Genomic DNA, 71,117 nt, shown 5'->3' with positions numbered 1-71,117 from the left:
GCATCCATTTCAACAATGGTGCTGGGCATGAAGTCATGTTCAGAAATGGAGAAATCTTGTCTGGCTATGATATCATCAACTGGGTCACGTTCCCCAATCAAACTTTCCTTAAAGTCCCTGTTGGAATGATTTCCCCAAGCCAAGAATTCACCATCGATGAGGATGCAATCGTGTGGAATAGTAGATTGAAGCAGGTAAGAACTTACTGCACCTCTGAAGTACAAATGTGTGCTAAAAGTTATTATAACTTCCTGTTTTATCTATCCAATTTGTCCACACATAATTAACAACAACTAAAAAAATTGTATTTTTCCACTGTAAAAATGAAGATGCAAACACAGGCATATTTCCAAAGGCAGCTGAAGAGGGGGATAAATTTGCTCACAGCCTTACTCAGTTGAGGGAGGGGCTAGCTTAGATATACAGGTCACTTTCCCCAATCAAACATTCCTTAAAGCCTCTATTAGAAAGATCTCACCAAGCCAAGAATTCACTATCAACAAGAATGCCATCATGTGGACCAGCAGACTGAGGGACCAATCCTATCCAACTTTCCAGCACCGGTGCAACCGCAATGCAGCCCCTAGGCAAGGGAACAAATGCTCATAGCTACCCTCCCACCACAGAATGCAGCACAAACCCCATTGGCATGGCTACACCAGGGCTGGAAAGTTGGATAGGACTGGGCCCAAAGATACTTCCTAGGGTAGCAGGGGAGGGGGAGAAGGGGGTATGTGTGTTTACATTCTTAATCAGAAATAGGAGGGACCAGCCCAGCTATATTGTGCTAACTATCCCTGTGAAAATATGATAGCATAATTCTTGACCTGAAAAATGCTCAGGTTCCTAAGTTACTGGGTGTGATCTATGACACATGTATCATGTATGCATGGCAGTAATTGATTATGTTTGCAAGGACAAAATCATGACTGAAATCTATGTAGAATCAAAAAGTCAATGCAATGTATTGTACAACACAATCAATTACCCAAGTTGGCCCTAAACACCAGTAGTTCTTGGTGGGGAGAAAGAAGAAATCATTATAAGGAGAAAAGGGCATGTAAAGGTGCAAGTGAAGGGTGGGAGAAAGGATGGACCAGTGCGTAGGGAAGTCAGCATGTTTACCAGGGAAAGGAACTCAAACCAGTGACCCGGACTTGAGTCACTAAAATGCACATTTTTCTGTGACTGGTTGACTCGACTTGTGAATTACATGCATGGAAGATTCTGAGAAGCATTTGAGTCAGGGACCCCAACTCGGCACTTGTCCCCACGCTGTGTCTAGGTGTGCTTATTGTTTTTGTGGTGTGAAAAACCTTGTGGGGCCAGCATTCAGATTGGGCAAACAGCAGGGAAGTTCCAGTCAGGAGGCAGGGAAGGGTTATTAATGCATCTGAGCAGGAGGGGAGAGGTGGGAGAAAACTCTTTTGCCCATCTCCCATAGGAAGGAAGTAACCAATGATCATTGTCCAAAGGATGGGTGTTCTGATACTTTCTTTGGCTGAGGTAGAGTTCAAGGAGGAGCCTAAGGGGATTCTTGGCTTACAATTGGCTGCAGAAGTCCAGGGAGGGGGAGAAGATAGGGAAGGGGGGACGCAGTTCATAGTGATCACGCCTTCCATCATGGCTGGTGGGGAGGTGGAACCCTCATTGAATGACTGACTGAGTGGGACTAGTTCTGAGTAGAGTTGCCAAGGTATCAGGTTGTCCTGGTAAGCCTTGTAGTTGCTGCAAGTGACCCTCCTCCCTCTTGCTGCTTCTGTCCCCGCTCTCTCACAGTCCCTCTTGTCCCTCCCACCCTGTTTACAGAAGTCATTCTTAGAGTCACAAAGGGGTGACTCGGCGACTCAGAAAGTGCCCCTGTTATGACTTCAAGACGAGGCACAGTGGGTAGTGACTCTACATTCAACTCAAGTTAAGCCACACTGAGTTTTTCCATCCCTGATGTTTACCCAAGAGAAATAGGAGCTGAAGAACCTTTGAATTTGCTGTAGTGAAAAGGAGAGAGGAGGAACAGAAGGCAAAAAAAAAAAAAAAAGCAAAGCAGAAACGCATCAAGACTGAAAAATAGAAGAAGTCCTAGACTTTCAATCTCTCTCTCTCACACACACACACACAAACACAAACTACAATTTCATCACTGTCAGTGGTGTAGCTATGTCATCTGGCATCCAGGGCCCCATTTTTTTTACATCCTCCCTCCCAAAGGCATTAGAAAAGCACCTCTGGTTTTTGGCAAAAAAATGGAAGCACCTTTCTAAGGCCTCCACAGACCTTCTGAATGTCGGGAAAGCCAAACACTGCCTCCCTGGGGCTCTGAAGGCTGCCAGAGGCCTTACGAAGGTCCTAAATGGCCTTCCCAACACTCAGAAAGGCTGCTGGAAGCCTTAGGAAGGTACTTCTGGTTTTAGCTAAAACCAGAAGTTTTCAATGTCCTCCGGGAGGCCTTCTGAGGCCACAGAAAGGCATTCCCCTGACACTCGTGCAGGTGTGGCATCTGGGGCAATTGACCTCTAAGTCTCCCTTTAGCTATGCCACTGGCCACAGTAGAAAGGATAGAAATATGAAGCATATCATCAATGTTGGGCCAATTGTCAGTGTTTCGTAAGAGCAAAATAAGCCATCTATATCTGCTGAGATGAGAGTGTCGGGCCTGGGTTCCAAAACACAGTAATCCCAGCGGTGGGGGTGCAGGTGGGGAATCTGTTGGGGAGAATGTCATCAATGACTTGAAAAGCAAGCCCTGCAGGGATGGGCAGTAGTTTTCACTGATTTCAGATATGAAAGTAAGGCAAAGTAAGGGAGGTGAGACAGCTTTCCTGGAGGAAAGGGTTCCGCAGGTGCTGGAGTTGGAGCTGTGGTCAAGTGTAGGGAAGAAGAGACAAAAGTTGGAAAGAAAAGAGACTAGCCTGATACCTGTCCTGTGTGTTGACTGCAATAGCAGTCCTTGTCAAAGGGTAGCAGAAGGAACGGGTCTACAGGAAATCCACAAGCAACAGCAATAGTAGCGAGGATGGGGAAAAGACTGACAATGGCGTGAGGGGTTTGTGGCCCAGCTTTCTGTGACCAAAATTCCTGTAGGGAGGCTTTGAGGCTCTTGTGGAGTGAATTCATCAAGAACGTTCCTCTGTTCTCCGGCTGGTTGCTAATGGGTGATCCTTGCTCAAGTTGAGTGCCTCTGTTGTTCTGATCTATGATGGGGATGAGGCAGAAAGTTTGTTGATTGATCAGAAAGCCTGTTCATTAATTATCATATAATCCTTGATTAGTTTTTTTTTCCCCCCACATCTCAATCCTAACCTGTGCTTAACAGGGAGGCCACAGTGGCTTGTACTGTATTCAACACAGGTCAGGTTCAGGCTGGAGGTCACCTTGGGATAAGGGATATTTTCCCCTTATCCCATGTTGAGTCTTTGCATGCCCTATGAGGCTACTCAGATCTGCACCAGCTATTTCACTGGCTTGGGATCCAGCCGACTCCCAAGTTGTGCCTTATGTGCCTTACATGTACATGCCTTACATGTACAAATGTGCCACCTCAAACCATTCTTTGGATCATGTGCTCGGTGAGTTTGGAGGATAAAGCTAAGGTTAATGGGATTTCTTTTCTGATTTCAAAGTCAGGAGGTTCCCAGGATTTGATTATTTTACAGGTTCAGAGCTGGTGACCCAACAAGGTGTAGCCAGTCATGGAATCCTCCAAATGGAAGGCAAATTTTCTTCTAAGCTAGGCAGCAAGAGTGAGGGGGGGGGGGCAGGGTGATCTTTTCCTTCAGGCCTGTGGGACTAGTTCTGGGTCATGCTTGCCTGGCATTCATCCAGTATACATACACATGCTTAAAAAAATGTGTCAGATAATTCAAAGAACAGCATGTCAGGTAACACTTCCCTTCTCATTTTGTTACCTGGTAGGGTGAAAAACTATAGGATTACCTGTGTAGGGCAAGGGATGAGCAATCAAAGGCCATCATGCCATAAAAGAAGGGCACTTGATGAGCTCATGGCACAAAAGTTCCCATTCTTGAAACAGGAATTTGAGTTATAAAAAACTGAATCACAGAACCTTTACTGGGTTTACAGCACTCATTCAGTTACTGTCAATGGCATCAAGCTATCCTGTATCACTCTCACTGCCCCTGCTGTGGACCTTGGAGTATGGCTCATAATACTATCCACATGTTCTTTGATTAGGTACCACCCCATTCCACTTGTGTTGACAGCTGTAATTTTGGACACAGCAGGAGAGTTCTGGAGGGGAAACCTGTTTGTTGCTATGATTGTATGCCATGCTCAGAAAACACAATTTCTAATCAGACAGGTAAGTGCAGCCATAGAGTCACTGGGCTATGACATTTTGAATGACTCCTAACAGGGACTTTCCAGAACACCTGAGTCAGGGCCTGATCCTAAGGACCCAGTGCTGGCCACTGCCAGTGTTAAGTGTTGCAAACGTGCCGTAAGGCATGCATGTAAGACTCATTGCCAGGTCAGCGCTTGCGCTGCCTAAGCACCAGTCTGTGCTGAACCAGGGCCAGCTGGAGGTCCATCACATGCTGCCTGGAGCTCGGGGTTTGCTCCTGTAGTGAAGAGGAGAGTGGAGCAGGAAGGGTGGTATTCTAGGGCAGGAGAGCATGGGGGCAATGGCATAGCTAAGGGGGTGCAGGGGGTAGCAGCTACACCAGGGGCAACAAGCTGAGCTTGACACTAGTGAGCAAAATTGTGAAAATCTTGGTATGTATGATTAATACCATCATGTTATACATCATTGGAAAGGTAAATTAATGCAGAATGCAACAAAACAAACCCCACTGGAATATCTGTATTCTGTCAAACGTTATGGCCAATTCACCAGAAAATGAAAACACAATTGCCTTATGGAACAAAAAGTGGCTTTTCTTAACTCAAAACTGACCTATGAGGCTGATTGTTCGGAGAGCCAGTGACATATTATTATGTTATTGACATGCTGCAATGACATGTTATCATGATCCAGTATGAAACCAATAAGGTGTTAATACGAATCAGCTCTCATTTCCATGTATCATAATACAGTTACCCCTGCTAACTGGGTAAAAGGAGCTTTTTCAAGAGGTGCCCCTCTTATATTTAGCAAGGGAAGAATAACCATCCCTCCTCACCCCAACTCAGTGTCTTGAACATATCAGGGGTACACTTTTTATCAATTAATTAATTTGATTTTGTCTGGGGGGAGTACAAATCTTCTTTGACCCCAGGTAGCAGATAGATGCCTTAGCTATGTCACTGACTGGGGGGAGGCAGCAGAGCAAGTAGGTGGCAATCTGCTGAAGGGAGGAGGTGGGTTCCTTCCAATTTTCACTTTTAAAAATGTCAGGGCATGTCGTCACTTCCAGTTGTGACATCACTTCCGGGGCAACATTTTGAGCTTGGCACCAGGCTACACAATCATTAGCTACACCACTGGCGGGGGGAAGGCAGTGTGGGAAGGAGTGGGAGCTCTGCTCCGCCAGATCCAGAACCCTGAGTTTGGCCGTCCAGCCCGACATAGGACCTCTCAAATCTCCACTGGCTAAATAACTGGCACAGACTTGAGTATCCCCATTGTGGGGCCTGCTCTCTTTCCCAGTGGAAGGGGACGAATGTTCCCTTCCTGCAAGGAGTTGGCGGTGGCTTCCTGGCAAACATTGGATGCAGTGGCAGCCATTTTGGTGCTGTTGCTTCTCTGGGCACTGAGCAGCTCAGGATTGGGGTGCTTCTGGGCACCAGGCAGCTCAACTCACCCTTCCGCTGGTGCAGCAGCTGCTCCACTGGCCTCGAGTGTTGAAATCATGCCATCCAAGTGGCCTCACAGCAGAGGCTGGGACACTTCTTGTCATAAGGGGCAAAATACCTTTATTGAGGGTAGACCTCCAGGCTCCACCAAACCCTTGCTGGTTACAGTGGAGGCCAGCACAGGTTAGGACTGGGTTGCCAATTATTGGAAGTAACAGAGGGAGGTAAGTCTAGGCTGGATTGAGATCTCAAAAGTATTCTGCAAGGCACTGAAACAGTGAGTGAAATGAATGTGGCCAATGGGAAGAGCGGCTGAAATAAGTTGGCCACTTCCTTTGTTTTCTATGTTGTGAGAATGGAGCATGAAGGGAAATTACAATAAAATCTCATCAGAAACTAAAGGTTTTTGACAATTTAATACATCTGTTAAGCACTAGGCTAAGTGAATGAACACACCTCCACACATGATTGTCCTTTCCAGATGCAGATCATTGCATTCCATGCACAGAAGATCAATATCCTGAGAAGGACCATGGTCAATGTATTCTGAAGGTTACATCCTTTCTTTCCTACCAAGAGCCTTTGGGGATTGTGATGGCTTCCCTTGCTACTTCCTGTGCTGTAATCACAGTTCTGGTGATGCAAACCTTTCTCAAGAACTGGAATACACCCATCGTCAAAGCCAACAACCGGAACCTCACCTGTGTCCTTCTGGGCTCCATCCTCCTTTGCTACCTCTCTTCCCTTCTATTCATAGGGAAACCTGGAAGGGTGACCTGCCTTCTGCAGCAACCAATTTTTGGCATCATTTTCTCTGTGGCTGTGTCTTGTGTCTTGGCAAAAACAATCATGGTGGTCATTGTCTTTATGGCCTCAACACCAGGAAGCAGAATGAGGATGTTTCTAGGACACAAAGTGGCCAACTCCATTGTTCTGTGCTGTTCCTTCACTCAAGTGGCCATCTGTATTGCATGGTTGTCATCCTCTCCTCCTTTCCCAGATGCCGACCTGCACTCAGAGATTGGGAAAATCATACTAGAATGTAATGAAGGGTCTCCTTTCATGTTCTACTGTGTCCTGGGCTACATGGGCTTCCTGGCCCTCCTCAGCTTCACTGTGGCTTTCCTAGCAAGAAAACTACCAGATGCCTTCAACGAAGCCAAGTTCATCACCTTCAGCATGCTGGTCTTTTGCAGTGTTTGGATCTCCTTTCTTCCAGCTTATCTGAGCACGAAGGGGAAAGCTGTTGTGACAGTGGAAGTGTTTGCCATCTTGGCTTCCAGCACTGGGCTGTTGGCTTGCATCTTCTTCCCCAATGTTACATTATTGTACTAAGAGCTGATCTCAACACCAAGAAACTTGTAATAGAGAAAAGAGATTATGAGCATTGAGTTTTAAAGGCTAAATATTTGCAGTTCTCTGCTTGTGTCTTGGCTTAACAAGGCCCAAATCCGATCAAACATTCCAGCACGGAAATAGCTGTCCCAATGCGGGATGTTCTGCATCCTATATTTGGCTGGCAGACATGAAGGTCTCCTCAAGGCAAGAGAATGTTTTCTCCCTTACCTCCCTTACCTCGGTACTGGAAAGTTGGTTAGGATTGCGTCCCATGTCCTAATTAGAGACTAGATTAACAAAGATAATTGTGAATAGACTTGCAAAGTACTTAAAAATGCCTTTGATACAGAAACATATCTATATATTTTAGATAGTACATGAATATGGCTTTTTCTGTACAATTGTTTGTATGTAAAGGACAGCACAAGTTCGGGGCTGTCTGAGGCTCCAAATGATTTGCCTCGCATGTTTAGAACAACACATTTTTCCCATACTGCTTCATTGAGTAAGGGTTTGGCTCAGGTGGAACAATCTGCTCGAGTTGCAAAACTTAAGCCTGTATGACTTGAGGGAGATATTATCTGTTTCTTTTTTGGGAAGGCATTTCTCTACTTTGTAATTAGCAACATAACTATTATTATAACTATTATTATTTTTCACTCCATTGAAAAACAATTCAGATGAAAAACACTGGCAGTGAAATCCTCAGCCCATGTCTGTGCTGACTGCAATGTGTCATTGAAAAGAGGTGCGGGGCTCCATCTGTTATTTACTGTGCCTGTTGGGGGCGCCACTGTAGTCGTTAGGGTGGAAAAGAAGGCAGAAGTGCAGCTGTGGCATGGCTAAGCATCTATTTCTATTCAGGCAGGTCTTCTTGCTGCTACTTTTCCAGTTGATGTTCCTTCCTGTTTGCCTGCATGAAGAAAGAGCATGTCTTATTAGAAGTATCCAAGACAATGTACATAAGCCAGCAGAAGCCATCGTTGGTGGGATCCTCTCAATGGTCTTGCCTTTAACCCAACTGATCAATTTTAAAGACATTCCAGATCAGAATAATGGAATTTCCATGTAAGTTCTTTATTGTATTAAAAAAAATTCTCAGGAAAGCAGGGTGGCTTCAAGCTGCATGAGGAAGTTCCAGTGGTACAATTTATCATAGATTGACTTGAAAGTGATTGGGACAGATGGATCAGTTCCTAAGTATGATTGATTTATTTGAGGCACAGAGTGTTTTGCCTCTTAAGGACTTTGCCACACTAGAAATGAACCTGATGCAAGTTCTTCTAAGGAACAGTTTGACTTTAAGCTTTAATGGGAATTGAAGCTTCAGAATAAGCAGGATTGTGTTTTATTCAAAACTGGAGGGATATTGATAGGATTTGGTCCATTCCACAGGGTGAGGAGGGGAAGGAACAGGGTGGAGATGGAGGGCCCAGACCTATCCAACTTTCCAGCTCTGGTGTATCCACAGTGCAGCCCCATGGTAAGGGAACAAATGTTCCCATATCTTGAGAAGGCCCCAGTGACTGCCCCTCCACCACAGGATGCAGTGTGCACCCCACTGGCACAACTGCACCAGCACTGGAAAATTGGATAGGATTGGGCCTGGAGAAGAGAGGAGAGCAGATCAAGGCTGGGAAGGGGAGGGTGCTGCTGATATCCTATCCCCCTTCCCAGCCCTGATCTTCCTATCTGGGTCAACTTGGATTTGCACCAGCTATTTAGCTACTGCAGACCAGAGTAGACTCAGAGTAGACCAGAGGGCTTATCCTGGGGCAAGGAAATAAATGTTCCCTTGGCTGGGAGTCCATTGCTGCTCAAAACTCACCTGTAAGATGCAGTGCGTGTGTCCTATTGGCTGCATCAACACATGGGGAGTTAGGGAGGATCAATTCCTTCCTAACTCCCATCAATTTCAACCCCATGGATAGTAATGGAGGGAGAAAATATTGAGTAGGGCACCATTATTCAGATCCATCAAAGTATCACATGAGTGAGCAAGAAAGAGTTAAATATAAACAATACTAGTTTATCTAAATAGGCTCCAAGTGCCAAGCATTGCACAACTTGTGCTCCTGTGTGCAGAACCCAAAGCACTCACTTTCTACCTTCCTCTTCCTGCTGGAGATTAGACTTTCAGCAGCCTTTGTAGCTGAAGTGCTAGTGACAATTCATGAGACATAATTCATAGAATTTTCTAAGTCTCGATATCATTCATATTGCAGTACAATGGTTACTTTTTACCAGCATGCCCTGTCCTTGATATTTGCCATTCATGAGATCAATACCAATCCCAGCCTCTTGCCCAATATCACCTTGGGCTTCCACCTCTATGACAACCTGTTTAATTCAGCGACTGCCTATGAGAGGATCCTGGACCTCCTGTTCACACAGCGAAAGAATTGCATCAATTACGAATGTGATCGGCAGGAAGTATTGTCTGTTGTTGGGGGATTCACTAAAGAAACATCCGTCCAAATGGCCAACATTTTTAACATCTACAAGATCCCACAGGTATGTATGTATTGAGTGTGATGGGATACTCTCCTTGCAGAGTTGCTGTTGAGTTATAGTGTGATAAAATGCCCTCTCATTATAGAGCAAAACAAGTGGCTCTGTTGTTAAGATGTGGCTATTTTAAGCATTACAGTGGTATTCCTCATGAAGCTATCACTTTACCTCACCATTGTGACACTTGGCGGGAGAGATTCCAAGACAAGTCAATCTCACAGATAAGTCAAGGGCAGGTTCTGAGAAAAAAAAACAACCATGAAATTTTCTATGACCCTCAGATATGATGGGGTTAAAGTTAGGGGGGTATCTGACTATAGTTTTGTCTGATTTTACCCAAGGCCATATCCTGAAAAATAAACTACTACTAATTGTTATCTCTCTAATTTATTAAAAATATTGTAAAAGATCATAAGATACATTTTTTTTTCTTTAACTTTTAAAATTCTGGTCTTCACAAACTTTTTTATCAGAGTAAGTGCACTGTAAACAACACACCAATAGAACAGTGGTTCCCAACCTGGGATATATGTACCCCCAGGGGCACTCACAGGACCTTTAGGGGTACTTGAAAAATAATTTAACAATGGCAGAAAAAGGCAGGTAGTGCTCCAGAATGCCTTGCAGGGCCAGCAGGAAGGGAGGTCAGTTGGCTGTGAAAGCCCCACCAACAGCTAGTTTTTGGTCATCAATTCATGTATGAATCAATGATTGAAAACCAACACAGTGAAAAAGCTGCAATGTAATATGGAAAGTGATCAATCACCCAGAATTTCTCAGGACACTTCTGGTGCTAAACAGTGCAAAGGCAGAGCCTTCAGTTCTTCTAACATACTAAATGCAGTTCTTCTAAAATACTGTGATGAATACATGAAGTCTGGGTTTTCATATAGAGGAGATGAGGGCTTATATTATTAATATTGATTACAGACATTTAGCTAATGTGAGGGGAACAATTCATGGAAAAAGACTGCCAAGGGGTATGCAAGTGAAAAAGGTTGGAAACCCCAGCAAGAGAACCATTAATCCAATCCTTTTTTAAGGTGCCTTGTGTGTTAAGCCAGAGGCTCTGCATATAACATACAACTTATAACACATAACTGGGAGTATGCAATTCAATTCACAGCAGTGGGACAAGCAACAAGGAATGACTGTGAGCATATGTAGCTGCTGGTAGTTGCAACCCTATTTACTCAGAAGTAGACCCATTGCTTTCCATGGGTGTTGTTCTTAAGTAATGGTGCACTGAATTGTAGCCTGGGACTTTGTTTCAGATGGAAACAAGGATTATATCCTGATGTTTAATAAAACAGACCTCTGCCAAGTATTTGCAACATGGAATGAGCAATCCTATGCATGTCTACTCTGAAGTAAGTCCCATAGTGGTCAATGGAGCTTACTCTGTAGCCTGCCTGCAACAATAACCCCCCAAAAAGAATCAGTGAGATTTCCAGCCCTCCCCAGTGCCCAGTTTAAAGTTCTTCTACTTCAAGCATATCAATACAAAGACCCACTTGGCTTTACAAGTGCAAAATAGAAAATATTCCCCTTACCAGTTCAAGTCTCTTTTTTGTCCTTTTTAGTGGGGGGGGGGGGGAGGCTGCCTTTTGTAACATATGTTGAGCTTAAGTTCCATGGGATCTGGACTATTCTGGTGTCCTCACATTCCCCTTTGCCTGGCCTGACAACCAGCCAAGGCTCATCTGCCTACTCGCGAGTAATCGCAACCGTGAGGCTGCTTCGCTTTCCATAGGGCTGGGAGGGAGGGACCTCCTTCTCCCTTTTGTGTTTTTGGGGGCTGCATTCATTGGATCAGGACCATTCTGACATCCTTGGAGTCCTCTCAGCCTGCCCTGAGTCCTCTCAGTTTTTGCCTGGACTAAGGCAAGTTCGCCTACTCGTGAGTAAACGCGGCCATGTGGCTTTGTTTCGGGCTCAATAGACGAAGCTGGGAGGGAGGGAGAAAACTCCTTCTCCTGTTTTTGGGGGCCGCATTCATAGGATCGGGACCATTCTGGTGTCGTTGGAGTCCTCTCAGCCTGCCCTTTCCGATGGACTATGGCACATACACCTACTTGCGCGTAAACACGCGATATGGCTCACTTTCACTTTCCATAGGGCTCCATGCATTTTTTCTTTCTGGTGTTTTGGCCATAACTTTTGAAGGAAAGGAGCTATTTCAATTCTGTTTTTGGTGTTGCACTCCACTGGACATTCCACATCCAACGGTGTATGGCACAATGGGGTAGCTCCTAATGCCATGAAGTTAGCGCATCCTCCCCCAGGGCATGTCACCCGGTGCGGCCTGCACCCCTTGCACCTCCCTAGTGATGCCAGTGCCTGCATGGGAATGGTTAAGCCAACTGGCCTGCCCTGAATCCAATGTGGGGTTGCAGTTGGTTGCGGCTCAATCCAGGGTAAGGGGAATTCATTCCCCTTACCCCAGGTAATGCTGCAGCAGCCCCAATGGGACTACTCTGATCTGCACCACCTAAAGAGGTAGTGCAGAACTGAGCAGCCTAGAGCTGCTCTGAGCTGCCCAGGACTGAGGTTACGATCCATCACAAGTGCAGATCCTGATCATTTTCTCTGTCCATGGCCTGTCCATGGGCCCGCTTGCTGCCTATCCTTCCCCTGCCCTCTCCAAGCCCCCACGCCAGCTTTGACCTGCACAGCCTTGTGTCGGCCTTAGGAGGCTGGTGCATGTTCACATGCCTGCCTCTTTCCCTGAACGGTGGCACAGAAGTGCTTTACATTGCTTTCACAATACCTCTGGGCTGGCATAAGGGACTTACGCTAGCCCAGTCGAGGGTTAGGACTGTGCCCTCATTGTGATGGCAACTAGCATAAATGCCTGTCAAAGGAGATTGGACAGCATTATGAAGAAAAGTCCATCACAAGTTATGGCATTTGATTGCCCACTCCACTGAATATCAATTCAGGGCACATGGTCAACGTGAGACATTTTTAATTTGGGATGGTTGTCTTCAAGGGGTCTTCAGGCTGCTTGTCTCTTGGCCCGGTTGCATTCATTCTGGGTGCATTCATTCTGTATGGTAGTGGCCACTGCTACATCCTGTATGAACATGAGGAACAATCATATTTAGCAGATCAGTCAGTGGAGGTCATCAGTAGTTTTTAGTACATCCATCTTTGCTCTCTTTGTTACATCTGTCACAGCAGATGAAAGGATATGTTTTTAGAATCCTTGGAAGGTCTGAGCTCAGTGGTTGCCACTGGAGGGATGTCAGGAAGGAATGCTGGAGAGTTGTAGTGATTTCCATTTAATGAGGAGCTAGAGGAGTAAGAGTCCAATCTTGGGCTTGGTGCATTGGCTTACCACTGGTGCGCATTGTTGCAATTGTGCTGTAAGGGTGGGTGTCTGATCTCCGCCACTCAGTGGTTGCACAGACCGCCAAGCAGCAGAGATCTAAGTGGAGGTGTGGGGGGAAGTGGGGAGGAGGTGTTTTGGGGAGGGGTTGGCGGTGAATCGAGTAGCCCCCATTGTGGGGTTACTGCGTTTATCTGGGGGAAGGGGACAAAAGTCCCCTTCTCCCGAGGTGCCTCCGCTGGCTACCTGGGGTGCACAGGATGTGGTGGCAGCCTTTTTCAGTGCCGCCGGAGCCCTGCAACCTAGTCAGCTCAGGATTGGGCTGTAATGATGGAGCATGGTGGTGGTAGCTACACTGTATGGTGGAGAGTTATGAAAATTGGTGTTGCCTTGGCTTGCTCTAATAACTTTGTGACTGCTGGAGGGTGCTTATATTTTGGTCTTATTTGCAAGAACTCCATCATTTTTGGGGCCAACAAGAGAGCAAGGTCCAGTGGCATCAGCACCCAGCTTAGATCCGGAAATGTGTTTAAGCCAAATTTGGACCCAGAAGTTGAAATGAGATGGTTCGTGTACTGATTTGTATTTGTATTGATTTGTATTGATATGCCAGCTTGGCAGAACATGCACACACACACACACACACAAACATGGTTCTCTCAAAGTCAACAAGGGTTTTTATTATAAGAACAGAGAAAGAGAACACAAAGGTAGTACCAAAGCATAGGGGACTGACAGCCTGGTGACATGCATGGCTGAGAGCCAGAAATTAATGGTTCAGTGGCTTCTGAGAACCAAGAGTCTGAGTGAGGGTAAGAAGGAAGGGAAGTGAGACTGATGTTTCTGCCCGGTGTCAGGCTGGCAGAGGAGGGCGGAATGTGCCTCCTTGTCATCAGCAGAGCAGAGGGGCAGAGCAGTGGGGCAGCACAGAAGGCAGCCAGTCCCAAATAAAGCCACAGACACAGGCTTCATGAGTATAGAAGCATGTATTGCCAAAAGGAGGAGGCAGAAGTCAGTCAAATGGTCCAGAAGTCAGGGATACAGCAAGGCACAGTCACGATAAGCTGTCCGAGTCACAGAACAAACCAGCAGCACTTCACCTAGAACATCCACCACAGCAACCCACACTTGGTGTCTGTTCTCGCCCCCTTATATACTGGGGACAGCCAGTCAGAGTAGGACGACCTCATAGTCTTGTGACTAATTCTGATTGGCTGCCGAGTGGTGCATTGCACCACTCCTCCATTGCCTACGTGACTCAGCATACATCTCCCCAAGTCTCATGGTTCCCACCTAGCACAGGTGCATCTACTTATTAATCAGTACTACAGTTACATTTGCTTACATTACGCCGGGCCTGGACTTCAAGGCCCCTCCTGCCACATCCTGGCTCACAAAAATTTCATGCCCTGAGAGATGCCAAAGTCTGACACCCGGGAGTCGGCCTCTCAGAGTAAGAGCCTGCTGGCTAACACCTTCTACTGGCTTGCAGAAAGTGAAAGCCTGAGCACAGGTTGCTCTGCCCATTTATACACTGCTGATATTAATGTGTATGTGTGTGTGTGTGGCTTTAGGGCTTAATGCCCATACACGGTGATGACTTGTAGGTGGGCCAGTAATTCTAACTATCATTAACTTCCACATGGAAAAGGGAAATTTTTACCTTAGAGGGAAGAGATTTAACTTTTTTAAAACCGTCTTTACCCCCTTTACACAAGTTTACTCATAATAGTGATTATGGGCCCAATCGTGAGCTGGACCAGCACTCGTGTTGACCTCCAGCGCCAGCACTGGGTGTCACTGGGAGTAAGGCATGCCTGCGACACTCTGTGCCAAGTCAGCGCCAGTGCCGTCCCAGTGCCAGTCCCTACACTATTTCTGAACTTTCCATCAAATTACTTCAAATTTAATGGCTGATGGAAAGTTGAGAAATCGTGAACCAATGGCACCTTGAATCACTTTGTTGACTTGCTCAACAAGATTGTCTGTCACCTCACCACAGTTGCAGGGGAGTACCAAGGACGTGGTAGGGAGCATATATGATGATTCTGTATGAAACCGTGACTAAGAAATTAGGCTATTGCAAGTTTTGTGCAAAGTGAGTGCCCCAAAACCTCATGGACAATCCCAAAAAGCAGTGAATGGGGTCTGCGTTGATGTTCTTTGACAAGGACATACAAACACTTGTGCCACACTATGACAAGTATCTCAATTTGAGTGGTTATTATATTGAGAAGCAGTGTTTATAGTTAGTAACTTCTTTGCATAATAGAATTGTTTTCCATTCTTTTTTTTAAACAGCCTACGAGTGATTACTTTCCGAAAAAGCCTAATATCTGAGTTGCACAACCTGATCTTATATGACTTTAGGAAGATATTTATCTGTTCTTTTTCAGAAAGGCATTTATCTACTTGGTAATTATTAAAATAACTATTATTTTTACACCTCTTCAAAAAACAATCCAGAGGGACAACACTGGCAGTTAAATCCTCAGCCCTAGTCTGTGCTGACTGCAATGTGTCACTTGAAAATGGTGTAGGGCTCCATCTGTTAATGTGACTGTTGTATCACTGTAACTGTTGGTCTGGTAACAGAGGCAGATGTAATGCTGTGGCATGGCCAAGCATGAATTTCTATTTAGGCAGTTCTTCTTGCTGCTACTTTTTCAGATGATGTTCCTTCCTATTGTGTGCCAGAACCAAAAAAGAGCATGTCATATTAGAAGCATCCAAGACAATGTATATAAACCAGGGCAAGCCATGATTGGTGGGATTTTCTCTCTAGTATTGCCTCTGGTACACTTGCTCAATTTTAGAGAAGTTCCTGGTCAGAATTATGAGACTTCCCTGTAAGTTCTTTTTTTAAAATTTTAAAATAATCTCATTTTTCTGAGATCAGTGGGTCCAACAGCTGCATGAGTAAGTCTGAGAGGTGCAATTTATCAAAGATTGACAAACAAGTGATTGGGACAGATGGATCAGTTCATCTCCTACTTATAACAAATTTATTGGCATCACAGAGTGTTCCACAAGTTAAGGATTTTGCAACACTCGAAATGAGCTTAAACTAAGTTCGTCTAAGGAAGACACAGACCATAAGCTTTTGTAGCAATCAGTAGTCGGCTTCATGATAAACTTGATTGTATTTTATTGGAGATTGGTACATAGATAGATGTGTCTGTGCCACTTTTTCTATTCAGTTCATTCCATTCTGTTCTGTTGTTACTCTTTACCCTCGTACTAACTTTAGGTGCTTGTGCTATGCATGTATTTCTTCTAACAGGAAGGTGAATTTGCATTTTCTTTAATCTGCCCAACATTGCAAATATGCAACTGGGACCAAATGTGTACACCTGTGGGCTGGGCAAAAAAATGGGTTAAAAAAATTCCTCTTTCACAGACAATATCATTCATATGTACTTGGAGAGATTACAAAGGAGCAAAAAGCCAATCATAGCTTGCTATTGTCAGCAAGGCTTTTACACTAACTTGGTGACTGCAGAATCATCAGGAAGACACTAAAAACAAAAGGTGGGCAAGACATTAGTTGGGATGAAGGATGCAACAAGGTGTAAGACAACCTAGAATGGATTATTATCCCTCCACATATAAATGTTAGCAGTCAAAAAATGAGGTACAGGCGAGAGCTAACTAGTGTTAAACACTTTGAATCCCGTACTTTAGGAAGAAGGAAATATTGAGTAAAGTTTGATGAAGCAAATATTGCAAGAGTGAGCAGTAAAGCATTAAAAGGATAAAATACTATTTTATCCCAGTTTGCTCCAACAGCCTATTGAACAACTTTCCTTCCACATACAAAACACAAAGCACTTTCTACCTTGCTCTTACTGGTGGGAATTAGGCTTTTAGCAAGCTTTGTAGATGTGGTGCTAGTGATAATTAATGAGACATTGTTCATAGAAATTTCTCAGAACTATTTCTATTGCAGAACAACAGTAACGTATTACCAACATGCCCTGTCCTTGATATTTGCCATCCATGAGATCAATAGCAGTCCCACACTCTTGCTCAATATTACCTTGGGATTCCACATCTATGACAACATGTATAATTCAGAGACCACTTCTGGGAGCATTCTGGACCTTCTATTCACACAGCAAAAGAATCGCTTCAATTACAAATGTGATAGGAAGAATGTGTTGTCTGTTGTAGGGGGATTAGCTAAAGAAACGTCTATCCAAATAGCCAACGTTTTCAGTGTCTACAAGATTGCACAGGTATGTGTGTGTGCATTGAGTGTGGTGGGGTACTCTCTGGATAGCTATATCATGATGAAATGCCCTTTTGTTATGGAGCAAAATGAGAGGATTTATTGTTAGGTTGTGACTCTTACAAGCATGGCAATGGAATTCCTTATTCAACTCTAGGACTTATCCTCACCATATGACATTTCCACAAAAGCGTAAGCATTGACTTTCTAAATTTCACAATAGTCTGCTGAAAAGTGGGCCTATTCCAGCAGTTTACATCTCTTGATTGAAAAAGGAAGAGTAAAAAATGTGATCTGAAGTTGTCAATTTGGAAGTCAAAACCATCTCCAAAATTCTATTATGTTCCTGTAGTCTTCCTTTCATTAGCTGGATGGAAACAAACAAAAAAAAAGTGTAGTTTTAAATGTAGGAGACTAAGGGCCCAATCCTATTCAACTTTCCAGCTCCAGTGCAGCCAAAATGCATCCCCATGGTAAGAGAATGCATGTTTCCATACCTTGAGGGGGCTCAAGTATCTGTCCCTGCACCGCAGGATGCAGCACACACCCCACTGGCAGATTTGCACCAGCGCTGGAAAACTGGATAGGATTGGGCCCTCAGGGCACAATCCAGTTTTCCAGCCCTGATGCAGTTGTGCCAGTGGGGCATATGCTACATCCTGCAGTTGGGGAGCGCTCATGGAGGTTTCTTCAAGGTAAGAGAATGTTTGTTCCCTTATCCTGGAGTTGCATTGCCCTTATGCTGGAAAGTGCTGGAAAGTGGAAAGTGCTGGAAAGTGGGAAAATTTTCCTAAGGATTGCGGCCTTAGGGCAAATGTCATTAGTTTAGCAATCTGTTGGGTTTTGTGTGCTTTGTTTTGTGTAGCTTCCCTGCTCTCTCTGTGGCATGTTACTAGTTATTGCATCTACTTTTGTCAAGCTGTCTTTTGTGTCCAACCAGCCTCATTCAGGCATGTTCCATAAGGCTATTTGTTGCACTTTACTGCTTTTCTCCTTTTATTTAATCTTTTTTCTTTTGATAATAAATTAGTTATGTTTTGACTCTTTGCTTGCCTGGTCCATGTTAAAAAACAATTCTGTGGGTTACCATGTCGGATCGCATGCGATCTTCTTCACTGTGTAAGCTGCCCCTCACCCTGGCTCTTGGAGCCTGTCTGGGGGTGAAAGCAACACAGAGAAGATGCCTCCATGTTGCCTTCACTCCGCAGAATGGACCCGAGAGTGAGGAGGAGGGGAAGCTTACATGGCAAGTTTCAGAGCCATGCAGCACTTATTGCTCTGTCCCCCCTCTGACTCCGCTACTGGTGGGCACTACAATTTGACTTAAATAATAATATTTGTGTTTCTGGGAGGCAGTTTTTCCCCCTAATGGGACTCCACTGCTTGTCAGCCTTAATTTGGGATGGTGGTAGAATTTAGATCTACTCCCCCCCCCCCGTCAGATGGTGACCCAGGAAACAGAGAAAGTGAAGAGCAGAAAGGGTGTGTGTGGTTTAACCACTAGTTTTGCTTCCCGTGGCAGTGCTCTTGCCAGGGTCTCCTTCCCTGAAACAGCTACTCCAATTTGGGTAGCTAATCTGAGGTAAATAAGACACAGTTCCTAGTTGGTCATTCTTTAGGCTGCCAAAATCTTCCCAAAGCAATTCCGTCCATTTTGTTAAATGTGTGCTTTGCACCCCTGTATGTGTTATCCATATAAAATAGTACCTGAAACAGCCAGTTCACAACTGGGACTATGTGATGTAGGAAGTAGGGGAAGGGTTAATACTGAAGCTGGTATTCAGTGGGAGAGGGACAATAGTGATACCCCCTCCAGAGAAATGACAAAAGATTTTGTTGTTGCGTCTTTACTTCCACTTCCCTCTTTCCTATATGCAGGGCCATAGAGTTGTGCCATTGGTTACTGCATTTGATCCTCACATACAGAATACATTTCCCCCATGTGCACAGGATGTACGTATCCTAAAAAGCACATCTAGTAATGTCCTGTTCACTTAAGTGGTTACTTTCCGGAGAGCGCTGAAGTCATGATGAAACAATTGGAAGGAATTGGATGATCTCATGTTTTAATGGATTGGACTTTAATTCTGCCCTTTGCAATGACTTGGTTCTGTTCTATAGTTAGCTTTGGTGAATAATTGTTTCATGGTTTGGTTAGGATTTTTTAATTATGTATTAAAAATTATATTTTTATTATTTTTATAATAATTTGTATATATTATTATATATTATATATTATTGTATGTATATTATATATATGTCTATATATAATAGTATAAAATCAATTATATTATAATTTGATGTCCTCAGTTGCCTTGAGCATGACCTGATCAAAGGTGAGATAGAAATGTTCTCATCAATAATCAATACCTATGGTATAGCAACAGAAATGGAAATTGAGGAATTGGCATTACTGGATCATTTGAGTAAACATATCACAGTGGAAATGCATTATTTCTTCAAATTATAATAAGTTATGTTGTTTCCATTCTATAGTTTGCTTATGGTACAGCTGAAAGGACGTTAAGTAGTAGAATTCACTTCCCTTCATTGTACTGGACTGCACCAAGGGAAACTATGCATCACACTGGGATTGTCCAGCTACTTCTGCATTTCAGATGGATGTGGGTTGGCCTCGTGGTTTCGGATGACGAGGATGGAGAAAGCTTTGTGCTGAGCCTGACACCACAGCTTGCCCAGAACAATATTTGCATTGCATGGTTGCAAAGGGATTCAGAAAAAAAATATGAGCTTGTTAAAAAAATAGAAGGGTTAAAATCAACAATTTTAACAACTGAAGTCAAAGTGATTATTGTTGGTGGGAATACAAAGTTGTTCCAATTTTTATTGACCTTGGAAATGATTGAATTTAATATAAGGACTTATATAAGGAAGGTTTGGATCATGCCTCCTCAGTGGTATATCTGTTCATCTTCTGGGCAATTGTTGGGTACCAACATTTTGCATGGAGCATTGTCTTTCTTATTCCACGCAAGTTCAGTGCCAGCATTCGAAGAGTTTTTGCTGACCTTAAAGCCTGATGAGACACTGAAGAACTTTCTCTGTTTGTTATGGCAATTTGAATACATACACTGTCAAAGATGTGAAGGAGAAAAGAAACTGAGGAAAGCGCCTCTGTCTTTCTTTGAGATGAGTATGTCTGGTGAGAGCTATGGTATCTACAATGCTGTCTATGCTGTGGCACATGCCCTACAGGCCTCATACTTGGCCAGACACAGGACCCTGCAACAAAGAAGCAAATTTGAGTCTTTCGGTGTTCATCCATGGCAGGTAATCTCACCAACAGAATGAACAACGGTTGGTGTTGTGGGGTGATTAAGAAAGTGAGTAGTGATTCAGGATTTCATGAATCTCACATCTGCTACAAATTCTCAAAAGGTGACCTTAGTCAAACACCCCTTCCCCAAGCAGTCCAGCTCCACTATGGAGGTATTCATCCATGGCAGGTAATCTCACTAACAGATTGAACAACAGTTGGTGTTGTGTGGTGGCTAAGAAAGTGAGTAGTGATTCAGGATTCTCACATCCTATGCTCACACCAACAGAGGAGTACCTCTGTTAAACCTGTCCAGAGCTGATGAATTCCACATAGAAGAGACTCACATGCAAGGAAGAGAGGGGAAAGGAGGTAATTAAGGCAATTACCTTAACGTCCTTCAGGTAATTAACAGGCAAGTCTTACTGAAATCCCCCCACGGATGCAGCCACACCTACAATGCATGCACTGCATCTCTGGGAGGGGCAGTTGAAAAGTCTCCCCGAGGTGAGTGAATAGCATGATCTACTGCTAGCCCTGAAACTGCCTGCTTCCTGTCACATCTCCTCACTCTGTAGGCACTACAGACGTTTTGATAGAACCTCCAAAGGTTCAGTATTTTCCTGGGAATAGGGTGTTGCACAGATGGCCGCCCTCTGTCTGATCTGCTCACCTGGGCTGGTGGCAGCAGATACATTCTACAAAAGCTTTTCTTCATTCAGCTGCACATCCAACCAGGGGAGAGAGGGGAGCAGTAAGGGAGTCAGTGCACTAACCAGTAACACTACTGCCCTGGATCAGCCCACAGAATTAAGAGTCCCTTCCCTTTACTTTGTCAGATTGACAAAGTACTTTTTATAACATTGCTTCAAATATCAGTTGGTTCACAGGAACTGAAAATGACAGAATGTTGGCTAGCTGACTGGACTCTTTCTGCAGCATTTTCTAATGTACTTCTGTTGCTGTGTTAAAAGAGCCTATGATAAGAGAATGATAGACTTTGTGCTTAAAGATCATTAGCCCAAGGCTAACAGGGGGTTTGTATAAGAAGTAGGAATATCCATTTGTACTTCCACTTATGGGGCTCCTGGTTTCCATAGCTTTCTGTGTTTATGTGTCATTTCATGCTATTCTGAAGGGTTCCTTAGACTTCTGGACCACAATGGGGCACATGGTGCTGAAGTGGGAAGAAAGAATTGGAAGGTCCCAACTTCTGGGAGTTTTCCTGGATTCCAGTTCAGAAGCTTACTGGTTTTCTATCCCACTCTAGCTCCACTCTTTCTTGAAAAACATCCATTTCAACAATGGTGCTGGGCATGAAGTCTTGTTCAGAAATGGGGAATTCTTGTCTGGCTATGATATCATCAACTGGGTCACATTCAGCAATCAAACTTTCCTTAAAGTCCTGGTTGGGATGATCTCACCAAGCCAAGAATTCACCATCAACGATGATGCCATCGTGTGGAACAGCAGACTGAAGCAGGTATGAACATATTGCACCTCTAAATTACAAATGTGTGTGACAAGTTGTCAGAATTCCCTGTTTTATCTATCCAGTGTGTCCTCTCATAATTAACAACAGCTAAAAAGAAATGATTTTTTTCCTACGGTAAAAATGAAGACGCAAACATAGGCACATTTCATAGGGCAGCTGGAAAGGGGGATATGGGGGTAAATATATACACTTCCTTACTCAGAAGGGCCAGCATATGTCCTGTGACAACATGATAGCGCAATTGTTGGTGCCAAAATGTTCCAATGTCTTTTTTACGGGGTGTGTAATACATGTGTAACATGAATGCATGGAGGAAAATCAATTGCCTCTGCAAGGATGAAGCACAGTGGCTCTTGACACAGATCTATGGAATGCCATGAAATGCTGATGGAAACAGAAGGCACTTCCCACTAGCACACAGTGGTGAGATTACATATACGATCAGCAATAGATACATTGTTATTGATGTGACGTCAAAAAGACTGCAGTACAATGTACACAGCAATCAGTCACACAGCTAAGACCTAAATACCAGCAGTTTCTAGGTGGAAGAAAGAGAAAAAGGAAAGGAGAAAAGGGTGCATAATGGCCCAAGCAAAAGATGGGAGAAAGAAGGGAGCAGAACATAGGGAAATCAGTAGGGTTACTCTGGGGGAAATAGGGATTGAAGAACCATGGGTTTTGCTGTAGCTCAGGGCTTTTCAAACTGGGGTGTCGCGATGCCCCAGCCTGTGGGCCCTGGCTTCTGCCCCCTTAAGGGGTGGGGGCAGCCCAGAGGCAGGGAGGAGGCAGCAGTGCAATCCCCAGGATCTCGCCACTCAGGGGGCTGCAGGGGCTTAGGTGCACTTACCCAAGCCTTCTGCAGCCTACCGGGGGCGTGGTGAGCCCAATGTGATCTTCAGCAGGGCTCCCCGCAGCAGTGAAAGTAAAAGTGGAGCGATTGCACCCTGCCTCCGCTAAAGTGGAAGTGGAGCACGATTGCTCCGCTTTCACTTTCACTGCTGTGGGGAGCCCTGCTGAAGATCACACCGGGCTCCCTGCATCCTTGGGAGGCTGCAGGAGGCTTGGGTAAGTGCACCCAAACCCCTGCAGTCCCCTGTGCAGTGCAATCCTGGGGATTGCGCCACTGCCTCCCCCCCACTGCCTCCCCCCTGCCCCCGCAAGCACTTACAGTGGCTCAAACGCTCCATGAGAGTTTGAAAACCACTCCTCTAGTGGGAAGGGAGGGGGAAAGGAGAAATACAGGGCAAAAAGAAGAGCAAAACAGAAAAGAATCAAGAGTGAAAAAACAGAATAAGAAGTCCTAGACTCACACACATACCACAATCACACCACAGTACAGAGGATAGAAATACTTAGCATGTTTTCAATATGACTGCACACAAGACAGAAGATAAGGGGGCCAATGACCAGGGGTGCAAAAGCACAGTGATTTCCTGGTCCAAGATGAGAAGAACATCACAAAAGAGCTTGAAAAACAAGCCTAAGAAGACTGGGCAGGAGTCTGAACTGATTTCAGAAATGAAAATAAGGCAAGGGAGGTGAGATTGCTTGGGGGGGGGGGGTTCAGCAGGCACTGCAGCTCTGGTTTGTGCTCAAGGGAAGGGGACTTGGAAGAAGGGAGAATGGTTGGAAAGAGAAAAGAAGTAGCCTCTTTCCTGTCTTGGAATCATACAGCAGAATCGCACAGCCTGATTCCTGCCTTGGAATCACACCAGCACAGTAGTCCTTGGGTAGAAGAGAGAATGGGGGTAGATGACACAGTACCAACAGGTCTTGGAGCAATTCATGAACCCAACAATAGTAGTGAAAATAGGTAAATGACAGACAGCAACATGGGAAGGGGTTGTGACCCAGATTTTTGTGCCCAAATACCTGAAGGGAGGCTTTGAAGCTGTTGTGGGGTGAACTCATCATGAAGCTTCCTCTTGTATCTTGATGGCTCTAAACTGGTAACCCCTTGCTTGAGACACTTTCCTCTGTTGTTCTGGATCCTGTTGGGAGCATGGCAGAATTTTCCTTGATTGATTGGAAAACCTGTTCCTTAATTACTGTTGGACTCATGATTGATTTTTCAGTGAGTTTGGTGACGAAAGCTAAGGTTTGAAGGTACTACTTTTGTTCTCACTAACACTTTTGAATCAGAAGGTTCCCAGTGTTTGGCTTGATTATGGGTTGAAATCTGTTGACTCAACAAGGTGCAGTCAGTTATGGAATTTCCCAAATGGAAGGCAAAACTTTTAAGCCAACCTGCAAGAGCAGGCTGGTGCTTTGCACGGATTAACTGATGTTAGATCTTTTCCTTGAGGACTGGGGGACTGGATGCTTCTTCCCCTCGGCCCATTAAAACATGTTTTGGGTCATGCTTGCTTGTCATTCATCCAGCAAACATACACATGCTTATAAAAATGTGTCAGACAATTCAAAGAACAGCGTGTCACAGCTGTGCAACACCTTCCCTTCTCATTTTGTGGCCTGCCAAGCCCTTTTGTACACATGTCTGTGGCACTGGGTGCTTGCAAAGATCCAGGCCAATAAAATGATCCAGAAACGGCATGGTGAGATGCCTTGGATCCAAAGGCCAAGAGAGAGGTCAGGCTTTTGAGAATCAAAGCAATCAGACACATTCTGCTCTATCAGGCTGGCTAGGATGAAGTCATTTCTTCTTGGGGAATTCCACAGGTGATTTCTCTTTAGCATATATTTTTCTTCTTGCAGCATATTCAAGCCTGTCAACAAAACCCACCTCCTAGGAACTTGGCACTCCTGATTTAGAAAAAGCAGATTAGCAAAACAAAAGCAGGATCCTCAGCTCTGGCTGTCCTCACCAGCTCTGTGGCCAAACTCAATCAAGGAGCCATGCTACTATAGCAAGTGGCCTCCTGAGCTAACTAACTGCCCTTCAGCCAGGTGTAAGAAGAATACGAGAACACATTTAGGACTGGGGCTATGCTGTCAAGTTCACTCACACCATAATGAATGATGGCTTGTAGACAGAACCCCTCCAAATTTCTTCTAGGATTCTATGGGAGAAAAGAGACATAAAAAACTGGGTCCTCAAGCTGTCATATCTTTTGTCCATTGCTTATTTGTCTGCCTTGCTGCTAATGCATTTGTCTTTGACCCACTTGTACTGTGTTAAGCCATCCCCATTCCAACTGTCATCCAAGGATTCCATCTATCATGCCAAGTTGGAATCTAGCATCAGCAATACTGGCTCATTTCTCTTTTCCAGAATTTCTCCTTTCCAGTATTTATCCTTTCCAGCCACTGATCTCTCTCTAAGTTCTGCCAAAGCAGTGCTAATGAGGGCTGGCCAGTGATCCTTGTTGGCTCCCTCTTTATAGCCCTATTCATACAGTCTCTAACCAGGCAATGCAGTTAAAGTGCACTATCAGCACTGCATATCAAAAGGCATATTTTCCTCAGTGATGGTTTTTACCTCCTATAACAAATATTGACCAGAGAGAGAGAAGAGAGAGAGAGAGAGAGAGAGAGAGAGAGAGAGAGAGAGAGAGAGAGAGAGAGAGAGAGAGAGCACTTATGCATAAGGGCAGGCTCCCCAAAGTGAGTGGGGAAGCTGCGAAAAAAGAGGATAGGATCCAATGCACACCATTGCCTTGATGTCATCAAGCTGTCCTGCATCACTGTCGGTGCCCCTGCTATGGACCTCTGAATATGGCTCACAATACCGACCACATCTCCCCATGTCTAGGTGCCTCCTCATTCCACATGTGTTGACAGCTGCCATGGTGGACACATCAGAAAAGTTTGGGAGGGGAAACCTGTTTGTTGCTATGATTGTATGCCATGCTCAGAAAACACAATTTCTAATCAGACAGGTAAGTGCAGCCATAGAGTCGGTGGGCTACAACATTTTGAAAGCCTTAATATGGACTTCAGTTCTCAGAAGTCCTGAATCAGTTATTGGTAGTAATAACTACCAAGTAACTACTGAGTTACTGCAGATGGAGGGAGGAATGTCAAGACTGGTTTTAGACCTTGATAGTGTCAGGCAAGGCATTGGAATGGTGTTTAAAACGCAAGTGGTGAATGGGAAAAGTGGCTGGAGTAGGTTGGCCACTTTTTTAACTTGACTTGACTTTTTGTTTCTGAAAAGGTAGAGAACAGTGGTCAAATAATCAAAAGCCAAAGGGGAAAAAAAGAATACAGAGAGAAAGGTTGTTATACCAAGTCAAAACTGAATTGGTCTCTCCAGAATGCAAATGTTATACCCCAAAGCATGACTTACACTAAACCATAATATCACTCACCTGAAAGTCAAGACACATGTTCCTAAGACCCACTTGAATGTATAAAGTTATCCAAAGTGAACTCATCAGAATTCCCTTGCCTAAATGATTTACCTTCTATTAGCCCAAACCAATTTGTGTGATTTGCAGCCCAATCCTAACCTGTGCTGGCACAGAGGGGCCACATGACCTACACTGTATCCAGCGCAGGTTAGGAAGATGCTGGAGGTCTACATTTGTCCCCTTATGCTGGATAAAGCCCCAGCCTGCCCAATGGGGCTTCCTCGATCAGCACCAACCCCATGTAAGGCCAGCAGGCCTAGGAAGGGGGTTAGGATATGGTGGAGACCTACTCTGCCAATCCTGTCCCTCTCCTGGGCTTGTCCAGTACCATTCCACCCTCACATGCCCTGTTACACCTCTTCCCCCCTTCATTCTACCCTCCTCCACCTGAGGTGAATCTGGTGGCGAGGGTATGCATTAGATAGTGCCCCCTCCTTTTTGAAGCTCCATCCCCTTTCTCTGTTGGATATGCAGCAGCTAAAGAGCTGGCACAGGTCTGAGAAAACAGATTGGTGAGTGGGAGCCTTACAGGGAGGGAAGGGGAAATACGTTCCTTTGCCTTTTCCAATCCACCACCCTGCTGGATACAGGTTAGAGGATAGAATTGAGCCCTAATTGTCTTAGAGAACAAGCTAGAGCTAGTCATGACTAACCTATTTAGGATACAATAGCCAGGACCAACATTTTTATCTTCTTTTTTTGCAGACATGGATGATTGTTTTGAATGCCCAGAAGATCAGCATCCGAACAAGGGGAGAAATCAGTGCCTTCCTAAGGTTCCTCACTTTCTGTCCTATGAAGAGCCTTTGGGGATCACCTTGGCTGTCTTGGCTCTGGTTCTGGTTCTAATCACAATGTCTGTGCTAGGAATTTTCATTCAGCATCGAAACACCCCCATCATCAAAGCCAACAATGAGCTGCTCACCTATTCTCTTCTCCTATCCCTCTTCTTGTGTTTCCTCTGCTCCTTGCTCTTCATTGGCCGGCCTCGGGCAGTGACTTGCTCTCTGCGACAAACAGCTTTTGGTATCATCTTCTCAGTGGCTGTTTCTTCTGTGTTGGCCAAAACCGTCACTGTGGTCCTGGCTTTCATGGCCACCAAGCCAGGAAGCAGGATCAGGAAATGGTTGGGGAAAAGAATGGCAAACTCAGTTGTTCTTTCCTGTTCCCTGATTCAAGTAGGAATTTGTATTGTGTGGCTCTGCACTGCCCCACCATTCCCACATCTGGACATGCACTCTCTGACTGAAGAGATTGTGGTGGAATGTAACGAAGGGTCCGTCATCATGTTTTATTCTGTCCTGGGCTACATGGGATTGTTGACTCTGGTGACCCTCACTGTGGCCTTCTTTGCCAGAAAGTTGCCCAGCACCTTTAACGAAGCCAAGTTCATCACTTTCAGCATGTTGGTGTTTTGCAGTGTGTGGTTGTCATTTGTTCCAACTTACCTGAGCACCAAGGGAAAGTACATGGTGGCTGTAGAGATCTTCTCCATCTTGGCCTCAAGTGCTGATTTACTGAGTTGTATCTTTTTCCCCAAATGCTATATAATAATTCTGAGGCCTGAGCTGAATACCAAAGCCCAACTAGTACTGAGAAATAAGTAGGAGCATAGGCATTTGGCAAGTCTGTATTAAAAATATTCAGCAGTAGTGAGTGATGTGAATCTGGAAGTAACTATATAAAAGCATATTCCAGATCCTGGCTCCCTCTCTCTATCCTACGCATTTACTTACATGAAATCTAATCTATGGAGAAACTGAACAAATTCCAAACTATGTGCTTATTTAAATTCCCCCCTCTGTCTTCCTGTAGTATCACAGTGGATGGAAATGGGGAATTCTGCATTGAAATGAGGAATACTGTTTGAATTGAAGATGCTCTGTTTTGGGATATCTGGGAACTTTGAAATGATTAAGGGCCCAGTCCTATCCAATTTTCCACTGCCGGTACAGCCATGCCAATGGGGCATGCACTGCATTCTGTGGTGGGAGGCAGTCACAGAGGCCTCCTCAAGGTATGGGAACATTTGTTCCCTTATCTCGGGCTGCATTGTGGCTGCACAGATGCTGGAAAGTTGGCTAGAATTGGGACCTAAGTTCCGTGCTGTAGGGCCAAGTTGAAATCAAATGTGAAATGATCTGAAGTTAGCCAGAGAGCCAGGGGTCCATTTGGTTAGAAGAATAAAATGGCCATTTCTGGTGCCAGGTGAAAAAGTTACCAGGTGCAGCAGCAGACCTCCCCAGCCCTGTGCCTGGGGCAAAGGTCCATGATGGCGCCCCCCATGGGCTGTCACCGCTCCCCTGCTCAAAAAGCCACCCCCTCACCTGAGGCTCATGGAGCCTCACACGATCTCCACCTTCATCAGAAAAACCTCTGTGAGGTTCCCTGACACTTTAAACTGTGCTTCTGGGGCACTGTTTCCGCCCCCATCGGGAGCCTCAGAGAGGCTTCCATGGGGTTCTAGTGGCTGGCGCCTGGGGCTTTTGCCCCAGGGATGTCTATGGTAGGTCTGCTGCTGACCCGGTGGGAACTGGAAAGGTGTGATTTCACAGGTGGCTGTTATTGGGGTTGTCCAATGAGGTAGGATTTACAAGAACAATCTCCAGGTGTTATTAATTTGGAGTTAATCCAGCACCTGCGCTACATGCCCTGGCAGCTGAGTGGTCAGTCATGACTCAGCAGAATTTTGAATTATTGGATTGGGCTGGACCCATGTGGATGGAAAAGTGATCCTACAAAATGCGGTTCTTGAGTCTGGGATGCAGCAGGACACTTTGTCCATCTAAACCAGCAATTTTCAACCCACAGCACACTGACTAGGCACTAAAATTGTCAAGGCATGCCATCAATCTTTTGACAATTGACTAGGCACACCATGTTGCTGGTGGGGGGCTCACATCCCCCATTGAACCTACTAATAAATGACCTTCCTCCAAATTCCTGTGGCATACCTGTGGTCCACTCGTGGCACACCAATGTGCCATGGCACAGTGGTTGAAAATGTACAGAGTTCTCACCTATCAAATGTTTATGCCAAATAAAGGTTTTGTTGACTGTACTAAATATTTTAAATATATTGCTGGAGTGTATGTGTTGTATGTGTTTTCGTTGGCCAGAGGGAAAGTCCCTTGAAAGATTTGGGTAAGATTTTTGAATATTCATTTGACATCTTCCCTTCTTCTGCCTTTAGCTGAGTTGTTAAGTCAGAGAGGCACATGCAGGAAAGAGATTGGGAAGTAAAGCTCTCAGTGACTCACAGGTCAATGGTGTCACATGACTTGAATGGTGCTATGTCATAGCTAACTTTCTTTGGATATGACACACTCTAATTAGCATAAACTATGCTATTCTAGGGTGCTGCTACTTAAGTGCACACTATTTCCAGTGCTTCCTTATTAGGCAGACGTCAACTGAAGTTGCATCACTACATCCTAAAAGTCAGTGTGACTTAGGGCGCAATCCTAACCAACTTTCCAATACTGGCATAGCTGCACCAGTGGGGCATGTGCCACATCCTACAGTTGGGGAACAGTCACAGAGGTCTCCTCAAGGTAAGGCAATGTTTGTTCTCTTACACTGTTGCATTGCCCTTACCTCGGTACTGGAAAATGGGTTAGAATTGTGCCCTTAGTGGTGTACCAAGGTTGGAGAAGTGGGGGTGGTTCAACCCAGGTGCAGGCAATAAGAGGGTGCCAACTTTGCTGTTGCTTTGAATGCAACAGGGAGAATCTATGGGGCAGGGGCCAGGTCTATCTGACATTTGGAGTCGCAGATAGATCTGGCTTTCATTAGGGAGGGGGGATCCCCCAGCCACTTTGAATGTTGGGTAGACCCGGTTTCCACTGGGGGATCTCAATAGAGAGGCCAGTACTACCCAAGGCTTCTAGTGGCCCAGGGCAGGGCAATGGGAGCGGTCCGCTCCAAGAGTCAAATATGCTAGGTGCACCACTGGTGTGCCTCATCTGTTCAACTAAAATCTGTGATAACATCCGACATATTTTCTCTGAAGATTTTGCTGAAGATTTTGCCACAGAGAACATGGTTATTTCAGGCAGTAATTGTGAACCCTGCCATTATCTCAAACAACTGTGATTAATCATCTTTCATTCAGAAGCCCATGTGGATTTATCTTCCAAGGCTACTAGCTGAATCAACGTCAAAGGCTTCAGTTATCATTTAGTGCTGGAGTGGAGTTCTGTGAACAAGCAGGGTGGAACCTTCAAACTTTGGATAGTTTTCTGTTTAGGTTTTTCAGGGCAGGCTTCACATACATTCAGCAGACGATTCAAGACCTACTGAAGGTCCAATGTAATTAGACCAGTGTGAGACGATCATGAGATAAATAGAAAAGATTCTGCCTCGTGATATCGAGACTTGCCTTCCAGATAATGATAAAATTTCTGTTGCTGCTGCTTTTATTGATGATTCTGCTTCAAACAGAATGCAAGAGAAATACCTCTATGTGCGACATGAGAGATGCCCTGCATATCCCATATGAGTATTACCAGGCAGGTGACCACATAATTGGTGAGATTTCTTCTCAGTTCATCTTCATTATTGAACCCATTACCTTTGCAAAACATCCAACGACAAACTTTATTTTTGAACCTGTGTAAGGATTTTTTTAATTTTGCATAATATGCAATAGCTTATAGAACTATGTAAACGTAGATAATACTAGCAACATCATGTAGGAAATCTAAAATGATCCCTTAAATATCATTGTACATGAAAATCTATAGCCATAAATGTATGGCTCCGTTTGTTACACGTGCATCATTTTACATGATACCTTTGTCACTTTTCTTATTTCAGCTGTTTTTGTTGCTAATAGATTCCAGCAATAATTCCTCTCTTATACCACCACAATGCGGTGGCATAGCTGGAGTGGGGGTGGTGCAGCCGGTCTGGCAGGGAGGCTCAGTGTGGCGGGCAAGCAGACCCTTCCCAGTGGGGGGAGCAAAACGGAGCTGTCTGTTCCCTCGTTCCTTCTTTCACCAGCTTCCCCTTCTTTCTCACTGGAAGGATGCTTCTTTGGTTTCAAGTCACATTAGGGCTTCTATGATGCATCGTTGTTTTTCTTGTTTAAGCCATTTCTGCCCAACATTGCATATACGCAACAGGGATCAAATGTGTACAGGGATCAATTCTGCCCTGTGGGCTGGGCAGAAACGGGTTACTTTGATCACATGAAATCCCCATTCCACTTGCTGATGGGATATGCTTTGTCTCCAAAAGGAAATGGGCTCATTTTAGACAACTTATCGGTTTCTTCTACGTTTTTCTGCACTATCACTGCAGGGGTTGTCCTCCATTCAACAACCACCTTTTCACCAGGGACCTGTGGTGTGGGGGCAGCAGGTGAGGCAGAACTGTCCCCTCGTTGTTGGTGGGAAAGCACCACAGCTGCTCCACCTGCTTATACCTGAGGAGGCTCTCGTTGCACCTGCTTTCTCAGTTGTAAAGAGAATCTCCTCCGGAGTAAGCGTGTGGAGCAGCTGCAGTGCTTTTCCATGGACTATGATGGGGCGGTTCTGGCTCACTTGCTGCTCCCACACTGCATGTCCCTTCTTATCGCTAGTACATTATAATATATCCTTGTTTGGTGTTATATTCATGATTAATGTGAATGTGGTCAGAGTGAGGACCACATGTGGTTTGTTCACTACATTATCTTACATGTCTTGCCTGGAGATGACTAATGCTATCAATTCTGCTTGCCTTCATGCAAGATTACCTATATTTTATTTAAAACTATCATGAAAAAATTTTCAGTACTCACTATACTTTTTTTTTCTTTTTGAGAGTCCATTGAGAAGGGTTTGAAGAACAGCAAATTGTACACACAGTCTGTGTTTTCAAATGTGTTGACATGAATACTTATGCAACAATATTTCTGGTGTAGCACAGTGGGAACACCATGCATGGTGGGGAGTTGGTATGTGTTGATTTAAGTTCCATGTTGCTCTATAATGCACCTGATGTTTGTATGTTGACTTAGATGGATTAATAGTTTAGCCCTGGGAACTCCAAACTATGGCCCAGAGGCCACGTCCAGCCCACCGCAAGATTTTTATCCAGCCTGTAGCAACTCTCTCTCTCTCTCTCTCTCTCTCTCTCTCTCTGTGTGTGTGTGTTTTGTCAGAGCACTTGCAAATTGCTAGCATTTTATCATTTCTCAGTTTTAGTACTGCATTGTCTCTTTGTAATTGTCACATTTCTCTTTTGGGCTGAACCATATCATGCCGATTACAAAAAATGATCCAACGAAAACTTATTCATTCATTTAAATTTCATTCATTTATAAAAGTGATTATTTAAAATCTGTGATAATGTGTAAAATATATGCTGTGACCCTTGTACTGAAAAGTTTGGAGACCATTAGTCTAATTCTGTAAAGTGGAAAGCATTTTAGTTTATTTTTTTTCATTACTCTATATGAGCTGCCTTCCTAGGCTGACGAGTCCCATCTACCCGGTTAATAGTATTAACACCAAATAGTATACACCCTTCCCGGTGTGGAAGGGATTGTCACTCCCGGATTGGCCTTTTCAGCCACACTAGACGCTGTGCCAGAACCACCTTTCAGAGCACGATACCATAGTCTTTCGAGACTGAAGGTTGCCAATACAATACTCTATATGGTTGTGAAGATATGCACAGCTCAGTCCAGTTGATATGTGCAATTTTGATGATTTTCAGATTACAGTATTATACTATGAAATTGATTCTCTTCTAGTAGCCCATAAACACTTGCCAATAGTTACTTAAATGCAGAATATTGATTTCAAGATCATCCAATTCTTGTTTTAGCTCAATAACAAAGAACTACCAGCATGTACTGGCCTTGGTATTTGCGACAAAGCAGATCAATGACAACCTCAACATTTTACCCAATGTCAGTCTGGGCTTCCATATCTATGACAGCCATTTTAATGCAAAAATGACATACCAGAACACGCTGAACCTTCTTTGTAGTTTGAAAAATTTTGTCCCCAACTACAATTGTGATCTAAAAAATATTCTTGCTGTCATTGGAGGGCTTGATTCCGAAACTTCCCACCACATAGCCATCATCTTAAGCCTCTATAAGATTCCACAGGTATGGTGAGTGAGTGAGTGAGTGAGTGAGTGAGTGTGAGAGTGAGATCTTTGATTCTTGTCCTGTATCTCTAGCATTTTTCTTCTGAGGCAGAGAAACGGAAAGATGTGAAGTTGGTTAGCATAAAATAGACACTTCTTCCTGTTTTCCCCCCAAAAGTCAAAATACATAATAGCTGATATTGCAGTTCTGTCATAGTGTTTTGAAATCTTTGGGGTTTATAAACTGAGAGGATGAAACCTAATTAAGCAAAAATCAGGAAAAATCCTTTTTGCCTCACTCCGATATATTTTCCAGAATTGGTTTATAAAGAGCAAAACTGTTCTCTTGCCATAGCAGAGCACTCAAGGAATATATGAAGAATAGCAAAGATGTTTCAGCTGCACTATGTCAGGCATTTTATACAGATAATAGCTCAAATTCATTTTAATCAGCCATTCTTTGTTTCTTAATAGGAAACTCTTAATTGGAATTATTTCCCCTTTTTTAATTCACAGCTGAATTCTATCATCAGGTTGCGCTGCTGGAACTCATGTTATGGCAACACAGCCTGAACGAGTGGGGGGGGGATGGGACGGGCAGAGCCCTGCTCCTTTAGATTCTGAACTCCATGTCAGCCCATAAGGCGCAACACAGAGGATCTCACATCTGCACATAGTCGGTGAAGATGCGAGAAGACCCATTGACAGGAAGAGAACAAAAGTCCCCTTCCCCTGAGGAGACTCCTGGTGGGTTCCCAGCACCTGCTGCATACATAACCACTTTGGCTGATAAGATTGGTTGCCCATGGTTTTGTGAAATGTGATATGCTGCTGTGTGCTTCTAGGCTACTGGGCAAAGAGGGAGAGTAATGGGAGGAACTGAGGCGTGTTGGGATAGAAGAGATGGATCTGTGGGCACTTACTCACATGAAGTTTTATCTCTGCTCTTAAATACCTCCCTGTCCATTTTCTCTCTTTAGTCATACACCATCAAAATGGTTGGTGTATGTCCAAAGAGAACCATAGGCAGTCTGTAGGCTTACCTGTAGGTAAAGGTGTGGCTGAATTCAATAGTATAGCAGGAGATAGGACTGGTCTAAAAATGTACTAATGTATGTTTTGTATTGCATATAGTATCACATAAATTTCCTTGCATTGATGGATCATTTAAACTTTTATGAATGTTGTATCTTGTTAAGAAACCTTACGATATATGAAATATTTTATGATACAACTTTGCTTGAAGGGGCCTAAATGTTTCTGACTAATTGTAATTGTAAGTAACTCTCACTGTTGCTTAGGTCACATACTGCTACTTTACTCCAGTGATGAAGGATGAGATCCAATTCCCTTCCACCTACCAGATGTTCCCCAATGTAGAGCATGAGTACACTGGGATAGTCCAGCTGCTTCTGTATTTCCGATGGACATGGGTTGGGATCATTGCACTCAATAATGTCAAAGGAGAAAGCTTTGTGGAGACCCTGATTCCAATGCTTGCTGAGGAAGGCATCTGTCCTGCCTTCATTGACAGGCTACCAACATTGACTTCCCTTGATGATATGGTAGAAGAGTTCTTTGAAAAACTCAGAGCAAAGGTGGCTCTTTTTGTAGATGCTAATGAAGTCAAAGCATTTGTGGTAAATGCAGACACTCATGTTATGTCTTCTTTGCAGTGGTTTTTATATATGGCACAGATAGAAAATACAACAGAGACAATCATGGGTAAAGTGTGGATTATGACAGCTGAGTGGGATTTCTCTTCACAAACATATTACAGAGGTTTGGATATTGAGTTCTTCCATGGTGCTTTATCCTTGACAGTTCATTCCAATGAGGTGCCTGGATTCCACAATTTCCTCCATATTCTAAATTCTCATTGGCCAAGAGAAGATGGCTTTCTGAGGGTCTTCTGGAAACAGGCATTTGTCTGTTTATTACCAGATTCCAAAGAGGATGATGAAACAATGGACAGATGTAGTGGCATGGAGAAATTGGAGAGCCTTCCTGGAACGTTTTTTGAAATGAGCATGACTGCCCAAAGCTACAGCATCTACAATGCTGTCCATGCCATAGCACATGCTTTGCATGCTATGAACCCGAGTAGACACAAACATAGGAGAAGAGTTGGGGGTGGACACAGCCTCCAATCCCCCAGTCAGTTGCCTTGGCAGGTAACAAACTGCAACTATATATTGAACCAGTCAGTATATGGATAGCACTAAATCAGAACATAACAAGCCCCCTTGCTTGCTTTTAATGTTCATATGGTCAGCAATTTTGATTTTGTCATGACTTGCACATCAAAATACTTAAGTCTTTTAGAGAACAACTTCATCCAGTGTGAGAAACATCTGTCTATTGGTTAGGGTCCTCTATCTGTTCATGGCAAAGGTGAAGGAATTGACTTGGGTTTCCCACCACTGGGTTAGTCAATTTGAAAGATAAAATATCAAACCATCAGACTCTTTATATAAGAGCTGGCTAGTTTGAACTGCTGCATGTTCTGTTCCAGCAATGACAAAGTTTTTCTTGAATTGCTGACCACCCTTCCATCCCCTTGAGGTGAACAAAGGAACTGTGACGAATTAAGAAACTCTCTAGACCGTGGTGGCCAAACTTGTTTAATGTTATGAACCACATATGGTAAACTTCAGATGTTTGAGAGCCACAATATTTAGGAAGCATTTCAGTTCCTTAATATGTAAGGGAACATTTATTCTCTTGCACAGGGGTAATCCTCCACTGTCTGCAAAGGTCTACTTGGATCAGTGCCAACTACATTGCTGAAGCAAGTCCAAGTGAACCCAGGAAGGCGGATTGATGTTGGGAAGTGGGATAGGATATAAGCAGCACCTCTGCCACTGATACCTCCCCCTTCCCAGTCTCAATTCATCTCCTCCCTATTCTATTCTCTGCCTCCCCATTTCACCCATGCTATCAATAGCAGCAGTACATGAGGACCTCTGCTGGATCCAGTAAAATATATTCGATAGCAGCAATGCTCGTAAAATGGCTGCTGCTGGTGTTTCACTGTCATAAACCTCTATGTGTGCACTGTGTGGTGTGGGTAGACCAGTGGTTCCAAGGTCACTCTAATAGCAATGACTTCTGGGTTGAAGGACACTGGTATTGGGTTTCACCCAACTGGGGTGAAGAAGGGTAGCTCCAGGTTTGTTTGTTTGTTTTAATTGTTTGCCTTCCTGATAACAGAAGTGCCATTTTCTTGTTAAGAGGAACACTAGGGGACATAGGAAGGTCAGTAACATGGGCTGAGTGCCATGTTTCTTCCTCAAATCATTGCAGAGTGGGTTGCAGTGTTCTCACCCAATCATCACACCAATACTTGAACACCTGTTCATGGAGGACCAGAAACTCCCTCTATCTTTCTTTCTTTCCATCATTTATTCTTCCCTGCCATTGCCTTTTTTAAATCTAGCTTCATGCTTTTCTGAGAAGCATCTCATTCAACAACAGTGCTGGAGACACCATCTCTTTTAATGCAAAAGGTGAACTGACCACTGGATTTGATATCATCAACTGGGTGACTTTCCCAAATCAAACTTTTGTAAGAGTGAAAGTGGGCAGGATGGATCCGCAGGCTATACCTTGCACAGCGTTCAGCATTGATGAAGACATGATCAGATGGCACAGCAAATTTAATCAGGTGACATCTGACTGCGAGTAACCAAGTAAACTGTGAACGTATTCCAATGTGATGACTTGATAGACCCGTCCACACTGCTGAGTGAATTCCTTTCCTTATGCCCAAATCCTAACCAGCTTTCCTGTACTGACACAGCTGTGCCAGTGGGGCATTTGCTGCATCCTGCAGTTGGGTGGCAGTCGCAGAGGCCTCTTCAATGTCAGAGAAAGTTTGTTCCCTTTCCTCAAGGTTGCATTGTGCTTACCTCAGTGCTGGAAAGTTAGTTAGGATTGCGCCCTTAGTGCTGTTTCTTGAGATCTTTTAAAAGGGATTTTCATTTGCCCTCAATCCCTGCCCCCTTCTCCCATTATAAGGAGCATAGAGGCAACTGACACAAATGGGCTTCATCTATTTTATACCAATGATAGAGTTGGGCCTGTGAAGTTTTCTGTTCATGTGTGCTGCTTGGTGGTTACTCCCATTATCAACATCAATGAATGGAGGAGGGTGGAATCTGTGACAGCGGAACAGTACTGGAAAATTTAGGATACCAAACAAGGTACTTAGATCCCCTGATTGGTATATGCCTTCTTATGATGTCCAACCTTCTCAACCCATTCTACCACCCTTGCTGGTAAGCGATCAAGGGCATTTGAACTACTCAGGAGAATATGAGAAACCTCCTATGTATCAAGTCCTCAACCTCCTCTGTGATGACATCCTTCCCATGCAATAGCAGAGAGCCAGTTAGAAGAAAATGAATTCAATACTTCATTGTACCTTTATTCATATAGGTGCTTCCCCTTGCTGTGTGTAATGACAACTGCCCTCCAGGATACAGCAGAAAGAAGAAGGAAGGAGAGCCGTTTTGTTGCTATGATTGTGCTCCATGTCCAGAAGGGAAGATTTCAGACCATATGGGTAGGAGAAATAGCAGGCAGTTCCATGAATAGTTAAGAGCAAGTACGGTGTCTTTGGCTGAATTTGATTCTCCGTAAAGTATCTCATGTGAATAACTTGGAAGACCACGAGCACCTAGCACATATATTTGGCCATTTTCCTACTATAATTTCTATTGTATGTTATTGCTATTAATCAGTGTCTCAGTGAATGTTTGTGACTTTTAGAATGTTTGCTGAAGTTCTGTAGCAATGTATTTTAAAGGCATTGATACTGGATCCTTTTGCTGCTTCTGGGCCAGCCTTAGGAGCTGCAGGGCCCACTTGGAAGCATTTTTTTTTTTTTGCAAGGTCAAAGGTTCACAGCCAATGTCTATAGAATCTTAGAGATATACAGGTCCAACCTATTTATACACAGATTTTTTATACACGGATTTGACTCAACACGAATGGCCCCTGCAAATGAGAAGGAATGTGCTGATCCCTGGAGAAGGGTAAAAATCCATCCCTTAAAAATCAGTTTGAAAAACTGAACAGTCCTTTAACAATAGGCTCCTTAATGAGAGAGAGAGAGGGGGGGGGCAGCTGGCTGACAATCCATCAATCCTTCTCTCTCCAGGCGACCCCTCCCTTCCCCCTGAGCAAAGGGGAAAGAAAGGTGATGACTTTGCATTGGTGAAGGGAGGGGCTGAGTGAAGTGGATGACTGATTGATGGATTGTCTTCTTAATGACTCTTATCTTACATCACAAAGGTCAGCAAGGCTGTTTTTAAATCACCTGAGTAAAGAAACTTTGTTTTTCAAATTGATTTGCTGTAGTGCGTTTTTTTGCCATCCACGTGAGTGCTTGGAACGGAACCCATGCGAATAATTAGTCTCAACCTGTACATAAAATTTAGTGTAGACTTTATATCTCTGTGGTTGAATGGGAAGCAATCAAAATGCGTGCTTAAAAAGTGCATGAGAGTTAACGAACCAAATGGATCTAAGCACATTTTAATGTAAAATTGCATACAAGACTAGATTACCCCAGGGCAGGGCCCAATTGGGAGTAGTTAGTCCAATTGACTTAAAGCTGGCCCTGGTTGCTTTCCATGTAGAGAAAAATCTATTACCTGGAATCTTCCTTTTCCCCCCAAGATATGAATGATTGTTTCAAATGTCCAGAAGATCAGTATCCGAGCAAAGACCAAGATCAATGTTTGCCCAAAGCCATCAATTTCCTCTCCTATCAAGATGTGTTGGGAATAGCTTTGCTTGTCTTGGCTGTATCTTTTGCTCTGATCACAGCTGTGGTGTTTGGAATCTTCATTAAACACAAGGAGAGCCCCATCGTCAAAGCCAACAACCGGGATCTCACATACTCTCTGCTCGTCGCACTCCTGCTCTGCTTCCTGTGTTCACTGCTCTTCCTGGGCGAGCCTCATTCCATGACTTGCCTTCTACGTCAAACGGCTTTTGGCATCATCTTCTCAGTAGCAGTGTCTTGCGTGCTAGCAAAAACCCTCACTGTGGTTCTGGCTTTCATGGCCACCAAGCCAGGAAGCAGGATGAGGAAGTGGGTGGGGAAGAGACTGGCAAACTCTGTGGTTCTTTTCTGTTCCCTGATTCAAGTAGGGATCTGCACTGTGTGGCTCTGTACTGCACCTCCATTCCCAGATGTTAACATGCACTCCGTTGCTGAAGAAATGGTTTTGGAATGTAATGAAGGGTCTGTCACTATGTTTTACTGTGTTTTGGGGTACCTGGGATTTCTGGCGATTGTCAGCTTCATTGTGGCTTTTCTTGCTAGGAAGTTGCCTGACACATTTAATGAAGCCAAGTTCATCACATTCAGCATGTTAGTGTTTTGCAGTGTTTGGGTATCTTTTGTTCCCACGTACGTGAGCACCAAAGGAAAATCTATGGTGGCTGTGGAGATTGTCTCCATCTTGGCCTCCAGTGCTGGATTACTGGGTTGTATCTTTTCCCCCAAATGTTATATAATTGTTTTGAGACCTGAGTTAAATAGCAAGGATCAGCTAGTATGGAGGAATAAATAGGAAACTAAATAGGACAATGGTGTTATTTTCTTTACTCAGGGAAGTAAGTCCGTTGTTTTCAATAAGGTTGTAATCCTGTCCTACTCACTGGAAATAAAAAACTCTATTAATAGCATTTCTATAATTATGTGGCGATGTGAATGGAAGGAAAGTTAAGAGACATTAGTGCCCCCTGTATCCACGGATCCAGTTATCTGCTGTTGTCCATGCCCCCTGTACCCATTAACTTTACTTATGTTCTTACCAGTAGTGCCAAGATAAAATTTTCTTCCTTTTATTGAGTGCTGTAACCATAAGAACGTAAGAAGAGCCCCATAAGATCATGCCAAAGGACCATCTAGTCCAGCTTCCTGTATCCCACAGTGGCTCACCAGATGTCTCAGGGTGCATACAAGACAACAACAAGAGTCCTGCATCCTGGTGCCACCCCATGTATCTAGCATGCTGAGGTAGGCTACTTCTAAAACCAGGAGGTTGCACGTACCCATCATGACTTGTAACTTGTGATTGACTTTTCCTCCAGAAATCTGTCCAATCCCCTTTTAAAGGCATCCAGGCTAGATGCCATCACCACATCCTGTGGCAAGGAGTTTCACAGACTAAATCATGTTGGGTCAAGAAATATTTTTTTGTTGTAACTCTTCTGACACTCAATTTTAATGGATGTCCCCTAGTTCTGGAGAGATAAAAGAACATCCTTCTATCCACTCTATCCACCCCCTGCATAATTGTGTATGTTTCAATCATGTCCTCCCCCCAGGCACCTTTTTTCTAGACTGAAGAGACCCAAACGCTGTAGTCTTTCCTCATAAGGGAGGTACCCCAGCCCACTAATCTTTTTGGTTGCTCTCTTCTGCACTTTTTCCATTTCCATTATATCCTTTTTGAAATATAGCAACCAGAACTGTACGCAATACTCCAGGTGTGGCCTTACCATTGATTTGTACGATGACATTATAATACTGGCCATTTTATTCTCAATCCCGTTTTTAATGATCCCAAGCATGGAATTAGCCTTCCTCACTGCCACTGCACATTGGGTTGTTGCTTTCATCAAGCTGTCCACCAGTACCCCAAGATCTCTCTCCTGAGTTGTCTCATTAGCCTATATAGGAAGTTTTGGTTTTTTTGCCCCAACGTTCATTACTTTACACTTACTTATATTGTAACACCTCTGCCATTTTGTGGTCCTTTCTCCTAGTTTGGAGAGAACTTTCTGGAGCTCTTCACAATCCATCCTCCCCTAACCAACTGGAAAAGTTTAGTGTCATCCACAAACTTGACCACCTCGCAGCTTAACCCTGTCTCCAAGTCATTTATGAACAGATTGAAAAGCACCAGTCCCAGGACAGATCCTTGAGACACACTGCTTTTCACCTCTCTCCATCATGAAAATTGCCCATTGACATCTACTCTCTGTTTTCTGGTCTTCAACCAGTTCCTAATCCGATTCCTAAACTCCCTGACAGTGGAGTTTTCTGAGCAGCCTTTGATGAGGGATCATGCATGCTTATAGCAGGATGTGCAGTGAGGCAGCCTAAATGCTGGAATAGACTAATCAAGCATTAAGAAGAAGCTGGGAGGAGTCTGAGGTGGGGATGAGGGTGGCCCGAGGCTGGGAAGGGGGTGATATTGATGGTAGCAGCATTATCCTATCCCAATTCCTGGGCCCAGTCTGCCTTCCCGGGTGCACTTGGACTTGAGTCAGCTATATAGTTGGCTGAAGTCCAAGTAGACCTAGTGTGGCATTTAAGGCTTACCCAGGGCAAGGGAACAAATATTCCTTTACCCAGAGGAGACCTTTGGAACTGCCATTATGCAGGATGCAGTGCGTCGTCCAGTGGCGTGGCTCCATCAGCAGGAGGAGATTCAATAGGATTGGGCTGTCAGTGTGAACAGCATTTCTGTAGTTTATGCTGACCTGAATGGAGGGAAAGCTTAGAGACAAACATGCAGCCCAACTCTGTCCAACTCTTATACTGGCAGATCTCATGATCCATTCAACATGATGCCAGAAGTTCTGGTATCAAAGCAACTCCATTGTTCTTTTCCCCCTTCCCAGCCCCAGACAAAGAGCTGGCATTGCTTTGAGGCTACACATTGAAGACCTTGCAGCTTATGGGGAGGTAAGTAAAAAAATGTCTTTACTTACCTCTCCTGTGTTGCCTTGACCTCTGATGGTTCACTGCATGCTCCGGGCTGACCCTGGATGGGAGTGCATCTATAAAGGCAGTTCGCCTTCCACCCTGGCACTCACCTCTAACAAAATGGTCAGTCAGGTAGTTCACAGGTGTCCTCTTTTTATTCATGTGAGTGGGGACACTAGCTGAGAAATGTGGAAAAGAAATTCCTAAATCTGCAATAAAAGCAACAAAGATGAGGGAGAGTCAGCATGGCTTCTGTAAGGGTAAGTCTTGCCTCACAAACCTTATAGAATTCTTTGAAAAGGTCAACAGGCATGTGGATGCGGGAGAACCCGTGGACATTATGTATCTGGACTTTCAGAAGGCGTTTGACACGGTCCCTCACCAAAGACTACTGAAAAAACTCCACAGTCAGGGAATTAGAGGACAGGTCCTCTCGTGGATTGAGAACTGGTTGGAGGCCAGGAAGCAGAGAGTGGGTGTCAATGGGCAATTTTCACAATGGAGAGAGGTGAAAAGCGGTGTGCCCCAAGGATCTGTCCTGGGATCGGTGCTTTTCAACCTCTTCATAAATGACCTGGAGACAGGGTTGAGCAGTGAAGTGGCTAAGTTTGCAGATGACACCAAACTTTTCCAAGTGGTGAAGACCAGAAGTGATTGTGAGGAGCTCCAGAAGGATCTCTCCAGACTGGCAGAATGGGCAGCAAAATGGCAGATGCGCTTCAATGTCAGTAAGTGTAAAGTCATGCACATTGGGGCAAAAAATCAAAACTTTAGATATAGGCTGATGGGTTCCAAGCTGTCTGTGACAGATCAGGAGAGAGATCTTGGGGTGGACAGGTCGATGAAAGTGTCGACCCAATGTGCGGCGGCAGTGAAGAAGGCCAATTCTATGCTTGGGATCATTAGGAAGGGTATTGAGAACAAAACGGCTAGTATTATAATGCCGTTGTACAAATCGATGGTAAGGCCACACCTGGAGTATTGTGTCCAGTTCTGGTCGCCACATCTCAAAAAAGGCATAGTGGAAATGGAAAAGGTGCAAAAGAGAGCGACTAAGTTGATTACGGGGCTGGGGCACCTTCCTTATGAGGAAAGGCTGCGGTGTTTGGGCCTCTTCAGCCTAGAAAAGAGACGCCTGAGGGGGGACATGATTGAGACATACAAAATTATGCAGGGGATGGACAGAGTGGATAGGGAGATGCTCTTTACACTCTCACATAATACCAGAACCAGGAGACATCCACTCAAATTGAGTGTTGGGCGGGTTAGGACAGACAAAAGAAAATATTTCTTTACTCAGCGTGTGGTCGGTCTGTGGAACTCCTTGCCACAGGATGTGGTGCTGGCGTCTAGCCTAGATGCCTTTAAAAGGGGATTGGACAAGTTTCTGGAGGAAAAATCCATTATGGGGTACAAGCCATGATGTGTATGCGCAACCTCCTGATTTTAGAAATGAGTTATGTCAGAATGCCAGATGCAAGGGAGGGCACCAGGATGCAGGTCTCTTGTTATCTGGTGTGCTCCCTGGGGCATTTGGTGGGCCACTGTGAGATACAGGAAGCTGGACTAGATGGGCCTATGGCCTGATCCAGTGGGGCTGTTCTTATGTTCTTATGTTCTTATGATGAGGCAGTTTGTAACTGGAATCTATTGAGTTGTACTAAATCTGATCTCAAGAACTGATTGGATAGTTTATGTTAATATGCATTCATTTCATGACTGGTTAGTTCCTGTAAATAAGAGTAACACCGAGTTTTGGATAGATGACAAGCTTCACTCATTGCATAAGAAAAGCAAGCCATATTCTTTGAATTCCCAGGTAATAGAAAGGGGTGGGATTGAGAATACTTAGGCAACAACATTGGCTGCATAAATTTACACTTCGCACAATAGACAGAGCTGGAATGACACCATTATGGAAGTGTTGGAAGCGGGGAATTGTGTGGTTTTTATTTCACGTGCACATCACCCTTATACTTTCATCTCAGATGGGAAAGCATGTTAGGGCGTAGTTGCTCACCGACAATTTTGCTCCAGTCCCTGCCATGGAGACTTCCTGATTGGCCCTGCAGGGCTCGGGGGGCAGGACCATTGGGCTGTGCATTGCCCAGCCAGCCCAGAGCGGTCCCTGCAGCATCCCCCTCCCGCCCTCCCTTTCATCAGTCCAAGTCTAGCTGGTTGCTTGTTGGGGGCTGGGTAGGAATTTCTGGCTGACATGCAAATTGGCCTGGTGTGCTGGTTTTTTCGCCTACTCTGGACTGAGGTATGGTGATGCGGTTGTATGGTAGGTTTGGTCACTTTAGCAAGAGACGTGCTTACACTAGAACAGGGGTGTCCAAAGTTTTTGGCTGGAGAGCCACATCATCTCTCTGACACTGTGTTGGGGGCCGGGGGGCAAAAAGAATTAATTTACATTTAAAATTTGAATAAATTTGTATATAAGTTTACATAAATGAATATATTAAAGATGAACTTATATGAATGAATGAAGGTCTTGCAGTAGCTCAAGGCCTATAAAAGGCCTTGCACAAAGCAAGGCTGGCCTTTCCTTTGCTGCCTTTGCTGCATCACAGACATGAAACAACAAGAAGTGGAGGGAGCCCTCATCCCACAGCTCACGCGAGAGGTCAAACAGTCGCCCTCACGCTGAGAGCAGTTGCCTCGGGCCAGTGCAGGCTCCAACAAATCTCCAGGGCCAGAGGCTCATTGGAGACTGGGGGCTTCCTGAGGGCTGCATTGGGAAGCTTCAAGGTTCGCATGTGGCCCCAGGGCCGGGGTTTGGGCACCTCTGCCCTGGACCGAGATACGGTGATGCGGTTGTATGGTAGGTTTGGTCACTTTAGCAAGAGATGTGCGGGGTTGGGCAGGTAGGCTTAGGCTATGGTGTACAATCTGAGGTATGCAAGGGCCAGGGGTGAGCCAGAACCGCTCCCATGATGCTTGACCAGCTTGAAGGAGGCTGACTGGCGAGTCCCTGGTCTGGAATAGGCAATGCCCATGCAGGGATTAGTTGTGGGTTGTGCCATCCAGCTGCCTCGACCCTCAGGGGTTGGTGAGGATAAGTTTGGTAGCTAGGCTGTCTTTCCCCAAATTAGATCCCCGCACATCAAGTTGGGTTAGTCAGTGCCCTGCTGTTTATTGAATTAATTAATTAATAAATAAAGTGGCCCAGTTTCATTCCAAGGCTGTTTCTGTGTGTTTATTGGCGTTGCAGGGTAATAGTCATAGAAACAAACCACGTCAAATAGGCTAACTGGGCAAAAAGGTTCAGTTGTGTCCTCTTATATTTGGCAGAGGGAGAACAACTGTTGCTCTTCATCCCCACATGGCATTTTTTCCAGTGACTGTTGCTGGTATCTCTTCTGTATTTTATTTGTTTTTAGATTGTGGCCCCTTTGGGAACAAGGAACCATGTATTGATTTATTTAACTATGTAAACAACTACTCCCCTTGAAAAACAGTATATAAGTATTCTCCACCATATCTTTGCCTGGATTTTAAGCCTGCCCTGTGCCCCAAGGTAATTGAAGCAGCCTTTAGATTTCATTCCTGAGGGGGTGATGAAGATGAACAGTGGTGCCTGGAGGCTTTCAAAAACCAGACAAAGCAGGAAGAGCAGACTTTCCACAGCCCAGATGCTGAAATTTCAGGAAGTACCTTGGGGAACCTCACGTGACCATCCTCGTCTTAATGATCACCTGTGAGCTACATTTGCATTTGGCATCTAGTGGATTTTTCGTGCCTTTGGGTGTTCTGTCTTCCCTGTATAACTGCAATGCTGTAAGTATCTGTTGTTTCGTATTGCCTATAGAATACAGGCATGGAAGTATTTTTTTAATCTTCTCTTTGCATGCTGCATGGTCAGACACTGAGCGAATATATCCAGGGAATCTTAGCTTTGTGCGCATATTTGAAATGATCCATGAGGGTTTTACACACCACATGAAGAGACCCTTCCTTCCAACCACCTCCAAATATCTAAGTGTCCCCATGAATTGTTTGCTGTTTCTAGCCTATACCATTATAATTCCGTGCCAAAGCACCCTTCCTTTTCTCTTCCCTTCTCCCTTTGCAATCTCTCCCCCATATCTAGTCCCATTTGCATTCTTCAATGTATAGACCTGCCACATAAAGCAGAATGTTTATACATTTCACTATGTCTGTGATGTTCAACCAGTTTGCCAGCATATTGGTGTGCTGCAAATAGCCTGAAGATGTGCTGCGAGAGTTTGCGGGAATTTCATTGATTAGTAGGGTCTTTGGGGTATGTGAGTCTCCAGCTGAGAGCATGGTGTGCCCTGTCAATTTTAAAAACACAGATGGTGTGCCTTGACAGTTTTAGTGCCTTGTCAGCAGGCTGTGAGATGAAAAAGGTTGGAAACCACTTTACTATGTGAATCACCAGTATTAGCAGCTACATTTGTGATAACAGGAATTGCTTCTCCATATTTGTTTCTTTTCATCTTTGACTTCAGGTTCCTGGCACAATGGTCCTGAATGACAAAGGAAATACAACGGAATCAGTTGTAAAGGAGTTTGTTTTGCTTGGCTTTTCTAGTCTCCAAGAGGTGCAACTGCCACTGTTCTGCCTCTTCCTGGTCATGTATGCGCTGTCATCTATCGGCAATGCTCTTGTCATCCTCATGATCCACTTTGACTCCCGTCTCCACAGAGAGAGAGAGAGAGAGAGAGAGAGATTTGGGGGAGGGGACTTCATGAAGTGTTATTTCAAAAGTGATATATCATCATAAATCCTGGATTTTCCAGTTAAATAATTTTTGGAAAGCCTTAGAAGAACCATATGGATTGAAAATAGGAAAAGCTGTTTTGATGAGATGTTGATGAAAAAATTTGGATTAAAACACAGGATAGTCTGACAACAGTTTTATATTCCTCACTGCAAGTTAATGTACATATTTACTTCTTGCTTGTGCTTTTACTCTGCAAGTCTCATTTCTTCCTAAACTAGCAAGTGCAGGGACCCTGAGCAAGATTCTGGTGTGGGGCTTTCAAAATTGACCATGGATACAATCGCAATCCAGATTCCCCTCCCTGCACAGACATGGCTGTGATTTGTCCTGGGAGAGGCTCCTGTTTCCAGAACTCAGTGGTGGTACTCCCACCATCTTCACACTTTCAGGGCATTCATTTTTATTTTTGGTGTGACTTGCAGGGAAGATGGGGAATTGTAAAGAAAAGAAAGTAGCAGATACTGGAAATGGTTGCTGTTGCTGAAACTCCTGCGTAGGCTGCTTAGGGTTGGGCTTGTGGGTCTGGAAAGTAGAAGCCATTCTCGTCAGGATGGCAACATCCCCCTTTGATCTGAGGCTCTTCTTCACTTTTTGATTAGGGGAGAGACCCTTGTGGCTGCAAAAGAAGTACCCTATGAAATAAATTGTCTGAATTTCTTTTGGATCTTGATAGAAATCCGCTTCTGCACCCTTAGAGGAGCTGTTTTTGTGTTGTGCTCATTTTGGTAGTACTTGTCTTGGTGAAACACACCATAGGTCACACACTTACATTGCTGATAATAGTCTCTTGCTTTCAAAAGGGGTTAGTGAAACTGTGAAATGTCATTAGTGGTGTTTTGATGTTGTTCCTTGGGAAGTTCCTACTATTTCTCAATCCCATTACTTTTTGTCTACTCATGGTAAATGGGATGCCCACCAGACAGTTGTGAAGTTGAGGGAGATGATGGGTAGGCATCTCCCCAGCTCACTGAGGAGATCAAAAACTGAAACTAGAATAAGAACATAAGAACAGCCCCACTGGATCAGGCCATAGGCCCATCAAGTCCAGCTTCCTGTATCTCACAGAGGCCCACCAAATGCCCCAGGGAGCACACCAGATAACAAGAGACCTGCATCCTGGTGCCCTCCCTTGCATTGGCATTCTGACATAGCCCATTTCTAAAATCAGGAGGTTGCACATAAACATCATGGCTTGTACCCCATAACGGATTTTTCCTCCAGAAACTTGTCCAATCCCCTTTTAAAGGCATCCAGGCCAGATGCCATCACCACATCCTGAGGCAAGGAGTTCCACAGACTGACCACATGCTGAGTAAAGAAATATTTTCTTTTGTCTGTCCTAAACCTCCCAACACTCAATTTTAGTGGATGTCCCCTGGTTCTGGTGTTATGTGAGAGTGTAAAGAGCATCTCCCTATCCACTCTGTCCATCCCCAGTATAATTTTGTATGTCTCAATCATGGTCCCCCCTCAGGCGTCTCTTTTCTAGGCTGAAGAGGCCCAAAAGCCATAGCCTTTCCTCATAAGGAAGGTGTCCCAGCCCTGTAATCATCTTAGTTGCTTTCTTTTGCACCTTTTCCATTTCCACTATGTCTTTTTTGAGATGCGGCGACCAGAACTGGACACAATACTCCAGGTGTGGCCTTATCATTGATTTGTACAATGACATTATAATATTAGCCGCTTTGTTCTCAACACCTTTTCTAATAATCCCAAGCATAGAATTGTACAGCAACTGTTACCCTGCACATGCCTGATCTTGTCTGATCTTGGAAGCTAAGCAGGGTCAGGCCTGGTTAGTACTTGGATGGGAGACCGCCTGGGAATACCGGGTGCTGTAGGCTGATACCATAGTCTTTCGAGACTGAAGGCTGCCAACCACCAGAATTGGCCTTCTTTACTGCCACCGCACACTGGGTCGATACTTTCATCGACCTTTACACCACCACCCCAAGATCTCTCTCCTGATCTGTCACAGACAGCTCAGAACCCATCAGCCGATATGTGAAGTTTTGATTTTTTGCCTCAATGTGCATGATCTTACACTTACGTACATTGAAACGCATCTGCCATTTTGCTGTCCATTCTGCCAGTCTGGAGAGATCCTTCTGGAGCTCCTCACAATCACTTCTGGTCTTCACCACTCGGAAAAGTTTGGTATCTGCAAACTTTGCCATCTCACTGCTCAACCCTGTCTCCAGGTCATTTATGAAGAGGTTGAAAAGCACCAGTCTCAGGACAGATCCTTGGGGCACACTGCTTTTCACCTCTCTCCATTGTGAAAATTGCCCATTGACACCCACTCTCTGCTTCCTGGCCTCCAACCAGTTCTCAATCCATGAGAGGACCTGTCCTCTAATTCCCTGACTGTGGAGTTTTTTCAGTAGCCTTTGGTGAGGGACCGTGTCAAACGCCTTCTGAAAGTCCAGATATATAATGTCCACGGGTTCTCCCACATCCACATGCCTGTGGACCTTTTCAAAGAATTCTATAAGGTTTGTGAGGCAAGACTTACCCTTACAGAAGCCATGCTGACTCTCCCTCAGCAAGGCCTGTTCATCTATGTGTTTTGAGATCCTATCTTTGATGAGGCATTCCACCATCTTACCCGGTATGGATGTTAGGCTGACTGGCCTATAGTTTCCCGGGTCCCCCCTCTTTCCCTTTTTAAAAATAGGCGTGACATTTGCTATCCTCCAATCTTCTGGCACCGTGGAAATTTTGAGGGACAAGTTGCATACCTTAGTCAAGAGATCTGCAACTTCATTCTTCAATTCCTTAATAACTCTTGGGTGGGTGCCATCAGGGCCCGGTGACTTATTGATCTTTAATTTATCAATGAGGTCTGAAACATCTTCTCTTTTAACCTCTATCTGACTTAACTCCTCGGTCAGGAGGGGCCACTCGGGCAGCGGTATCTGCACGAGGTCTTCTGCCGTGAAGACAGATGCAAAAAACTCATTTAATTTCTCTGCCATCTCTAAGTCTCCTTTTATCTCCCCTTTCTCTCCCTCACCATCCAGAGGGCCAACTGCTTCTCTGGTGGGTTTCCTGCTTCTAACATATTTGAAGATGCTTTTATTATTCCCCTTAATGTTGCTGGCCATGAGTACCTCATAGTCTTGCTTGGCCTCCCATATCACCTTCTTACATTTCTTTTGCCACAATTTATGTTCCTTTTTATTCTCCTCATTAGGGCAAAACGTCTATTTACGGAAGGAAGCTTCCTTGCCCTTTACAGCCTCTCTAACTTGGCTCATTAGCCATGCAGGCACCCTCCTGGATTTAGTGGAGCCCTTCTTTCTTTGTCGTATACACCTCTGCTGGGCCTCTAATACTGTTGTTTTAAGCAGCCTCCATGCACTCTGGAGAGATTGGACTCTTTTTACCTTTCCTTTCAACCTCCTTCTAACCAGCCTCCTCATTTGAGGGAAGTCCGCCCATCAGAAGTCAAGGGTTTTTGTGAGAGATTTGCCTGGTATTCTTCCCCCGACGTGCATGTCGAAACAGATCGCAGCATGATCACTGTTCCCCAATGGCTCCGTAACATTGACATCTCTAGCCAGGTCCTGAGTACTGCACAATATTAAATCCAGAGTCACCTGTAATCTGGTGGGCTCCGTGACTAGCTGCTGTAAGGCACAGTCATTTAGCATGTCAAGGAATCTGGTCTCCTTTTCGTGACCAGAACACAAATTGACCCAGTCAATATGAGGATAATTGAAGTCCCCCATGATTACAACCCTGTCCCTCCTTGTCACCTCCCTGTTCTGTTTCCTCATTTCAAGGTCCCCTTCCGATTTCTGGTCTGGAGGACGATAGTACAACCCCAATATTCCATCGCTCCTCAGGCCTGGTAATTTAACCTACAGAGATTCTACGGTGGAGTCGGACCCACCTTCAATCTCTACTTTGCTGGATTCTTTCCCTTCCTTAACATAAACGGCCACCCCACCTCCAACATGCCCCTCCCTGTCTCTCCTGTAGAATTTATAAACCGGGATTGCGGTATCCCACTGATTCTCCACATTGCACCAGGTTTCCGTTATGCCCACTATGTCAATGTTTTCCCTTGTCACCAGACATTCCAATTCTCTCATCTTTGATCGGGGACTTCGGGCATTTGCATAAAAGCATTTGTACATGGAATGTCCCAGGATGGGTTGCTTATTTGCTCCTTTATCTCCGCATCCTCTCACTGTGCCAAACCGTCTGTCACATCCCATCACACTACCATTTCCAATTTCTTCTCCTACTCTGTCTTTGTCTTGTTGTTCTCTAACCTCCCCGTCCTTGTCCCATAGGGATGAGGAGTCCCAATCCGGATGCCCCGTGGCTCCTGTTGGCCTTCCCCCAGGGATCAGTCTAAAAGCTGCTCTGCCACCTTTTTAATGTTATGCACTAGCAGTCTGGTTCCATTCTGGTTCAAGTGAAGCCTGTCTCTTTTGTACAGGCCCTGCTTGTCCCAAAAGGTTCTGCAGTGCCTAACGAATCTAAACCCCTCCTCCCTACACCACCGTCTCATCCACGCATTGAGACCCCTGATCTCCGCCTGCCTAGCTGGCCCTGCATGTAGAACAGGTAGCACTTCAGAGAACACTATCTTTGAGGTCCTGGCTTTCAGCTTCCTGCCTAAAAGCCTAAATTTGGCCTCCAGGACTTCCCTGCTACACTTGCCCACGTCGTTGGTGCTGACATGCACCACAACCGCTACCTCCTCCCCAGCACTGTCTACCGGCCTGTCTAGACTAGAGAAGCAGATGTGACATGTCTAATCAAGACAACCCATAGAGAAAATGGCAAGAGTATAGTTAGATGATATAATTGAGATAAGGAAAATAAGGAAATAACCTAAATATTTGGGTTAAAAGTGGCCCTTATGTCATTTCTCCCCTCCCCTTATTGTAGGCCAAATGATCCAAGTAGTCCTCAATGGCGCAAAGCAACAATAACAATCAAACCAAGATTTATTATGGCACCATAAAATATAGCATATATTTTGGAATGCAATGTTTGCAACTTGAGTATGCTTGGTCAGGTTTATAAAATATTATTCCTTGCTGGCACACACACTCTCATGCACACACATGCTAAAATATGTTTGTGGTGTCTTCTTGGTCCTTAATAGAAATCCTGACTCCTAACTGCAACACAGTGGCATACCTAGGGTGACTGAGGAGCAAATGTCCCAGGGCACCACCTGGGGCAGTGTCATGACCCCCCCACTTCCCCCCCTTTAAAAAAAAATGTCAAGGCCTTCTGGAGGACCTAAAAATTACTTCTGGAGGGGGGTGGGGCAGGATGGGGGCAGCATTTTGAGGTCTTGGCCCCAGGCATCACAGGGCCAAGGCCACAGAAATTCATATGGGCTTACATAGATTGAGATATATTGCATGAGGAATGGGGGGAGGGGTCACATGAAACCATGCCCTCTCCCCCTACCTCCCCCATTTCCTTTTTTTGCTTTAAAAAAAGATGGAGTGCCATTAAAATTACTTCTTTATTCATTTGCTTTACTTCTTAAATTTACTTCTTTGTTAGTTTGGGGAGGAATATTCACCCGTTAGGAAGGAAGGAAGGAAGGAAGGAAGGAAGGAAGGAAGGAAGGAAGGAGCCATGAACTATTTGAAACTGGGGGTGTCACTTGTGTATGCACTCTGTATGTGTGCAGGTCCCAAAATATATGTCTGAGAAACTAGACATCAGCATGAGCTGATCTCTGGTTGGTGCCAGGGTGCTAAAGCCCAATGAGAGGACAGTTGCTTCTGTCTCCCTCAGGGTCGGTCGACTAAAATGAGGAGGAGCTCCGTAGTCAGGATCTGCTGCAAGATGTAAGTGAAATGAATGATAAAGTCAAGAAAGGGTGCAATCCTAAAAGCACTCTAGGCTGACACAAGTCCCTTGCGCCTGCCCAGGAGGGTTGCAAATGTGCCATGAAGCACAAGAAGGGGGCAGTAGGGAGGCATTACGGGTGGGTGGAGGGTGGGTGGAGAGTGGTCCTGAGGCAGGCAAGCAGGCAGCGGGAGGCGGGGCTGGGTCTCAGCTGTTATGCTGGATCCAATCCCATCCCTGGAGCAGTGCGGAACAGCTTGAAGCCTTTCTGTTCTCCTCTGGCTTGTGCCACCTTTAAAGTGGTGCAATTCTGAGGAGACCCATTGGGGCGATGGTGGCTTACCCAGGGGTAAGGGGAAGAGTTTCTTCTTATCTCCAGCTGAGCCACTTCTGGCCCCAATCTTGCTTTGGATACAGCGCAGGCATCCTAGTCTGCCTGTTGCAGCACAATTGCTGAAAGTGACCCAATTGATACCAGCAATATTGTCTCGTATAATATGTGGTGGGTGCTAGACCAATATAGATTTCTAGTTGGATTATAGTTAAATTAAGAATCAATTTAATGTTAATTTTCGAAAGAGTTCAGCAATTTATTTGTAAATGAAATGGACAGTAGACTACAGATAATATGACACCTTTGGGAACAAGGTGGTGCCAGATGATCAGATACCTGGGCTATCAGGAGTCCTATTCCACACTGAAGTGCCATTGCTCTAGCTCAGGCAGCTGTAGCTCAAAGCAATCATCCCTCACACTTCCCACAGCCCACCCATGCCCAGCCTCTGTGGGCACCTCATCTGAGCTGGTGAACTATTGGTATGTATCTAGCATTCATGCAGCTCCATTACACATGACAGTGGTGTGGCTTTAACACAGTACAATGGGGCCTATGACAGTGGATCATCAGATCTGCTGTCATAGGTTCTTCATATATTATTTAATGCTTTCTCCTAATCAGCTGCTCCTTGCTGTTCAGTTCTGGTCTCAAAATAATTATGTAGCATTTGGGGAAAAAGATAAAACCCAATAACCCTGCACTGGAGGCCAAGATGGAGAAGATCTCCACGATCACAACAGATTTGCCCTTGGTGCTTAGGTAAGAGGGAACAAAAGACAACCAAACACTGCAGAAGACCAGCATGCTGAAAGTGATGAATTTGGCTTCATTGAAACTGTCTGGCAGCTTCCTGGCTAGGAAAGCTACTGTGAAGCTGATAGTAGCCAGAAATCCCAGGTAGCCCAGAACACAATAGAACATGGTGAGTGACCCTTCATTGCATTCCACTATGATTTCTTCAGCCAGAGAATGCTTGTCCAAATCTGGGAATGGGGGAGCGGTAGCTAGCCACACAGCACACAGACCGGCTTGAATCATGGAGCAGGTAAGAACTATGGGGCTGGTCAGTCGTCCCCCCACCCACTTCCTCATCCTGCTTCCTGGCTTGGTGGCCATGAAAGCCAGAACCACAGTGATGGTTTTGGCCAAGACACAAGAAACAGCCACTGAGAAGATGATGCCAAAAGATGTTTGGTGAAAATAGCAGGTCATTGTCTGTGGACGACCAACAAATAGTAAGGAGCAGAGGAAACAAAGCATTAAGGAGAGAAGGAGAAAGTAGGTGAGGTCCCGATTGTTGGCTTTGACAATCGGAGTATTCTTGTTCTTGATGAAGATAATCAGCACCAAAGATGTAACCAGAGAAAAAGAGAGAGCCAAGGAAACCAATATTATTCCCAACATTTCTGAGAAGGAGAGGAAGTTGATTCTCTTGGGCAGGCATTGATCTTTGTTCTTGTTGGGGAATTGATCTTCTGAGCATTTGACACAATCGTCCATGTCTGAAAAATATAACAGATTGTATGCTGATTTCAATGTTCTTGCGTCTACCACCCTGTATTCCATGAAATTATAATACCCATCTCCAATTCTCGATGTTCTCTACAGAAACTACCAATCTTGGAAATATTTAAATACTCAAACCACTGTATTTTATAAAAGAAATACTAAAGATAAGTCAAAACAATTGAAATCTTCAACACTGAAACAGTGTTGTAGTCACCGATTAATCTATCAATGGCCATCTTTTAATCTTTCTAATGATAGCCTCTCTCAACCAAACAAGTTCTCAGTCAGAGTAAGAGAAGAGGCACCTGCTTAAAATGAGGAGCTCAGTTCTCCCTTCATAGCAATGGGAAAATCTGATTGGCCATTTCAATAGAACTGGATAGTCTCTCTTTGACCCCACTGCTCTGTCCTGAGATCTCCTCATTAGCCAGAATGAAACAGTTTGATGGGAGGCTGCAGTTGTCTCCTGTCGCCAGTGGCTCATTGTATCAAATGCTGCCTCCATAGGAGGACAAGTCACCTTATGACATGTCACGCACTCCCCCCCTTGTAAAATACCTCAATAGGACTTATGTCTCCTACCTTTCTGGTGTGAAATCTTCCCATCCGCACATGGAACACAATCGTAGCAACAAAATGGCTGACCTTCCTTGGTTTTTTTGCAGAAGTCTGGATGGCAGTTGTCATTGCACTTAGCAAGGGGCATCACCTAATTGAGAAGAGAGGAGAAATTATGTCCTTCGTACCCCAACAACAAAGTTCTTTGGAGAGTAAATACTAAATTTCCTTCTCATGGAAAAGACAGTAGGGTGATTCATGTAAATTATGGAGAGTTTAGAACATGGATGGTTTTAGACTGTCAACACTGGCAAGGGGTTACTCTGTCTTCTCATGGACCACTATGCTGTTATGCCGTTCAGAAATGAAAACAATACAGGAATATGGTGGTGGAGAGGTAAAAGTTTACCCTTCCACCTTAGTTATGGTGACAAAATAACTTGAGCATGTTCTGAGCGATAACACAGGCCAAGATATATTTTGCTGTCTTAAGTTATACATATTCCTAGGTATATTTGGAGTGCTGATTCAAAAAAGGGCATCAGTTTTACCCTGTCATGTTTAGTTTTGGAGATATGGCATAGCCTCACTAGTGAATGCTTCAAGCAGCTTACTCATGAGGAAATCTTAGCCATGGCACCCAAAATCCATATAAAACCACAGTAAATTTTGGGAAAAAATGTTTTTCTGACCCTCAAACTCACAGGCCTATGTAATGGTTCTCCATCAACAGGACAAGACCTCCAAATGAGAGTTTGGGCCCAATCCTATCGATATCATAGTTGAATCCTACCTGGTTGAACATGTTGTGCCATTTGATGGCCTCAGCATTAATGTTGAACTCCTTGCCTTCTAGAGCCTGTGGGTCCATCCATCCTAATTTCACTTTTGAGAAGCTTTGGTTGGGGAAAGTAATCCAGTTGATGATATCAAACCCAGCAGCCAATTCACCCTTCTCATTAAAGTAGACCGTGTCCCCAGCAGTATTGTTAAATATGATGCTTTTCAGGAAAGTGTGAAGCTAGATTGGAAGATGAAAGCACAATAGAAAGGAGATGGGGAGTTCAGCATGAATTAATCCTCAATTCTAATATTTACACTGCTGTTTTATCTGTTTTTCTATCCCAAGAGAAAAAAAAAACACAAATTCTGTCCCAAGAGGGGGAAAAAAACAGCCAGAGGCAGACCTCCCCACACCCAGGGCAAAGGTTTGTGATGGCGCACCTCCTGCGGGCTGTTGCCACCCCCCCCACACACACACAAAAAGCTCCCCCCCCACTCACCTGAGGCTCATGGAGTCTTGCGCGACCTCTGCCCATGTCAGGGAACCTCAGAGAGGCTTCCTTGAGGCTATAAACTGTGCTTCCGGGAAACCAGAAGCACAGTTTCCGCTCCCATCGGGAGCCTCAGAGAGGCTTCTGCAGGGTCCTAGCGGCTTGTGCCCCATTGGACCAAATGGCAGGTCCACAACTGAAAGCATAGTATGCAAGAGTTCATACAATAGATGCCTGTCGAAAAGTTAATACTCCTAGAAGATCTCCATTCCTTAAGCAAGCCCATGGGGCTTTTCAAACAGCAGTGTGAGTTCTTTGACCAGTGATGGTTCAAAGACTGCACCACAGCTGGGGTAGTCTGAACTGTTGCCACAGGGCAGCAGCAGTTCCAAACTCATGTTGCCGTGGACCCTGACCTCCAATGCTCACAGCAAGTTGGCAGTGGGGGGTGTGGCATGTGTGGGAATGGGGAAGGAAGGGAGAGTTCAGGGCAGAGAGGGGGAAGGCAGGGATGGATCTTGGAAGGGATCCTGGAACCTGGTGGTAGCAACTTGCACCAGGATCCTATTCTCTTTCTCATGCCCAATCCCCACTTTCTTACCAAGTATTAACACCAGCTATGCAGCTGGCATATGTAGACCCCTACGTCATCAGGAGGCATATGGAGAGTTCCTCTCCCAGGCCTTCTGAACACCCTCTCACCACAGAATAAAGCAAACACCTCCTTGGCACAACTATGTACCATAAAACAGCAGAGGATAGAACTGGGCTGTTATTTACATATCATACTTTGTCATGCCACTTAAATCACTGGTCTTTCATTTTCTCATTTATGTCTCAGCCAATAGAAACCAACACAACCTAGAATTAAAACCAACTTGCTCCAATTGTATTAGCTACCAATTGAACTCAATTTAAGGTTCTCAGGTTGAGCATTATCATTGACACAGGTCCAAATTGACCACTGTGGCTGCTGGAGCTTACCCAGAGGCAAGGAGAAAAATATTTCCTTACCTTGTGGAGACTTCCAGCAACCAAAACTCCCCCGCATTATGTAGCATTGCTGCACAGCAGTTTAGTTAGGATTGGCCTGCCCATTAAGACTGAGCTGTGAATCAGCAGCAACTGTTACCCTGCACATGCCTGATCTCATCTGATCTCGGAAGCTAAGTAGGGTCAGGTTTGGTTAGTACTTGGATGGGAGACCGCCTGGGAATACCAGGTGCTGTAGGTTTATACCATAGTCCTTCAAGACTGAAGGTTGCCAATCATTTTAATCCCCTCATCAAATGCTAACATTCAATAGATGAGAAGATGACTGTTCTTGATGTGAAATAGTACCTGCCAAGGTTGCACATTCAGATGATCTGGTCTTCCTCTCTCAGCTCTTCCACTGAGTTTTAGCTTGGATGGGTGCATCTTGTGAACAGCATGAACTATGGCATAGATGGCATTGTAGATGCTGTAACTTTGGCCCATTATGCTTGCCTCAAAAAGAGTGGTGGGAAGGTTCTCTAGTCTCTCTTGCCCTGTACATAGATCAGTGGTGTCTTCATGTTCCTCCAAATCAGAAAATAAACAGTTGAATGCCTGTTCCCAGAAGACCTTGAGAAAGCCATCTCCTTTTGGAGACTGAGGGTGTAAACTCTGGAGGAACTGTGCAAAACCCAGAACCTCATTGGAGTGAACAGCAAATGACAGGGCACCATCAAATATTTGTATATCATTATTCCTGTACACCGAATCTGTTGCAAGAAACCACTGAGCAGTCATGATCCACACTTTACCAGTCAAAACCTTGGTATCTTCAAATAAGGAATGCAGATATATCAAATTCATCAGAAATATTATGGTCTGATGACTTGCATTTACAATATTTACTTTGACATTGGAGCTCATGATTGAAATAGCCTGTGCACGGAGTGAGTCAATTGAACTCGATGTGTCTATACCTTGGGATGTAGAGGGTGTTTTTTCACTGAAGGCTGAACAGATGCCATTCTGGGCAAGCATGGAAGTCAACGTCTGCAAGAAATTTTCCCCGTTATCGTCATCTGCTGTTATGAGGCCAACCCAGGTCCATAGGAAATGGAGAAGTAAATGCACAATCCCCCTGTATTGATGTTCTTCGTTGGGGACCATCCGGTAGAAGGAAGGGAATTGAGTTTTAACATCCATCACTGGAGCTAATATACAATATGCAATCTAAACAAACAAAATAATATAATAATAAAAACACATCACATTAATGATGAATGAGACCATTCTCTTCCAAATATCTGCTGCTGTGAAATTCATGAGGTTTAAGGAAAATAAAAGAACTGGAGAAAAGGTTCACAATGCTTTTTGCACATACGTAGAAAACCTTTTTGTAGAATTGCACCACTTATAACAAAATCTTACACTTTTTTTTGATCCAGTCAGATATTTTATTCAATCAAATCAGAGTGATTATGCTTCACATACACACAAAGTGGAGGAAATGCAAAAACATTTTTTTTTTATTTGAACATATCTTTCACTTTAGTGTTTGCATATTTCTCCTTTATGCTTACTCTCCTTACCAGAAAAAACAGAATTGACAAAAAAAAAGAAAAGAAAGGGAGGCAGGAGGATATTCTGAAAGGATAAGCATTAGTTCAAGTGGGAAAGCTTCATAGTCCACACCATCATACTACCTGTGGGTACTTGTAGATTGCTAAGACAGTAGCCATGTGGCGGGAGATCTCAGAATCAAGTCCTCCAATGACAGCTACCATATTCTTCTGCTTGTCACATTTGAAGTTGGGGACTGTGTGTTTCCGGGTGGAAAGAAGATTCAGGGTGTTCTGATAAGTCATTCTTTCATCGAGGTAACTGTTATAAATTTGGAAACCCAGGCTGACATTGGGCAAGATCTCAGGGTTGTCATTGATCTCCTTGACAGCATATACCAAAGACAGGACATGTTGGTAGATTTTTGGCTTTCCGCTAAAAGAAGACTTGAACAATGTGTAAGACAAATACTGAATTCTGCATGGAGGAGTTGATTGAGAGCACGACATAGTGTTCTGAAGGTGTTCCTATCTTCACACTTATAGAAAATGGTAAACACAGAATGACATACATAATTTATGGCTGTGCCATGTTTACTCTCAGTTTTTTTTAGACAGATCTACATAGTAAGGAACATGGAGTTTGAGTGTCCAGGTGATCAGGAAATTCATGGACACAAGTCAGTCCAAACTATTGGCCCAATACTATTCCTCTTTGAGACCAGTGTACTGTGTGGTTCACCAGCACAATGAGAGCTTTGCTGGCATGTCGGACACACTATCAGCGTGTGCCATGCTGCTGTTGGTGCAGCAGTCAAAAGCAGTGCAGGAGCACAGACTGGGTTATTCGGGCAGAGGAGAAGATCAGGGTGGGTATCAGATTGGGCTGTGGTGGGTGTTGGGGCAAATTGGGGAGGGATGGGGTGGGTGGTAGAGCTGATGGCCGCCGTATCATGAATCCCCATCCCAGAGCTGACGCAGATTTGAGGAGTTCTATGGGATTCCTTGCAGCTTATTTTAAGATAAGGTGGGTATTTCACCTCATCTCTTTATCAACTGGCCTGGCCCACAAAAGTCCCATAGGATGCAGTAGCCAGTCTTCAGGCAGACGTGCATGCTCTGTGTCAGCTGGACTGGCTTGTAAGTGTAAGTCACTCCAAGTAATTTTCATAAGAGCCCATTCATGTCCAACTTTCCAGTGCTGATGCAGCTGTGCCAACAGGGCTGTGCTTCATTCTCAGGGGAGGCAAACATGGAGGCCTCCTCAAGGTAAGGCAACATTTGTATCACCAGTTTGTGTTCCTTTTCTGGCCTAGTGAATGTCAAGTAGGAAAGAAAACAGTTTCCTTACATAAATTCATTCACAGTCATCGTGTTTGGGTTTTGGGTGAAAGAGAGCTCATCGAATATGCAGCCAAACAGAGTCACAATCGCTCCAATGGATAAGTCTCCTGCCTTATAATACTCATGAGGCATTTGGAAGGGATCGATCCTGGCACACAGAGCGCTCTTGCCTTCAGTTTGAGGCAGCCACAGAAAGAGCAACAGGAGTGGGAACATTCCTGCAATCCTATAGCTAATTTGGATTGAGATGACACAAACTCTCTCTCATTCAGCATCAGTTGTTCCTTCAATCTCTGAATTATCTGGATGAAGGGAAAAGGACTTGGTTCAGACTGTTGCCTGGAGTCTGTTGGTTCAGACTCCTGCCTGGAGTCCCTCAACTCGTATCTGAATGTTGCACGGACACCTTATATCATTCGACATGTTCTGCTATTCATCCTGACTGTTGCCTCAAACACTCCAAGTGGGATTTGGCAAAGTGAAGGATGAACTCGAGGAACTGGAGTTAATTGCATGGTTCTAAATCATGTCCCCGGAGTATTGTGATGCTCGAGGCACTGCTTGAAGTGGAATGGGGATGAAAACATGTTTGTTCGGTCTCAACATGGTCCAGCAGCAGCGATATCTCTGGCACAAGCCAGAACTGACTTCTGATCCATGAAGTTGAATGAGGCACAAGAAAGGGGAGAGGATTTGTCAGGTTCCGGTGCTGGTGCTGATGAACCTGTCCCCTTGCCAGACCCAATCTGCCTTCTTCCCCATTCCATCTCCTCCCGTTTCTGCCCCCTCCCCACCTTACTGCATCCTCTGCACTGTCTTGACTGTGGCAGTGGTTGTCCCTGGTCTGTTGTTGCAGCTTCAGGCAGTGGCCAGGCCACATCTGAGTCACTTTTGTTTATGCCATTAAAACACCTATTCCAGTCACATAAAGACCCTTTAGGATTGGCCAAAAGTTATCAACAGCATATTGAGGGTTAAGCCTAAAGCAGGAGATAGGTCTTTCAGGAAGTCAACCTTATGTTATGAACATTTATCATAAAGCATCAGAACAGGGAACAAAAGCAGGACTCCCTCTGAGCTTGAGAACGGCTACAGCAGTCTAAAGATGAGTCTTTAGCCTCCCCCATGCCCCCACCTACTTCTCCGCTGACTGGCAGTCTGCATGACCACTGAGCAGCAGAACTCCGGTGTCCAATGCTGGCCAGCAATGGGTTAGCACCAGTGCTCCACTAGTGCTGGGGCCAGCAAACTTGCTTTATGGCATGTTTGCAACAGTGCTCGCCGGCGGTGAACTGTATTGGATTGTGCCTGGCATTGTTAATCATTGTATTAGAAAGTCATCAATAAACTAGTGGAGGAAGAAAACCCTATACTGGGAGACATGGATGTGTTTTTGGATACAATTTCAAAACTTTGCTTCAAGGTCAGAATCCCAATGTGAAAAGGTTAGAGTAGGAGTCAACTGAAGTATGAACGATGCAATATTATGTACATTGATTAATAATAAATCATTTTTTTCCTTAGATAAAAAAGAACTCTAACAACCCAATCATATAAACACTACACTATAGCTTGCAGCCATATCAAGGGAGTGTGCACTGCATGCTATGGTGGATGGCATGACCAGAAGGCCAATGAGAAGCAAGTAAAAACCTACCGAAAGAGGAGAGAGTAGGTGAGGTCCCGATTGTTGGCTTTGATGATGGGAGTGTTCTGATTTTTAATGAAAATTCCCAGCACCAAAGCTGTGAGCAGAGATAAAGAGAGAGCTAAGGATGACAAAATCATTCCCAAAGTTTCTGAGTAGGAAAGAAAATTGATCCTCTTGGGAAGGCACTGGTCTTTGTTCGTGTTTGGAAAGCAATCTTCTGAGCATGAGAAACAATCATCCATGTCTGAAAAATAAAATAGATGATCAAAAAAAAAGATCTAAAACAATTGAAATCTTCAACACTGAAACGGTGCTGCAAGCATTCATTAACCCATTTGTGGGGGGAAAAAGGAGGCGGTGACACAGTTGCCATGATCTCACACCACTACCAGGAAGGAAAGGGTTTTTTTTAACTTACCTGGGTGTCGCTATGGCTTTCCTGAGGGTCTGGCGGACACGTGACCCACTCACCAGGCCTTCCCACACGTGCAAACTACTGTAAAATGCTGTATAAGCTACTTCTGTATACTGTATAAGCTCCTTCTGCTTATATAAGATTCCCCCAATAACTTTATCCTTAATACTCGTATTTCTTCATGGATTATCTTGTATTCAGTGGTGTTTCCTGGGGAAACTACTAACTATGTTGTTCGGAAACTACTTTTCTCTGGTATATACTTCTAATAATTCACAGAACGGCCATACTGAGTCACTGACGTACTTGTGAAAGTGAAGGATTCCTACAGAGTACATCTCGAGTAAATTTTTCCATTGCATTTTCCCATCTCTCTTTTACCCAACTCTCTGTCAAGAGCAAGTGGATACTGATAGTAGCATCCCTTTGACCGCACTGCACCGTGCTGCGAACTCCCTGGAAACATATCCAGGTTGATGGAGTCTCCTGTTGCCATTGGCACATTGCATCAAATCTGCCCCCATAAGAGGACAACAACTCAATCCTAAATCGCCTGGTGCCCACAACTCAAAAGGTGCCAAAGTGGTGACCACCATATCCACTGTGCATCAGGCTGGCGCCGGGAGTCTCCTTGGGTAAGGAAACATTTTCCTTTTTCGCTGGGTAACACAGGCATGGCAACAATGGATCTCCTTGAATCTACACCTGCTTTTGTGCCAGACTGCCCATATTGGGCTGTCCAGGCTGGGACAGAGGTTAGGATTCAGTGCAGGTCCTGCTGTTATCTCTACCTCCTGGGACTGCTCCTCCCCTCCCCCACCCTCCATACACCCTTCTCCGCCCACTCCTTGCTTTCCCCCACCCTGAAAACACTACAGCTGACTGGTGCTGCAGAAGCGTCATCTATCCACGCAGCACTGAGGCTCAGCGCTGACTGACACTGGCCTCCTCTTGAGTGCCACAAACGTGCTTTCCCCCTTTTCTAATGCCTCAGGAGGACTTGTGTCTCCTACCTTTCTGGTCTGAAATCTTCCCATCTGCACATGGAACACAATCGTAGCAACAAAACTGCTGTCCCTCCTTTGTTTTCCTGCGGAAGCCTGGATGGCAGTTGTCATTACACACAGCAAGAGGCATCACCTATTCAGAAGAGAGAAGTTATGCCCCTCCTACTCCAACAATATACTCCCAATAGCAAATTCAAAATTTATTTCTCATGGACAGTGTTGTAGGATGCATATAAATTCACAAGAGGATTAGAACAGGGTTGATTTAGAACTTTCAAAACTGGGCATTTTTAAAAAGTGGTTCTCTAATATTAAGCATGGGAAGAGTAAGAGCCACTATTCACCCTGGTACAGTGACTTTTCTAGAGGCTGCTGGTGTTCTTTTCCATCTTTTTCAGGATGTGAGCTCTTTTGTGACAGGGAACCATTTATTTTCTCTCCATCCGCACTGTAAAATTATTTATTGAAAAGTGGTATATAACAATTATTTACAGAATAAAATTATTCCAGTTGTTGTTGGCACCCTAATCTAGGCGAAATTTAGCCATCAACAAGGTTGTGCATATTTTTTCATTAAAAAAAAATCCCCCCAGAAGTGGAAGTTCTCCATTCATTCCAAGCTCCATTTCTTTCATCTTGATCTCGACTGCCTGCATGCCAATGTTCCCGTTAAACTTCTGTGCATGTTCAGAAAGATGAGTTATTGCCAGGATGATAGAATTTGAGGCATGGCACTTAACTGAAAATCGAAATTAAGTCAAAATCATCTGGCAGCATGCTGGATGCCAGAGTGTGGAGTTCATCTCCAATATGAGGAGTTCATCAGTCAATATGAGGATAATTGAAGTCCCCCATGATTAGAACCCTGTCCCTCCTTGTCACCTCCCTGTTCTGTTTCCTCATTTCAAGGTCCCCTTCCAGTTTCTGGTCTAGAGGACGATAGTACGCCCCCAGTATTGCATCACTCCTCAGGCCTGGTAATTTAACCCACAGAGATTCTATGGTGGAGTCGGACCCACCTTCAATCTCTACTTTGCTGGATTCTTTCCCTTCCTTAACATAAACAGCCACCCCACCTCCAACATGCCCCTCCCTGTCCCTCCTGTAGAGTTTATAGCCCGGGATTGCGGTATCCCACTGATTCTTCGCATTCCACCAGGTTTCCGTTATGTCCACTATGTCTATGTTTTCCCTTGTCACCAGAAATTCCAGTTCTCCCATCTTTGCTCAGAGACTTCTGGCATTTGCCTAAAAGCATTTGTGCATGGAATGCCCCAGGATGGGCTGCTTATTAGCTCCTCTGTGTCCACATCCTCTCACTGTGCCAAACCATCTATCACATCCCATCACGCTACCATTCACAATTTCTTCTCCTACTCTGCCTTTGTCTTGTTGTTCTCTAACCTTCCCATCCTCGTCCCATAGGGATGAGGAGTCCTGAACCAGATGCCCCTCAGCTCCTGTTGGCCTTCCCCCAGGGATCAGTTTAAAAGCTGCTCTGCCACGTTTTGAATGTTATGCACTAGCAGTCTGGTTCCATTCTGGTTCAAGTGAAGCCCGTCCCTCTTGTTCAGGCCCTGCTTGTCCCAAAACGTTCCCCAGTGCCTAACGAATCTAAACTCCTCCTCCCTACACCACCTTCTCATCCACGCATTGAGAACCCTGATCCGCCTGCCTAGCTGGCCCTGTGCATGGAACAGGTAGCACTTCAGAGAATGCTACCTGAATATATAGAAAAGTTGACTGGCAGCCCAATCCTATCCACACTTTCCTGGGAGTAAGCCCCATTGACTCTAATGGGACTTACTTCTGAGTAGGCATGCATAGGATTGGGCATAGTCTAGAATGGCATAGTCTAGCATGGCTTTAATGTAGACCATTACCTAGTAATTCAGAATTTCAGTGCAAATATGCATGGATATTTGCTCTTTCCAACCAATCAGCTGGATATTTGCTCTTTCCAGTAGGCAAATGCTTACTGGTAAATCTCAGAAATTACCATAAAATGCCCGTGTGACCATCTAAGCTTTAAAGATCAAAAACTGAAACTAGAATGAATAAAACTTTAATGAAGAACATTATCTAGTAATTCAGAATTTCAGACCATATATGCATGGATGTTTGCTCTTTCTTATAGATATAGGTAGAATTCTTGCATCTATTCAATTCATTCCTACTCTAGTTTTTTATGCTGGAGCTCAGAATTGTATTTGCAAGGGAAGCAGTGAAAATGAACATCAGCAATTGGCTGTCTTCTCCTTAGTGTTCTGGAATTTGAAGATGAGATAAAGGCAGATCAGAGGAAATGCCATTTAAAAAGCTGTTTAAACAAGCTGCCTAACCTAAAGCTAATCTGACATATGGATCCCAGTGGCACCTACAGCAGAGTATTGGTTCAGAGGACGACCTGCTCTCCAAGTTCAAGCTAAGGACTGAAGAAGAACCACCTGAGGCTAAACTAGTGATGTTCAATCTTGCCTAGCAGATCTTGTCCACCTGTGATTGGTGTTGGGTGTTCCATCTTCCCTCCTTTTCCATGGAGTGTGATTTAAGAACTATAGGGTAGGTGCACATTAAATTGCATGTTTAAATTCAGATACCATTCATTGCTTTCAGTGGAACATCAAAATGTTCTCAGATTGTCATGAGGTTGTCATAAAGTGAGATCTGTGAGTTGTATTGAAGGTGTGCATACCCTCAAAAGAGGGAATGTATGACAGCAGAGTTAAACTGTCTCCTCCAGGTGTTCGCCAAATTTCTATTGCCCCTATGTTCACTGGCTGCTGAACTCGGTCCTACCAGTGAGGGCCACTGTTAGATGACCATGGGTGGTGGAAAGGCACAGACAACACATAGTCACTAGGGTGCATTCATTCATTCACTAGGGTGAAGTTTAACAAGAACAAGGATTTTATTAAGAAAGAGATAAGAAGTAAAGTTTGTCATCTAAATAAAGATCTCAGAACATATACCTAAGAACCTTTCCTAAGCATCTGAGAGTATAGGCTATTTTAGGGGATGGGGTGAAAAAAACTATTCCTCTGGTCTGGGAGTCAGCAGCTGGAGAAGTTATCTTCCAACATCACAGACTCTGGAAGGTAGCTGGAACTGTTGCAAGGTCACAAGCAAAGTTCAAAAGCAAACTCAGTGGGCAAGAGTGGTGATTGTCTGCAAGCTTTATTCGTTGCCAGCAACGGGCCTCTCAGGGACTCTTGTCCAAAGTGGAGAGCAATGAGAGCTATGTGGGAACTCTCAGTGTCTCCAGAGAAAAGCAATGTTTCAGTGTGAACCCTTTGCTTATATAGCATTTTGGCTTCTTTGTTTGAAAATCTCACACTGTCATTGGCTGGGGTTATGACATCAGAGATAGATCACTTTACAAACATTTGATTGGCTAGTTTCAAGTTATAAACTAAAAACATACATTTCAATAACTGCTAGGTGGCACTCTTTACTCATTTATTACTGGCCTTTGGTATGTCTTTGTTTATTTTTGCTAACCTCTGTTTAAACTAAGCCCTTTTGGTCTTTCCCTCTATCCTATGTGTAATTCTTCATATGTGATCTGTTATAGTGGTGTAATTTCATTTATTTAATTCAGGACAAACTAAACTCTTATTGTACAAAAGGATTCTCTTTTAGAACTCTTTTCTTATTCATTTTAACTAAATCCAGCCCTTTCTGTTAACTTACAGGCTCTGACAGAGATTCTCAGGAATGTTTGCTAATTGGGGCTTTTTCATATTATCTTGTTCCTGTCCAGCTGCCTCCATTTGTCAAACAAGATAAGAAGTTGCATTACTAAGACTTTCTCATTAAAATGTTTCTAATTAGGTGGTTTCTTAGCTTCATACCCTGATTTATGTTGTCAAGAGATATGTTTTTCCCAATTAATGGTGCAAGTGTATCCTGACTACTCCTTATCTGTCTCTTTTTGAGTTGTAATTCTTTCTGGTTCCAATTAAAAGTGACAGGCAGGACATACAGAGTTAGGAATGCTTTTCTTAAGATAAGAACCTTATCTGAGGAATTATCTCATACCACATTTCTCCTTGTTAGACTTTTCTAATTAACTCTAGGCAGACACCTGCCTTTTCAAGGTTGCATTCTGAATCACTTTTGTGGCTTTTAATTTAATGGCTTCTACTTATTCTGTGCTTTAATCAAACTATTTTTAACAGCTAAAATTCACTTCTGATGCTATTAACATTAATTTACACTTCTAAGCAATAACTTTAAGTAAAAAGTATTGTGATCCCTTTAACATGAACCTCTGGTCTCAACAGCCCTTCCCAGTCTTTAATATATGCATTTAAGACTGTATTTTGGTTAAAAAAGGAACTAATTGAATAACAGGAAAGTCTGTTTGACTTCTGTCTTAGAATCTAAAATGTTCTTTTTCTTCTTTGGTTTAATGAAGCCTGAATGCAAAATCCCCTTTTGATTCTCTGTTCAGTAGTTCTAACATTCAAGCTTGGAAGTGTATTTCTAAATGAAATTAATCTGTTCAGCCTAGCTTCATTTATCATTTTACCAATTAAACTTGACAGCTGGGAATTCCAGCTTCTTAGTGCTTTGAAGCTTAAACTCTTATCTGATGTCTTTGACATTCTAGTTAAAAACATTCCTTGATTTACAGCTTGTCTCTGTTTCACTTTCAGACTTCTTCAGACAAAGTGGATTTCATATATTTTAAGCATCATTTTCCTTATTTCTTAAACATTATTTGTTTTAAACTGTTTGGCTATTAACACCCATAAACATTTGGTTCATTAACGTAAGTAAACATCTGAACATTTTCCCCACCAAACTGCCAAGCACTTGATCTGTTTAAATGACTTGTTTTAACATGAATGGCTGGCTTCCATTAGCCTGTATCAGAACCACAGAAAGAAGTAGGGGTTTTTGTTGGAGCTCAAGACGTGTAAGGCAACTTCCCTGCAAGCCCCATCTCTTAGAGACTCCTTCCTGGCCACTGGCAATCCTTGCCCTGTGCCACCCAGGACAAGGACCACAGGGTGCTGCCACCTCTACAGTCCAGGGGCCTTCAGAAAACCAGAGAGGATGCGTGCCGCCTCCCCAGCCCTCCAAAAACTTTCTGAAGCCCCTGGAAGGCCGAAAATAGCTACTTCCAGTTTTTGGAAACTGAAACTTCTGGTTTTTGGAAACTGGAAGTAGCAATTATTGACTTTCTGGAGGTCTCAAAAGGCTTTCAGAGGGCCAGGGAGGTGGCATACGGCCTCAATGGCTCTCCAAAGGCCCCCAGATGGGGGCAGGGGCAGTGGAGGGCAAGTAAGGTGGTGCTGCCCCAGAGGCATGGTGCCCTGAGGCATTTGCCCCCTTGCTCCCCTAGGAATGAATGACACAGTCCCAGGCTCACCCAGATCAACAGAGAGCTGTCCCCACCTACAGTTCGCCCTCCCTTTTATATGCTGGTCTCAGAGAACCTTCTAGCTGTGCAACCAAACAGAAACTTCCCCTGCTGCTTATTTGCATAATCTCCTTCTGAGCCAAACACCCCCCCCCCTTTATATATGTTCTCTAGCTTATGCTTCTCTAAGAGCAGGGTGATCAGATGTCCTAACCACAAAAGAGGACAAAGCACCCCAAAATGTAGGACATCCAAGAAAAATGCAGGACACAACAAAATAAAAGTTAAAAACACTTATATATTGATTGCATGTAGTTAAACATTATTAATTATTATTATTATTATTATTATTATTATTATTACATATAATTTATTATATATAATTTATTAACTACTAGAAGGCTATGTGTTGCCTGCAGAGGCCTGCTCACAGGGGAAAGGAAGACATTTAAGTTCATTTCCAGGACACGAGGCTAAAAAAAGAGGACATGACCTGGAAAAAAAGGACATCAGGTCACCCTGTCTTCAGGAGTGAAGGATAAAGATACTTTAAGTAACCCTGTAGTCAGCTCTTAACTATTTTACTTACACAAGGAATGTGCCTGCACTAAAACAGGGTAGAGCAGTGGTTCTCAAACTTATTAGCTTAGGACTCACTTTTTAGAATGACAAACTGTGGGAACCCACCAGAAGTCATGTCATTAACTTGGAAGTGATGTCATGACCAGAAGTGACATCATCAACAGGAAAAAAATTTTAACAATCTTAAGCTGCAATCCTATCCACTTTCACCCAGGAATAAGCCTCATTTGTGGCAAGGTGTTGATGTTGTGTCCGCAGCAAACTTCAAGCAAGCTCAAAATTGAACTTCAAAAGCAAAGTTGAAATCAAACTCAAAATAGACTCAGTAAGCAAGCATGGCAATTATAGCAAGCTTTATTCATTGCCAGCAATGGGCTTCTCTTGGTGGTTCAAAATGGGGAGCACAGAGAGCTGTGTTCTCTCAGTGTCTCCAGAGAAAAAGCAACTTTCAATTTGTGTTTTAGTTTATATAGGCCTTTGTCTGGAAAATCCCACTATCATTGGTCGAAGAGCTGGTGATGTCACAAATGGGGCTTTTCCTTTGATTGGCCACAGGCTTCTAGCATCTGATTGGTTGTGCCATATATGGAGCATGCATTTGAATATCTCTGGTTACTGCATGTGCCATATTTTGAAAGGAGCTCCCTCTGCAGTGCTATCATATTTCAGAAAACACTATCTTTAACATCATAAGAACATAAGAACAGCCCCACTGGATCAGGCCATAGGCCCATCTAGTCTAGATGCCATCACCACATCCTGTGGCAAGGAGTTCCACAGACCGACCACACGCTGAGTAAAGAAATATTTTCTTTTGTCTGTTCTAACTCTCCCAACACTCAATTTTAGTGGATGTCCCCTGGTTCTGGTGTTATGTGAGAGTGTTAAGAACATCTCCCTATCCACTCTGTCCATCCCCTGCATAACTTTGTATGTCTCAATCATGTCCCCCCTCAGGAGTCTCTTTTCTAGGCTGAAGAGGCCCAAACGCCGTAGCCTTTCCTCATAAGGAAGGTGCCCCAGCCCCGAAATCATCTTAGTTGCTCTCTTTTGTACCTGTAGGTGGCACTGTGCTCTGTCCCATTCAGAGCTTAACTTTTATATTTTCTTTATTTCTTTATCTGAATCTCTAAATAACTCAAATTTAGATTCCTTATGATCCTCAATTTATTCTCCTTTCCAATCTGATGCCAAACATTCTATATTTTACTTAAAAACTGAGTTTTTAAATGATTTCCCTCTTTGTTGAATCCTTGCTTTTTCTTTGTTAATTCAAGATGCAGGCATTCCAATCTTTGGAATGTTTCTTATCAACCTGGGCCTCTTTGACATTGAACAGATCTTCTGCTAATGAGTCCATGTCTACTAAGATTAATTATTTCTCATTATTAGAAATACTCTGGCACCAGGGTAAGTCATTAATAGTCTGGATTCTCCTTTAGCTTTCTGTCTGTTGCCCCTTAAGTTATATTCTGTCTTGTGTCTTATCTGTAAACTATAACCTTTTGGAGTGTCCTGTCAAACTAATTAACTCCAAGCTAGCATCTGCATTTTGAGGCATATCTGAGATTTTAAGCCTTTTTAATTTTAGCTTTTTCTATTCTATGTTTTAATTCAACTAATTTTAACAAAACTAGAATTTACTCTTTTATTCATACTTTCAATTGTATTCTTCAACTTATTAGAGCAGTGAAGAATTCAATATACTTGCTGACTTCTATGATCTAATTTTGTCTGAGTCTACAGAGTTCTTTATCTTGTGACATGCAATAAATTCTTGCAGGTTTTCAAGGGAGCAGGCTTGCTTTTTGTTTAGAGCTGTAACAAGCCTTGTGCATTTTTAATACTTATTTCTGTTTATATTCTAACTTTTATTCTGCTA

General features: G+C 44.1%; 3 protein-coding genes and 2 pseudogenes across 3 annotated transcripts; 4 read left to right on the top strand and 1 right to left on the bottom strand.

The window, feature by feature from the left end:
- Window positions 1–21,853: 21,853 nt before the first annotated feature.
- Window positions 21,854–27,857, top strand: LOC136653168 (vomeronasal type-2 receptor 26-like). The gene is made up of 3 exons (XM_066630079.1): window positions 21,854–21,922; window positions 25,650–25,776; window positions 26,956–27,857. The coding sequence occupies exons 1-3, from the start codon at window positions 21,854–21,856 to the stop codon at window positions 27,855–27,857; spliced, it is 1,098 nt and encodes a 365-aa protein (XP_066486176.1).
- A 2,865-nt stretch (window positions 27,858–30,722) lies between these two features.
- LOC136653167 (vomeronasal type-2 receptor 26-like) lies at window positions 30,723–39,923 on the top strand. Its single transcript, XM_066630078.1, has 6 exons — window positions 30,723–30,865; window positions 33,067–33,355; window positions 34,638–35,510; window positions 36,776–37,003; window positions 37,777–37,903; window positions 39,022–39,923. Exons 1-6 carry the CDS (start codon window positions 30,723–30,725, stop codon window positions 39,921–39,923), a joined length of 2,562 nt encoding a protein of 853 aa, XP_066486175.1.
- Window positions 39,924–48,545: 8,622 nt separating this feature from the next.
- LOC136655109 (5S ribosomal RNA) lies at window positions 48,546–48,665 on the top strand (annotated as a pseudogene).
- A 4,925-nt stretch (window positions 48,666–53,590) lies between these two features.
- On the bottom strand, window positions 53,591–62,771 carry LOC136653166 (vomeronasal type-2 receptor 26-like). Its single transcript, XM_066630077.1, has 8 exons — window positions 62,657–62,771; window positions 61,867–61,954; window positions 60,468–60,596; window positions 59,010–59,301; window positions 57,673–58,536; window positions 55,851–56,078; window positions 55,082–55,208; window positions 53,591–54,492 (listed from the first exon to the last, which is right to left on the bottom strand). Exons 1-8 carry the CDS (start codon window positions 62,769–62,771, stop codon window positions 53,591–53,593), a joined length of 2,745 nt encoding a protein of 914 aa, XP_066486174.1.
- LOC136654833 (5S ribosomal RNA) lies at window positions 57,446–57,565 on the top strand (annotated as a pseudogene).
- Window positions 62,772–71,117: the final 8,346 nt, after the last annotated feature.

Source organism: Tiliqua scincoides, chromosome 5 (assembly GCF_035046505.1).
Source record: "Tiliqua scincoides isolate rTilSci1 chromosome 5, rTilSci1.hap2, whole genome shotgun sequence".
Taxonomy (NCBI): Eukaryota; Metazoa; Chordata; class Lepidosauria; order Squamata; family Scincidae; genus Tiliqua; species Tiliqua scincoides.
The sequence above is the reverse complement of the archived record's forward strand: the minus strand, read 5'-3'. Positions and strand labels throughout refer to the sequence as shown.

What these genes read in the sequence shown, in the direction of transcription:
- LOC136653167 (XM_066630078.1), top strand. Translation starts at nt 30,723, where the DNA reads ATGAGAGATGCCCTGCATATCCCATATGAGTATTACCAGGCAGGTGAC. An exon ending in AACTTTATTTTTGAACCTGT is followed by an intron (nt 30,866 to 33,066) that starts GTAAGGATTTTT and finishes TTCTTGTTTTAG; the next exon opens with CTCAATAACAAAGAACTACC. An exon ending in GAAGATTTCAGACCATATGG is followed by an intron (nt 37,904 to 39,021) that starts GTAGGAGAAATA and finishes TTTCCCCCCAAG; the next exon opens with ATATGAATGATTGTTTCAAA.
- LOC136653168 (XM_066630079.1), top strand. Translation starts at nt 21,854, where the DNA reads ATGATCTCACCAAGCCAAGAATTCACCATCAACGATGATGCCATCGTG. An exon ending in GGAACAGCAGACTGAAGCAG is followed by an intron (nt 21,923 to 25,649) that starts GTATGAACATAT and finishes CCCCATGTCTAG; the next exon opens with GTGCCTCCTCATTCCACATG. An exon ending in CACAATTTCTAATCAGACAG is followed by an intron (nt 25,777 to 26,955) that starts GTAAGTGCAGCC and finishes CTTTTTTTGCAG; the next exon opens with ACATGGATGATTGTTTTGAA.
- LOC136653166 (XM_066630077.1), bottom strand. Translation starts at nt 62,771, where the DNA reads ATGGCAACAGGAGACTCCATCAACCTGGATATGTTTCCAGGGAGTTCG. An exon ending in ACCTACTCTCTCCTCTTTCG is followed by an intron (nt 60,597 to 61,866) that starts GTAGGTTTTTAC and finishes TGCAACATTCAG; the next exon opens with ATACGAGTTGAGGGACTCCA. An exon ending in CAATCTACAAGTACCCACAG is followed by an intron (nt 58,537 to 59,009) that starts GTAGTATGATGG and finishes TTGTTTGTTTAG; the next exon opens with ATTGCATATTGTATATTAGC.